Raw genomic sequence first — 62,596 nt, 5'->3', positions numbered from 1 at the left:
GATGAGAAAGAGAGAGAAGGGAGAAAAGAGAGAGAGAAAGAGAGAGAGAGAGAGAGAGAGAGAGAGAGAGAGACAGTCGAAAAGGTGAGAAGTAGAAAGCGAGAAAGAGAGAAAACGATAAAGAACGAGATAAAAAGAGAGAGAGAGGAAAAAAACATACATACGGACAGATACTGTAACCTGTTCAATAAATTTTCAAATTATTTGTCATATACATTGATATTGATCACTGTAATAAATTTGAACTATACAACCATTGTCCATTTTTAAATATAATGGGAAACCTCACAAGAATATCAGTATATACTAGGTCTAATGAGACTAGGAAAAATAGGAGTAAGATTAGGATTGGTTGCACGAAATCTTGTTGCACGAAATCTTGTTGCAAGAAAAATTGCACGAACCTATCCGGTCAAAAATAAGATAGCGTGACGAACTGACGGTGAATTTTATCCAAAATACTTCACGAGAAGGCCACCCGGATGTAAACTCATCTGGTGCGGCCACACATACTTGATACCATTTCATCCAAAACACTCTTACAAAGCTTACCTTAACCCTCACTACCGGTATATGTTTATAAGCTCTAATTAACTTATATGTTAATTTTCTTTTTTTGTGTGTCAGAAGTACTAACTTACCCAGCAATTACGATCTCGTCTGCAAAGGTTATTCTTGTGCTCCCTCAAATTTACGTTCCTTTTTGAAGTCTCCCGTCCCAATATCATCCCACGCGAATATATTCAACCTTTTGAAATCCCACTGATAGAAATCCACGGTACGAAATTTAATCACAAACTTTATAACATGTTCTATAGCCGGCCTCACCAACCGCCCTAGAAACCACGCTTACACAACCGAACTAAGAAAAAACTTCTCAAAAATAATGAATAAGATCATAACTCAAACTGAATCACTAAAAGTGCAGACATATAATGTAAAGATTTCACAGAGCCTAAGAAACGAGCAGCAAAAGGGAGATGAAAACTCGACGACATTCCGAATATGGAGTGGCAAACATATTGGCTTGCTTGCCGCGGTCACAACTCTCCTAGGATATAAAGTGTGCAGCCGACGGCGCGGTAAAGTGTCTATTGAAAGTGAACAACTTTAAACGTAGTTCAAACTTTTGAAATCTCAATTGACCGAAACCAAAGTGTTCATATGGTCGGTGTCTCGTCAGGACTATCCACGCACTGGTGAGTTCGATCACCTCTTGCTGTTGACGGTGTTGAATATTAAAAAGTCAGTTTCCTGCAACTTATCATTTGTTAGTTTTGAACCTCCAGTTCTGGAAACTCAACAAAAGAGCAGTCAATTTTTTATTAATTTTGAATGATATTGCTGAACAACACTTTTTGATTAAGCATCCTACGAGAAAATTTAATTACCCAGAAATATCCAACCAGCATTGCATCAATTTTACAATAAGTTACCTTATCACAATTAAAATCAAGTTTTCCTAATTTTTTCCAGATGAAATTAAGTTATATTAGAAGAAAAAAAAAGGACTTCAAAGTTTTTTGCGTGTGGCCTTATGCTCTTTTTCACTTTATAATGGTACAAAACAGTGATTAATTTGTTTGTGACTCTATCACAAGCGAATCGTCTCGGTGAAAAATCAATTTAACAAGTCGAATATATTATAATGATCGATTAGAAAACGTTTTTATTATTATCAGAAGAAACAGAACAAAAACACTTCAACAGTACTTAAAAGTCGAACAATGTGTACATTGTTTTGTTGCTTTTTTCAACTAATATTTTCAAGTATTATGGATGTTATATTCTTTGGATGTAACTTCAGTTTTGATTCTAAACTGATGAGAGATTACGTCAATCACACTCAGCGCACAGGTAGAGAGCTGCGAAAACTTGAGTCATTTTTAAAACAAAACATAACGTCAAATCAAGATTGCTTAATTTTGATAATGATTCTCGCCATCTATGCAGATTTACAAAGAGTTTTTTCATGATGACTTCACTTAGCTCTACTTAAGAACCGTGAAAGCTAAGTCGCTTTTGATTTTGTCATGCTAGATTTTACTTTTGTCAAATCAGCATATCTTCAATATCATAATTATGGTTCTCAACTAGCTATATACTTTAATATGCTCTGATTTTCTTTTTCTTATATATGTGAAATATAAAATTTACAATTTGATCAGTTTAATAAATTTTAACTTTCACATTTTTTATTTGAAAGTCCAGTTTTGATCTTTAATTTCATGAATCTTTTTCACCCTTTCGAGACCCTTCTGAATGGGCATTCAAGTTAACGACTTATTTGATCATAAAAAATTACAATTACTTATTTCGTAAAATTGGTTATTAAAAACAAACTGGTTAAGTTATTCAATTTATAACAATGAGTCGGTCCTTGCAAAATAGTCAGGCACACCGGCCAAATTTTTATTTGTCAAAGAACACCAAACCTCCTGAAAACAAACACCAAGTCGTATTAAAAAACAATAAAACAGAAAATTACAAATCTACCAGCGAAGAAAAAAGAGTAATATCACACATGACAGCAGATAATTTGAATGAAATTGACGAAAAATTAGCGGAAACAAAATATATTCCAGGAAAGAAAAACGTGTCAATTCCTTTGAAAAAGTTGAACACAATTAATAGCTCGCAGCCATCCAATCCGACAAAAGACGGTTTCGCAGCTTTGGGCAGAATTCGAAAAGTGCATCAGCAGAACAAGGAGAATTATCAAAGATCGAGATCATTGGAGACAATTTCAAAACAACCCAAAACTGAACCTGAAAACAAACAAGGCTTAGACGAAGAAGCAAGTACAGTCTTAGCTGAGAGCAATTTGATGACAGGTCAAAGTCAGTTGAAAAGTCACTACGTCAGAAACAGCCGAGATTCGAACCATATGTGGAGTCAGAATATGAAAAAAATGAAATCCCAGAACGAATTGTCACTAACGGCAGAAAACGTAAGTCAAACAAATTCAGTTTTTAGAAAAAACTTAGCTTTGCTAAATAATGGACAGCAGAGAAAAAAATGCTCGTATCAACTCTATTTTCAAATTCGAATCAACTCTATGTTCAACCAGAATTTCCTTAGGGAAAAATTGTCCATGAAACACAAAGCATTCATTCCATTCGTTTTATTGAATCGCAACATGTTTTTTTTAAATTTCATGAACAAAAGAGGCATTGTTTTTCATCAGTTTTTATACTCAATAACTTCGGCAAAAAATCGTTTGTTAAACTTTCCTTTCTGTACTCGTTTTCTGTTCTCTCTTGAAAATTCGAACCAAGAATTTTTTCAACTTTCAACATATAGCAATAATCTTGCCCTGCCAATAACAGTCGAAATAAGCAAATCTTTGAAATCTCCTGCGGTCCTTCACGTCACTAGTATAGTTTTTGTTTCAAAAGTTTGCGAAACTTTCAAAAAAAACATGCCTACGCGCTTTATCCATGACATATCAATTTGCGTCTAGTCGTTAGCTTGATTCCATAAGGACAAAGTACTCTCTAATAACCATCAAATCATTTTAGAGCTTTTTAAATTGCCTGTGTTTTAGTAAAAGTTCTGAAGCAAAAAGGAATAATGTGACATGTTGAAAGCCCATATAGTCAACAAGGACATCCGGTTACTGTGCAAGTAGCACAGAATGGTCCGACCATAGTCTTTAGAAAGCTACGGTTTAGATTTTTTTTGTCAAATTAGTGTAGTTTTTTCTGCTTGGTGCGATAAAAGGATCTGAAGTAACAATATAATTTAGGCATATTTGACAGTCATAGTAATCTAAGCAAAATTGACAAAAATTTTTGTAGAAAATGACCAGAAAAACTAAAAAAAAATTATTAGAAAAAAATTTTTTGTTCAAAATTTTTTGAAGAAAATTTTTATTATTTCGAAGTTTTTGGTGACCAAAATTAAGCTAAAAACTCCAAAATTTCATTTTGCTTGCCTTAAGTTAAGTTTTAAGATTTTAGTGGTTGAAGGGCTGCTTGCTTGCTTTATTCGCCCGAATTAAGACAAAAATCAAAAACTTCAAAACGGTTTTTCTCGACACTAGAATAAAACGTTGAGATTTTTTTTAATGTGGTTCAAATCACGACTGAACGAGCTTTATTATGATATATCACTCAACCCAGTCCGATGATTATTTTGCGTCGAAAACCTGATTTTGCGTCGAAAACAAAAAGAAAAAAAAACAAAAACACATCCGAATACAAAGTTCCTCCCCATTTTCGATGGTCGGAACATAAGTTGAAATCAGAAAAAGGTCACTTTTTTGACAAACATGTGAATTTGCTAAAATAAGCCTCAGGTTAACGAAAATTTGCATTCTGAGCAATGAGCAATTTCATGCCGTAAGATGTGTATTGAATTAATTTTGAACCCATTCGGCAAAGACTTTTAATGAACTCATAAAGTTTTGTTAAACATAATTCCATGATACTGTGCTGATAGTTTGTTTGTCGAAAAACTTAGAACCGAAAAATTCTAAAGTTTTCAGAGTGCTAAATTGAAAACAGGCAAATCTACGCAAAAATGAATATGTACCATCGTCAAATAAACGTTTTGAACATGATAAAATAATAACTATCATACCGAGCCTTGTTAATTGCGCTACCCCAGGATTTACAGTAGCCCAGCAAGTTTTTTCATCGTCAAACTCTACGTAATGCTTTCGATCCGACAAAGAATTTGTATCTGCACTTTTTTCCATCTGTCATTTTGTCTCTTTTTGTTGAATTGTTTGTATTTCAGTTTCTCGCGTTGTTATGTTATTTTCATTTGAATTGATTATATATTTCACTTTTTCTTTGGAAGTCAGACAACTGATAAAAAATAATTAAATTTTTAAAATCTTGTAAAGGAGAAATTGAAAAATTTCACAATAACTGAAAGATGCAGATTTGCAGATTTCAGTGGTTTAAGGCCAGTTTGCTTGCTTTATTGTGAGATTTATGAACTTTTTCAAGTTCTTTTTTACAAAATTTTAAATAATTTTAAAGTTTTGAATGCTTCCCTCAGTTTTGTCTTCTTTCACTCATTAAATAGAGTATGTTCCTTTAAATTCAGTTGCTTAATTTCTTTAGTCAACCATGATTTTGTGTTTTTCGTTGAAGCAATTTTTGTTTTGATTTTTGTGGGAGCGCCTTGATTTAAACATGATTCAACAACGTCGGCAAATATTAACCATTTTCGCATCCCAAAACTTTAGTCAGGTCGAAACGAAATATGTCCAAACAAAATATCCCATCCAAGAGCCGTTTAGTGCTTTAGTGCAACGAACGGTGGTTTTAATTAGTTTTTGATTATTGAAATCAAGATATGAATTATAAACAACAATCAAATGATATGTGCCAAAATTGTGAAAGATGTTTAACAGTGGTTAATATGGTTATCAGACATAAAACAAGGACCACTAAGGGTTACCTTAAGATGATTTAGTCGAGTAGGCATACTCCAGTTTGCTACTGACAGAGTTGAATTCGAAGAAAAGTCTTCCAAAATGAGTTAAGACCGAGTTGGTTAACTCATAGAGTAATTTCGGATAGGGTACACCGTCTGCTCGTCACGCTATCTTATTTTCGGCCGGATAGATTCGTGCAACTTCTTAGTCTAATACCGATCCTAATCTTACTCTTATACTATCTAGTCTCAGGTTGTTTAACTAGTCTCTGCTAGGCTCAATAGATCTAGGGTATACTGGTTTATTGCGGCTGCTGAAGTGCTCGGGAGAGTCCAACTAATTTCTAAGTTAAATTCAAATCTCTCTGGTGCTGAAATTAGAAGTAACTTCAGCACTTACAAATAAGTGGGTTGTTAGTTAGATGGATCATGATTGGTTAATATTAAATACTTTACATTGGTAAAATATCTAAATTATCCAATCATAAAATGTAGTTTAGATCAGGTTCCACCCATCCGGGTTTTACAGAGTTTTTTAGAATAGTTCTTCTGCAATTCGAAGGATGGATGATGGAAGTTGGTGTTTGGCGAACATCTTATTTCTTCTGTTTCATTTTTGTTAAAGAAGTTCCAGGAAGCTGGAGTTAGAGACATAAGACGTTGTGTCTTCTAGTGACAACGACTAAGTCTTTGCAACAAACTCAAATCTGATTTCAGAATGGTTTGCTATGTCAGGTTTTTCTGTTCTGCGTGGAGATTGTGCGTGGAGGGGATGCCTGGTTACTCGGATCTGTACGTATACTTGAACATCGAGGTGGTCATTGGTCTAGTTCAATGAAGTCCTTTTCTGCGAAGTCAAGTCGTACTCTAAATCCTTTGAGTTGTGATTGTGAGTGGCATATCGATTGTGGTTGGTCATTCTCTCTCGAGTGTAGTGGGATCTTTAGATGTTCGTCCTTGGTGTTGTATTCTGATCTATGTATTGCATAATGTAATTTACATTTTATAAAACATTTATTAGTTTAATATTTTTTAATTATGATTTTAGTTAGTTGTTTTCACAAAAGCTTTTTGTTTTAGTTCGGTTATTTTGAAGAGTTACTCACACTTGAGTAGCTCTTATTAAAAATAGAGGTGTGGTCACAAAGCGTGGATGTAGCGCGGTGGGTTAGGCCGGCTATAGAGCATGCTCAGGACGTCCTTCCTGGTGGGTTAGGCCAGGAATGGGAGTATGATTTCATGCGGTTTTTGTGAGGGGTCCTGTTATGTGACAACGTTTTATGTTGGGTTTGTTGTGGTTTTTCTTATGTCTTGTTGGTTATGTCCTTTTTCCAAAAAGTAAATTGTTCGTGGTATGGGTTTGTCTTTCGACTTTTTTGTGTTTTATTATTTCTTTCTTAGACTTTATAATAGTCTTCAAAAGAATAAATTATCCAGTTTTAAACTGGGTTAATCCGGTTTGGGTACCGTTGGTTTCCTTTTCTTAGTCATGCTGTTATTCTATGATTTGTGGTATTTAGTAAGCTGCGTTGGTTAGTTTTGTTTAATATATGATTCCTTTCCAACCGGGTTAAAGGAAAGTTTGAAACATGTTATTATATGTTAGAGTTGTTGAGTGTGAAAACTTGAAACTGAAATTCATTATTTTAAACAATTCTTCGTGGGCGAGCTGTGCGAGTGTGGATAGAATTTCTGTGCGAATGAATGAAAATATCAAAAGGTTAGTACTGCAATTGCATTTTATTAATTTACTGCATAGAATTTGGAAATTTACTGCTAGTTATGGGGGAATTTTAAGTTACAAATTTTCATCATAATTAGATTTACTGCTTGTGGGGAAAATTTTAGAAATGAATTTATTGCATTGGTATTAAATTTATAAATTTATAAGTGTAAGAGATTAATAGAATTTTTGAAATCTGTTTGATGAAATTTGCGATTTTTATTTGTCTTTTGTGGTCTTTGTAGGTGATTGTCGGATGAAGGCTAAAAATCTAAAGAAAACATGGATAAAGTATGGTGAGTTTTTTAATATTTTAATTAGTTAGTAATATTCATTTAATTCATACTTACCTGTTAGTCGTCGGGGAAAAAACCGTGGGGGAAGATGTCGTGAATTAGTTCTGAAGTTGTTAGTAGTTTAGCTAAGATGCGGATGATATTTTTAGTCTGAAGCAGTGGCCAAAGCAATTGAAGTGCCTTAATAGTGGTTAGTTCTTCAGTGCCAACTGCAAACTCATAAGGTGTGTTTTGGATTAGATTATATAATTTGTGATTGAATTTAGTGTTGTGGATGAATTCTAAAATTGGGATTTCTATAGGTTGTACAAACTCGTGCGGGATAAGGAAGGGTCGGGATTCTTCGGCGTTGAAGGTCTTGGTGATGGGACAGAAGATGTACATTTGGGTTATGGGGTCATAATTACGAAGAATACCATGGAGGTTAGTGTCTTTAATACAATATGTGAAATTTAGGAAAAATGGTGAAGTGTATTTGGAATTAATGAATTGAAAACGATGGTGTGGTTGTCTAGAGGGTGTGTGTAGGTCAAAGTGATTTTGGATGAAGCGATAATAACTATATGTGTGGGTTTGTTTAGTGCGCAACATAATATCGTGTGAGCAGTGTAAATCTCTTTCGTGTGGTGCAAGGAAATGAAAGGTTAGTGAAAATATTTGGAAGCGTTCTTTAAAACTTTCGTATGCTTGTGTGTCTGTTAGTGCTTCTGAAATAATGTGATCAAACTTTCGGTCGAAGATGTTTAGTGTAAATATATATGGTGTCTTGATGAAAAATTTCTCGGTAATTTGTGGATTAGCGAAGCGATCGTCGTCTAAGAATTGATCTTGGTTAGCTCTGATGATGTTGTGATCATAGTATTCGAGTGTATATTCGTTAGCTCTAGGTGCAGTGTGTGTTTTTAGTGATTTTTTATATCCAACGTAAGTAAATTGTCTAGCGGTTAGTGGTGTAGTGAGTCGATATAGCATGTCCGTATTTCGCTCTATATCGATGTGAGTGTTAGATAAAGGTAAGCAAAGAGGGTTAGTAAAATGATAATATGAGGTCCAAGAGAGAGTGGGCATTAAAACGTATTCATCTACAAAGTTGCGTGTTTCGTTAGTGTCGTGGGGGGTGTTTAAGGTGTATTGTGGGAATGAGGGTAAGGTGATGGCTAAAAATTCTTTTGTGTTAGTATGCTTGGGGTGGTTGATGTATTCACGGGCTGTTCCTGGTTTTGCTGGGAAAGGATGGTTGGGGAACTTTCTTTTAAAAGTGCGGTAAGCTCTATTAGTGTTGAGTGAAGATTCAGTTGATGTGGATGATGGTGCTAATGATTCAGTATAATTTGAAGAGGGTGTAGGGGTAGGGGGGTTGGATGAATTTATTGTGGAGGAGATTTGGTTTATGGTTGGAGTATTAAGGTGGCAGGGTTGTTGTTGAAGGGTAATAAAATTATCTAGCTCTGGGGAGATTCGGGGGGTGTCTGGAGAATGAGATGATTGGTCAGAATGGTATGAGGAGTAGGTTGGGGTAACTTGGGAAGCATAAGAGGGTGTGGGAGTGATTGGGTCAGGGTTATTGGATAATATGGGTTGAAAAGGGGGTTGAGAAAAATTAGAAGAGTTATGAAAATTATTGGATGGGGATGGTTCTGAGTCGGCAAATTCATCGGGGGTTTCAATATTCGGGTTATTGAGTTGTGAGATGGAATATAAAACTGAGATGTGTGAATTAGTGTCGGAATTCATGCCTGATGTTACATTACTAGGTGAAAAATCGGGTGGCGGAAAAGCAAAAAGTGGTATTATTGGGATTGGAGAGGTAAGATTGGTTGGGTGGGAATTTGATCGGTGTAGTGATCCAAGTTGGCGGCTCATCGTGGGCTAAAAAAATGATTATTTTGAGACTGAAAAGCGGTGGTATGGGGTTGTTCAATAATTTGTTCATAAGTATTATCATCTTGTGACTGGTGTGTCATTATATGTTGGATGGGACTTTGTGATGTGGTGAGTCGAAAATTTGGATTATGTGTGATGGCTAAATTTCGAAAATTTCGTGGGACTAGGGATAGTGGATGGTTATTTGGTAGGGGTGGTAATTGTGGTGCCGTTGGCGTTATGTCTACATTGTTATGTTCTTCGTCGTATGTATTTTGTCGTGTTGCTATTTTTGTGTTATATTCTTTTATTTGTGCGTCTAAAAGAATTTTGTTTATAGATGTAGAAAAGATTCCAAAAAATCCTGCAAAGAGTATGCGTGCTACGCTTGCTTGTCTGTTTACTTGTGTGTGTATAGCACATGTGTTGTAGATTCCTTTTAAAAGTGAGAAAAGAAATCCAATAAAGTTAAACATTGCGTATAAAATAGTCAATTTTTCTAAGATGTAGTAGGGCCATCCTAGAAAATCGAGGATCTCATTTTTGAGTGTAACAAAGCTAAAAATGTTAATTGGTGATATATCTTGGGGACGGTATTTTTCACCGTTTAGATATATATAATCTTTAATGTCTTTAAAATATCCGCTGTAGTCTTGCGTGTAGATATCGGCAAATCCTGCGGTTTCTGCAAGTTTGCGTAAATTTTGGTCTATTGATTGTCTTTGTATAGTGTCCATTTGTGTTAATAATTCTTGGAATTGTTGTGTTCTAATGTGATGTTGAATATCTGATTTTGAATAGATTCCTATTGATTGTAAGTCTATATTTGGGTTTCGAGCAATAGCGCGAATGCTTTCTGGTGAAAATTTTTTGAGTGATTGCATTAATGTGGGATATGGAGTGAGAAGATAATATTTATTTTCATCAGGGTTTAGTTGTACTACATTGTGGCTGTTTTCTGATCCACATGGGACTGCGGTATCCCAGAAATAGGTTCTTCGTGAAAGTGTATCCACGAAATGTACTTTATTCTTATAAAAGATAGGGATTCTTTTATAACATCGTTTATCTTCAAAAACGTATAGTGGTGATACTTTTTTAGTACAAGTATAAAACCATAAGATGTTTCCTTCATAGTCTAAAAAATTTGATCTATTTCCAGATAATAAGTATCCTGCATAGGGTATTTTTAATACTGCTAGTGCAAGTGATTGTAATATTTGTGTTCGTTCTAATTCGCATAGTTGGTGTAGTGTTTCTAATTCGGAGAGTGACATTTCTTGAAAAATTCGGCTAATTGTATAATCTAGTTTCATATCTAAATGAATATCATAGTGGATATTACCGAAATATGTAGTATTCATTAGTGATAATTCTTGTAAGCGTGTGCTTCTGGTGTCATGGGGTTTTAGATGTCCACCAGGTTGTCCGTTGCTTTTTTCAAAATTAACTGGTATATAGGATGTTCCTTCGTTTGGAGGATGACCTGTGGCATATGGGTCGATTTTTACTTTTCCAGTGGTCATGTCGAATCCTTTTTCGTATTCAACTAATATTTCAGAGTATTGTGTTCTGTGAAGTGGATTCCTGTATTTACATGCAAGTTCTGTTTCTTGATATATTTGAAAACGTGTCAATTTATTTTCTATATTGTCTATGTTTCTAAAATTAGAACTTAGTTTTCGTGATGGATGGACTTGTTCATATGGAATTGATTGTATAAAATATTTTTCGTGAAATTTTATCATACGAGCGTGTATTTTTGCTACTTGAAATGTTGTACATGTATCTTCGGGGAACCAAACAATTGTTGCTTGTGTTCTCGTTGTAGGGTCGCAATAACCTTGATCATTTTTACAAGGTAATCGGATTCCTTGATAGATCATTGTATTATCTGATAAATCTCGTGTTAGTTGTATTTTTTCGAGTTGTATTTTCCAATCAAAAAACATTATTTCTTGGTATCCTTTATTTTTTGTGTCTGCTTTGCAGTTTGATGGGTCATTTATACCAATGTGTGGTATCCAATGTTTATCGTGTAGGTCATAGGTTAATCGTCCGTGTGCGCCGTTATACGGGTATTTTTCGTCTAGTTTTATATGTCCTTGGTGTCTTTCAAGTTGTGATTGATGTACAGAGTCTGGAAAAACTTGAAAATTAACTAACTTTCTTTGGGAGTTTTTATTTTGTGTGATGTTTAGTCTAAGTAATTCATTTTTACAATCGTCGGGATTGAGATGGAAAAGACGTTCTATATTACTTTGATAGAATGATTCATGGTCAAGTCGGTTTTTGTTTCCGTTCGAGACTTGTGAACAATGTACTTTCTTTTCGGAAAATGTTGCTGTGAATTTATAACCTGTAACTGTTGTTGCTCGGGCTTTTGAATAGAGTGTTGCTATTACATCTGTGGTTTCTATAGCTTGTGGTTCTGTTTCACATTGTGATACTTGATTTATTGCATATTTATGTAGTGTTTTTTGTTCATTTTCTTCACAATCGTAATGTGTTACTAATAAATCTTGTGGTCCTGTACGAGGAGAAGGGTTTATGTTTTGATTTGAGATTACTAGAAAAAGGAGTTGGAGAAAAATTAATAATTTTAGAATATACATGTGTATGATAATCCTGAGTATGGATTATAAAATGTAATGTAGCCAATTGTGTTTTTGGTATATCTGTCGTATTTGTATATTACTTCAGTAGTTATAAACGGTGGTGGTAGTGATTGAGCTGTTATGTTAGGTGGATTTAATGGGTAGGGATGTTGGGTAATATTATTTAACTTAACTGTGATTTCAAACTTTAATTGTAAACTGTTTTGTTGGAGTATTTGAATATTGTGATCACGGATATCGTTGTGAATATCTTGGCGATATTGTAATCTATTAAGTGCCCAGTTATGAAGGCGGTTACTTTCTTGATGTTGTCCAAATAGTGGTGGAGGTGCTGTAAATGTATTCCAATCTAGTCTTAAAGGAATATTTATTGATGATTGTTCTCGATATCTGGCGTCGAGATTATTTGGAAAATTTAAGTTAAAAGGTGGTGGTGAAATCTTGCTTATTGATGGTGTTGATGGTAGTGATAATGTTTCTGGTAGTGATGAGGATGTTGTTGTATCCGTAGAAATATCTATGGGGTCATTGACTAAATTTGGTTCACCTTGTGTAAATGAATGTGTAGTCCAATATGGAAATCGTGATGTTTGGTTTGTAGGGTTGAAAGGATTTTCACGTATTTGCTCAGATGTTGGTGTTGAACCTAAGTAATCTGATGGTAGGCTTGAGGTGCTACGTTGTGAAAGAAGCGTAGGGGTTTCTGGTAATATACCAATGGGGTTTTCTGGAGTGTTTTGTGATGGGGATTGAGGTATATCAAAATGAACTCGGGGAGTTTGAAGATTTCTGTTTCGTCGAGGATGTATAATTTGTCTATTTATTTCGACTGTATTTTGGTTTTGACTAGAATTTCTTATTCTACTTAGTTCTTGTGGTAGTGTTGGGTATAGGTTATATGTTGGTTCGCTTAAAGGTGCTTGTCGTTGAACTGGTTCTAGTGGTTCTGATAAACGAGCATGTCGTTCTTCAAAAGTGTATGGATTGTCTTGAAAAGAAATTCGTGTAGATGTTTGAGGATTTTGAGTAGTTGAAGGTGGTGTTTGGTTATCTTGGGATGATGTCGGTGAAGACTGATTCTGTGACTGTTGGGTAGCAATTTTTGATGGATTTTTGAATTGTTACTTTAGTGGGAAGGTTTATGTTTATTATAGTATTCTTCCAAAAAAAGAATTAGAAGGATTGTTGCTAGGGCAAATGTGAAGATTGCTTTCTTTATACATTTACATATTGTCAAAATGAGGGATGATAAAAATGTTATGAAAATTACAAACAATAAAAAAATATCGGTTCTACTGAAAATTGTTCGTATCATTTAGACAAGTTATATGACTCGTACCTGTGGATGTAATCAAGGGTTTTGGAAAGTTGGAGGAATAGTTCGAGTATAGTGTAGAAAATTAAAAAAATGTTACAAAAAATGATTAGGATTATTAGAAAAGATTCAAGTATATCAAAAAGAAATATTATAAAGGTTTCAAGTATTGTAAAAAAATGTTTAAGATTTATGAGTATTTGAGTAACTGATTGAGAGAAGAGCATTTAAGAAATGATCTCTTGGTCGAATATTTTTTGCTGTTTGAGGCGATTTTCTAGTGTGGTCGGATTATTTATTAGTTTTTTGACAAGTGGGTTGAGTTCTGTAAAAAATTGTTTGGGGCAATTTTCATGGTGACTGGGAGGTCGTCTTTTTCTTTATTTTTGTTTGTCAAATGATCCGGGGTATGGTGAGATTTTTATACTTTAGGCTAATTAAAATGTTCATTTTGTTACTTTAGGCTAAATTAACAAATTTGCTTTGGGGGTATTCGTGGTCTGAGTTGGGGAAATATTGTTGATCTTTGGGTTATTAGATAAGGGAGGGGTACGGTATTATGGTGATATTTATTTTAGTTGTCAAGTTGGAGTGGTTTGCTTATTTTTGACCTGGAGGTCGTAAAGTTATAGTTATAGATGTGCCTGGGGTTCTATATGATTCGTCTAATTGGTCTTAGTTTGAGTTAGAGAAAGTGACGGATTGGATGAATCCTATTGGTCTATTTTGAACTAGAATTATTACGTACTTGTCAGCATGTTATTTTGAAAAATGTAAATGAAAAATGTTTCGAAGGTTTCAAGATAGTGAAGTATAATGTTAAAATTACTTTTGAAATTCCACTTTCTTTAAAATTTTAGATTGGGGGATGAATATTTTATAGTTTTTACGTGGTTGATTTCGGAGTCTTGTTGTTTTTCTATTTTCTGATTTGTCGATTTGTTCTTGGGGTATTATTTGTTCGGTCATTTTTCTATTTTTTCTTTGTTTTGGGGATTCTTTATGGTTTTGTGTATTGTTTTTGGTGGTGGTTGGTTTTGTGTTTTGATTTTCGGTGGGGTTATCATTTTGTTCTGTGTTTTTCAGATGTGGTTCATTTTGAATGATTTTTAATCCTGTGAAAGAATATAATTGAGTTAATTCGCGGAGTGCGTATTCTTTTGGGTAATAAGGTAATAGGTTGTTTCGATGTTGAACGATTTCTTTTTTGTTTGAGTCGGTAATTTTATATGTGACATCAGTGGGTTTTGCAATTATTTGGTATGGTCCTTTTCGAAGGGGTTGTAATTTTTTAGAAATTCCTTTTTGAGTATTAAAATTAGGTATTAAAACAAATGTTCCAATTTTTAATTCGGAGGCTGGTGTAAAACGTGAATTGATTTGTTCATTAATGTTTTGTCTTTGTAATAACTTTTTTGTTATTTTTTGATAAATTTCATTGTGTTTTTTATCTCTATTTAGAATCCATTCGGTGTGTGTACCGGAGGCTAGTTTAAGAATTTGTGGGTGATGAAAATGATCTTCATCGTGTGTATGTAAAGGTAGATTATAACAAATTGAGTCTTTATTTGGTTGACAATAACCTTGTGCGTTTTTATGAGAATTTGCTGTAAACATTATTGGTTTGCGTGGCTTTTGGTTAAAAACCATTTCGTATGGTGACATTCCTAAAGTTGTCGTAATTTGTGAATTATACGCTAAGGGAAATAATTTTACATCTGCTGACCATTCGGTATATTTTGTATCATTTCCGTTGATGATACATCTAAGATATTCTTGTAATGAACGGTTCATACCTTCGACTAAGCCGTTTGTCCAAGGTGCATGAGATGTACGTGGTTTGTGTTTAATGTTATATAAATGACATAGTGTGATAATTTCATTATTTATGAATTCTGTACCGTTGTCTGTAACTAAAATTTCTGGTAGTCCGAATTTTGCTATCCAGTGTTCATAGAGTGTTGTGTAAGCGTAATAAGCGTTACAATGTGGTACTGGGTTAAGTGCTACATAATGTGTAAATGCGTCAACAATTACCATAATGTAGGAGTTTCCTTCTGATGAGGGTGAAATTGGTCCTTTAGTATCAAATGAGATACGATGATTAAAGTACAAACTTTGTCCTTTAAAATCTTGTTTTTGTGCTATTTGTTTTTGATTTGGGTAAGGTTTATTTAGTTGACATACTATACAGTCATTGCATAGTACTTTTATCCAAATTGGTGCATTTGGGAAATAAAAGTTTTGTATAAAATTTGAATATGTTTTTTCTGATCCAGAGTGTCCTTTAATATTTTGTGTATGTGAAATATTAAAAGCTATAAGAATCATACTTAAAGGGAGACATGGAACTGTAGATTCATTCAGGTTATACTCTAAAAGGTCTGTATTTTCGTTAATGGTTGTGTTTTTAAATTTGCGAAAGTATCGGAGGAGTGTTTTGTTTCCTAGAATGGTTGAATCTGCTTTGATAGGTTTAGTTTTATATTTGTGCCATGATTTCAGTTGTCGAATTACTGGGTCAAGGTTTTGATATTGTTTCAGTGTTGAAATTGTAATTGTTTCTGTTGGGGGGAGAAAAATGTTTTCGATTTCTAATTTAGATAAAGGTATTGTATCAAGTGGGTCATGGAGGTCAAAAACTTGATTTATTGTGTATTTTGAATCATTTGTTTGTGGTCCTGATAAATTTATTTTATCAGTTAAATCTTCTTTTTCAATTAGTGGAAAATGGTCTTTTTTAGGCGGGTGTTGTTTTGTTCGTTTTTGTTGGGTGTTATTTTTTATCCATTGAGAATATGGGATTGGTTTAAAAGTTGATGTTCCAAGTAAATCAACTTCATAATGATTATTTTGACAATCTAAATAAAGTGGGAAATGTTGTAAACTATTTATTTGTGATTGTTCAATATCAGTTTTTACTGCATATTTGCATTCCAATCGGGGTGATGTTTCGTTTTCTGCAAGGTAGAATTTTATGTTTTTGGGTATTTCAACTGTTGTTTTTCGTGTAAGTAATTCAGGTGGTGTATTTCGACTTAAGGTGTCTGGTAATGCAAGATTTTTTCCTGCAGTCCAAACTATATGTAAGTTTGGAAATTTCATTAGAATTAGTTGAAATCTGTAAACTCGGTGGTTTGGGTTAGATTTTTGTGTAAAGAGAAAGATGATTGGTTTATGGTCTGTGAATAGAACTGTTGGATGTTTTGATCCAAGTATCAGAAATTCATATTCTGTCAGTGTATATATTATGGCTGTACATTCTCTCATTAGAGTTGAGAGTCGTAGCTCTGCTTGAGTGAATAATCGAGAATTTGCTGATATGAGGTTCATTTTATTTGTACCATTATGTGATTGTAATAGTGCTGCACCGATGCCAAAGTTCGAAGCATCGCACATTGCATAAAATGGTTGATTTGAATCTGGAATTGTGTTTGAAATTTGTTCAGTTAAAAGTTTCTTTACTTCTTCAAATCGTGTTTGATGTTCTGTGTTCCATTCAAAATTATTTTGTTGTCTAAGGATGTTATAAAATGGTCGTAGATATAATTGCATTTTATAAACATATTTACTTAAAAAGTTTAACATTCCAAGAAATTCTTGGATTTTCTTTTTATTTGTTGGTGGTTGAAGTTTTTGAATAGCGTCAATGCGTGATTTCAATGGAGTGATTGTTTTTCTTTCTATATTATGTCCTAAGAATTTAACTCTTGTCAAAAAGAAGTGTGATTTATCGGGGGCGGCCTTCAGATTTTCGTTCTGAAGTATTTGGTGATATTTTTCTAAAACATTGAACATTTCGTCTTTTGTTTGTGATTGCATAAAAACATCGTCTAAATAGGTGATTGCGTTTTTCTTGAGTATCAGTGGTCTAAAAATTTTGCTCATAAAAGCTGAAAATGCTGCTGGTCCTATGGATATTCCATAGAATAAGCGGTTGAATTCATATTGTTGGTTTCCGATAACAAATTGTGTTAAACGTCGTGATTGTTCATCTAGTGGCATTTGATTGTATGCACTATTCATATCGGCGGTTGTAAAGTATTTGCCGTTTATTTTTGTTAAAATAACTTGTATTGGTTCAATGGGCCAATTACATTTTGATTCATCTATGAGTGAATTGAGAACGATTTTTAATGATTCTCCTTTAGCTAGAATGATAACGGGGTTGATAAATGTGTTGCCTTTTGGTTGTTCTTCTTTATTAACTGGTGATATAATGTTGTATTGTTCTAAAATATCGAGTAATCTGTTCACTTTATCATGTAAGTGAATTGGTACTTTACTTGCTCTCTGTTTTTTGAAAACTGCGTCTGGTTTTAACGGGAGATGTAGTGATGAACTGATTTTTCCAACATCGAATTTTGATGTTGCATAGACTGATGAATATTTAATTAGCTGTTTGGCTAATTTTTCGAATTCGTCTTGTGTTATTTGTGAATGTTGGAAATTAAACATTGTTAAAAATTTCTGTTGGTCCTCTGTGTAGTTACTTATGTTGAATGTAGGTTTGAAATATGGAGTTTTTGTGAAATAATCCGTATTTCTGTTTTCGTTACTTATTATATTATTTATAGATAATTCTTCATTAAGAATTGTAGATTGGCAAATATCTAGTAATTGGAGTATATTATTTACGCGATAGGCTTTTTCGTGTATTGGTGATATTGTAGCGTTGGTTTCACAATATCCTAAAAGTCCTAAAGGTAATGTTACTTGGTAAGGTGTGTTGTTATAGACATGTAAGGAAATGATATCTGAATTCGAATTTTTCAAATATTTTATGGATGAGATTGTGATTTTGAAAAATTTGTGAATAGGTTTGAATTCAAAATCTGACATATAAAATTTTTGTTTGTTTTGTTCTTTATCATATTGGTGAACTTGTTTGATTGAAAAATTATAGATATTTCCTGATAGTGGTTTTAGGTGTTTTCTTTGTTGGTTAAATATCGGGTAGAATTTTGAAAAGAATGGTGGTTGTTTATTTAATCTTTGAAAAAATGTTAAGGATGTTTCTTTTGTTTTTGTATATTTATCTTTGATTAATATTTTACTATTTAGTATGTTAATTGTTGGTATATACTTCGAAATAAATGGTATTCCAATGATATTATATTTAATGTCAGTGATATGGAATATTTGTTTAAATGGCTTATTTAAAATTTTGCTTTGTTCCATTGTTCTGGTGGGGAGGAGAAATAATTGGATTTTTCCGTAGTTTATCAATGTTGATCCTTGTGCTGTTGCTAACTTACTGGAGGTTTCAAGAGGTGTTAGCTTTGGGTGTAAAGTTTTTATTTCATTCCATGTGGGGATGTTTATTATGTTTGATTCTGCTCCTGAATCAATTAAAAAATCTATTTCAAGGTCTGGTGGTTGAAATTCTTTGTTTCTTGGGCTTTCTAAGAGAAATGGTATTGTCCAAATTTTTTCTTTGGGTTGTTCTTTTTGTATATTTTGATAAATGTGGTTTGTATTCAAGCATTTTGTTTTGGTATTTTTATTGGTTTGATCTGTAGTGTTAATCTCGTTTGTTTCTTGCGTCGTTGGTGTGGAATTTATGGGTGTAGTGTAATAATTTTGAAGAAATTCTGATTGATTTTCATATATGTGTGATGGAAAGGGTTGTTCATATATGACAGATTCATAGTCATTTTCGACTTTTATCATATTGATAGAAAGAGTGTTTTCAGTATCACTTTCTGAATCTGATGATGTACAGTTTATTTGATTGAGTTGTAACGTATCAGTTACTGTGTCATCAATACCTGGAGGGTCTGATGTTGTTTCTGGATTTGACTGTACTTGATTGATTTGTCTTTGATGTTTAGGTGTACTACTTCTGTGGCGATTATTAGAATTATTATAGTTATTATTATTCCGGTGTGGTGATTGGGAATAATTTCTATAACGATTATTATAACTTGAGTGTCGATTTTGTGAATTATTTCGCGATCTGTTTTGGTAATTATTGTTTGGTCTGTTATAGTTCGATCTATTATATGAGTTATTCCTTGATTGATTGTTCGGGTAATTCTGGTTTCGGTTGTTTGAATAACTTCTATTTCGATTATAGGAGTAGTTTCTATTCCTATTGTATGATGAATTTCGTGATTGGTTGTTTGGATAGTAGTTATTTCTTGATTGGGAATTAGATCTAGAAACAAATCGTTGTGTATTTGAATTTGATCTGGAGTAGTTATTTCGACTATTTGGTCTATTGTAGTGATTTTGTGATGAATTATTCGTGTTTCTTCGTTCTGGTGATCTTCCTCTATAACTTGAGTTATATGGTGATTGATTTCTTGTATAATTTGTATTGTTCGGGAGTGGTTTTCCTGAACTGTTGTTGCTGTAAACTGTTTTGTTCGGTAGATTTTGATCTTTTTTCATGTATTGATAGAATGATTTATTTGGTTCCTTATATTTTTGAGGTTTATTTTGATTGTCTTGCTGTTTTTGTCTGCATTCGGAAATACTATGTCCGTATCGTCGGCAATAATTACACCATTTTTTGAAAGATGGTTTGCCTTTAAAGTTCGGGTTCTTTTCGTAAATATTGAGTATTTCAGTGATTTTTTCAACGAGGTCTGTCTCTGATTCCTGTATATTATTAATATTAGTGGGAGTCGTTTCAATTCTATTAACGTATTGTAATTTCAGATTTTCCGTTTCTTCTAGTTTCATCGTAATTTCTGCTTGTTCTAATTTGTCTACTAGTTTTCGAAAATCTAAATCGGGTTCTCGAATTGAAGAAGGATGGGATGCTCTCTTTTTTATTGCTATTTTCCTTAATTGTGGTGTTAAGGTCATCATTAAGATTTCTGTCATCTTTGTGTTTTTGTAGTCGTGTGTATTTAATGAATATGCTTTTCGAACTAGTGTTTCGATTCGTACTGCTATTTGCTTGATGGTTTCGTTTGGTAATCTGCGAATTTCATTACATAAAACTCTTTGTTGTTGTTTGTTTCTTTCGGAGTCAAACATTTTTGAAAATTCCTGTGTAAACCTTTTCCAGTTTGATTTTATTTCTAGAGGTAGTACTGAAAACCATTTTTGGGCTGCGCCATCTAAGGTTGTTTGTATTAACGCTGTGCGTCGATGTATCCAGTTTTGATGTAGTGGCGTATTAATTGGTTCAGGTCCAATATTTAAAATCAGGTTTGCTGTTACTGCATTTAAATAATCTTCTACAGAGTATTCAGGGTCTGTTCCTGTGAAAACCATTAAAGGTTTGTTTGATGTTATTGATGATCCACCCATAAGGTATGGATTCATTGTCATTTGTAATGATTCTGCTGCATTTGGCATTTGAGAAAAATTTGAAAGTTGGTTTCTGGTTATTTCATGTTGTTGGAGATAATATGGGAGTGGTATTTCATTTTGCATTTGTGATGCTTGATACGAGTGTGCAGTCATTGGATTTTGTTGTTGAATTGGTTGAAAAGATTGTGTATTAATTAGATTTTGTTGTTGAATTGGTTGTTGATGTTGTGCATCTATTGGTTGTGGAGAAAAATTTCTATGATTTGTACGTGTTCTCTGTATTCCTTGTCTACGATATTCTTGAGTATTTGGTGCAAATATATCTGGTTGTAAGAAATCATCATCTGAGGATAAATAATCCATTTGATAAGATGTCTGTTTTTTATTTTTATTTTGTTGAAAAAATGGGTAATTTTCACTGTGATCCTGTGGAGGATTTGTTTGGAAATTTATTGAATTAGGTTGGGTCATTGGGTTATCCCAATTTCGAGATCTTGTATATTGGTTAAAATTTCTTTGTGGTTGGTTATATGTTTTTGATGGATGTGTATAATTATAATTATGGTCTGCAAAGTTGTTTCTAGTGAATGTTTTGCGTGTTTTTGATGGTATTGTCATGGGTCTGTATGTTTGGTAATCCATATGTGAATATTTAGGGGCAACCGAAGGTTTAACGGTTGATTGTAAGGTTACCTGTGTTTGTGAAGGATTTGTATTTCTTGGTGTTGTTAAATTTGGGCGTATTGGTGAAATACTTTGTTGTGTAGTTGTTGTGTGTACAATTTCTTCATTTATGAAGTGTGATGGTGTCTGGATATCTTGTTGAGTAAGATTCCTAGTTCCATTGAGGTTTTCATTGTGTATAACTGTAGAGTTTAAACTATTATTTTGTGTATCGGGTAAAAATGTATTATAGTTTAATGGTGTCGCATCAATGGTTAATGGTATTACTTTTACATAATCTCTTATGTAAGATATTGTATTTATTGCTTGACTTGAGATTGTTTGTGGGAAGCTTATAAATGCGGGATGAGACCATTCGGGGTCCCAAACATAATCTGATTGTTCTGTGATAGCGGTATCATCGTTCGAGTTTTGGGGTCTAAAATTTTTTCTTGCTTGTGCAATTAAATCAATATTGTGTGTGAAATAATCTATTATGAACCATGCCAAAATTTTTTGTAGATCGTGTTTTGTATGTTGTGAAACGTCGTCTTTCGTGAAATTTTCTTTAATGATGTTTAAATAACTAGAGAGTAGTGTGATTTCATGTCGTACTCTTAAATGTTTAGATGTTTCTGTCGGTGAGACATTTGTTATTGGGATTTCGTTTTCTAATATCGAAATATAACTATATATTATTGCGAAAACTTCATTGGTGAATATGGAGTTTGCTCTTTGTGAGTTATGATATTGGATGCTTTTTATATATTCTGAAAAAACTTTTGAAAATTCTAAATCAAGATCGTCTGTTTGAATTGTATATTTTCTATTATTATGGTTTGGTGAGGTGAATTCTATGGAGTAGATTCCATACTGTTGCGTTATGTTGCATATATCTTTTAAGTAGTGGTCTATGATTTGTCTTTTGATTTTTACATCTGGGAACTCTGTTTTACATGGACTGATTCCGGGTTCAAATAAATTTAATAGTAAATTTTTGCAAAATATATGCTGTCCTCTATCAGTGGTTGCATTTACTATAAAGGGGAAAATATCATCATCATCTGGACTTTCTTCACCTGGGGTGTGCGTTGAGCTCATTTTTTTGTTCGATGACTGTTAATATGTAATTATTAATGTGTCGAATTGGTTGATTCCAATTGTATAAATGTACTGGTTTGTGTTTATACTGCTTTTTTATTCTTCTTTTTCCTCTTTTTGATGAATTTGAAGTTGTTTCTGAGTCAGAAAAATATAATTGATCGTGAATTGGGCAATTTTTATCTATTGATTCTTTTAGTTTATAAAGTTCGTCTAAACTGTTGGTTTCTGATTCTGAAAATGCGTTTCGATTTTTTGAAAATCTTTTTCGTGTTATTTGTCTTTGTTTCGTTATTATTTTTCTTTTTAGTGTTTGTCGTTTTGTTCGAATGTATCCAACTGTTTGTGTATGAGGTGTGATTACAAGGTCGTATTTTTTGTTATCTATTTCACAATTGTGTAAAACGATTGTTTGTTTATTTCCTAGGTTTTTAAATGACATAAGGTTTAGAATGACGGATGCAAAGGGTTGTTAAATGGTTTCTATTTTCTTAAACTGTTAGTTCTTACGATTTTTTGGTTAGCTTAACCTGGGTCTGTTTGTTCAGGGTTGGAGAGAAAAGTATATCGATTCCGAAGAATGATTTTTTACTTTCTCGTGGCTAGTATAAGTTAAGGTGTTAACTTACTTAATCTTACTTAGGGGTAGTGATTGTGTTCAAGGGTTGGAGAATAGTAAATCGATCCACAAGGTTCAGGTATAATTAGAACGCGAGTAGTTCGTTAGATACTATTTTAAACTTACTAAGTCTAAGATTTATCCTGGGTCTGGTAAGAGGGGGGGTCAAGTGAAGGATGAATAACCGAAGTTCTTCACTATTTATCCTAATTTGAATGATTAGTTTTGTTTAAAAATTTCTATTAGTCTTAGGTCTTTAGAAAGGGTTGGGTAGTGAATCGACGTTTGAGGTCGTTAGACACTAATTAAGTGGGTGGGGGAGAACAAAGTTGTTCTGTTTGATCCAAGGATAAGCCTTGATGATCAAATTTGAAATTTAATTAAGTAGAAAATGATTTAAGATCCAAGGATAAGCCTTGATGATCTGGTTTTAAAATTAGGTGAATTTAAGTTTTAATAAAATTTTAAATGTGTGTAAAGGAAAGATTTAGTGTTTTGATGATATTAGTGGGTTTATGATTGCTGTTATGTTTTAGGTGATGGAGCTGGAACAACAGGATGATTTATGATTACTAACCATTTATTGTCATGCTACTAATTTTTATTTTTTATTTTTCAATAAATATTTTTCAAACATATTTTGTATATTACTGCAGAGTTTTAGGAAAACGATCTTAGATCTTTTTATCAATCGTTATTGTATATTAATAATTTTGTTTAGCGCCTGAAGTGATTTTGAAGATTAACTTCAAGGTTTTATGTTTGCAAATGAAAATCTAAATTCATTGCCAGTAATATTCTAAATATAAAAGTTTGTTCTGGTTTTTGCCTAACTATCATATAGCTATATGGCAAGTTTCTACTTTGTCGTATGTCGTCTCTGGTTCGAGGTCTTCTTCCAATTCCGGGTAGTTCTGTTATGGTTCGGAATATTGGCTCTGATCTATTGAGTCGTAGAGACATTTCGATTAAATTATTGTCGTATAACATTTTGTAAATGTTTTTGTCTAATTTCTAATCTATTTTGGTTAATTCTAAGCTATTAAGGTCTTGTTCGAGACTTATGGTCGCACCAGATGAGTTAAGACCGAGTTGGTTAACTCATAGAGTAATTTCGGATAGGGTACACCGTCTGCTCGTCACGCTATCTTATTTTCGGCCGGATAGATTCGTGCAACTTCTTAGTCTAATACCGATCCTAATCTTACTCTTATACTATCTAGTCTCAGGTTGTTTAACTAGTCTCTGCTAGGCTCAATAGATCTAGGGTATACTGGTTTATTGCGGCTGCTGAAGTGCTCGGGAGAGTCCAACTAATTTCTAAGTTAAATTCAAATCTCTCTGGTGCTGAAATTACAAGTAACTTCAGCACTTACAAATAAGTGGGTTGTTAGTTAGATGGATCATGATTGGTTAATATTAAATACTTTACATTGGTAAAATATCTAAATTATCCAATCATAAAATGTAGTTTAGATCAGGTTCCAAAAAGCTAAGATCCAGTTACATACCAGGCATTAGCTTTATAGTCACCAAAAAATATAATCCATTTTGACGCATCTGATATTTTAATTGATAACTGTTTAGAAAACTTCAGAGATTTTTTTGGACTAACACAAAACATTCATAAAAACATTGTTTTCATTGGGTATTTAAAATCAACACGTAATGACTCAAAAAACACTTTCTCGCTTTTAGACAAATTACGTAAACAGAATAAGACGAGCATATTTTTTTCAGAAAATGAAATTTCAGTAACCATTACGATTTTATTATCAGGAACATTGCCTTAAAAATAACATGTTACATCTTAGATGTTTTGAAAGCTACGAAATTGTAATAATAGGAATCTAATTAATTGACAATTTTGCTCTTGTTTTGAAACAATTTAAAAAGCCAATTGTTTCGATTAATGCGGTCGGGGCTGAGTTTGTTTCGGTATCTTTCGAGAAAAAGAGTAAATGAGTTCAGTAAACAGCGCCCGCTTATTCGTCATTTGTTAAACTTTTTATCACTGGGTGACATCGTTTCACTTTCAGCAGTGTTCGATTGAAGCAGTAGGTTGAGTAGGTACAACGTTAACTGTGTAAAAAACTGTAAAACATAGAAGATTTCAGCACAGATACTCAGAGTGGTTTTTTGCAATAAATTTCCGCGCGTGATTTCATTTTGTAGCAACCCAGTAACCTCGATTTATCAGGAAGATTTGCATTCACTGAACTGTTTTTAGATCCATTATAAATGGGTGAACCTCATCATTAGATTTACCGGTGCATCCAAAAGATAGTCTAAACACGAAACTGTAGTATACCTTTTTGTTCCGACTTTCGATACGAAAGAAACGGAATATTTGTGCTCGGGGTGGGTTTTTTTTCTTCAGACAAGTTTCGACTTTTTAACTAGCCATTTTTGACGGAATTTTTATATCATTCGACAGCCATTGTTGTCCTGAGCTTAAGTTTGAAAAGATGTTCCACCTGTGATCATTTTTTGAAATGTTATAAGGGTTAAAGGAGCGAAATCTATCCTTTTGTACTTTATATGGCGTGTGGGGGGGGGGATGATTTTTATAAAAAAATTTTCATTTTGTTTTATTTCATTGAATTTTTTAATGTTATTGTTGCTCCCTACCCTTAAAAGGCAGTCGAAACATTCAGGGCTTCAACCTGATACGAGCAGTCTTGTTATGTATTTCAATTCAAATGTCATAACGTTCAAATGAGTATCGAAAACGACAATTTCAAGGTTATTTGATTCCAGTCCAAAAAGAGTTTTGTCAATCCAGGAATTGAACAGAAGGCAATTCTTCGAGGCTTAAAATTTTGAATAAGAGCCTACGCATAATCAATCAGCTATAGAGCTGCCTCAGCACCCTCTTTACCTTTATTTAAAGTATTTTGTCCAAAGTTGAGTAAAAGAGAACAAGACTGCTCGTATCAGGGCGAAGCCCCGAAAGTTCCGACTGCCTTTTAACTTTCATGGAGCAGTAATAACACCAAAAAACTAAATATTAAAATTACAAAAAAATAACATGAAAAAATTAAATACATGAAAATGTTAAAAATTAAAAAGTAAAAATGATTTTTCTTACATATGACGTTTTTTGTGAAAATATTTGCCCACACGCCATATTAAGTACAAAATAATAGATGCTGCTCATAGTAACAAACCAATTATGGCAATTAAGCTGCGTTCAAGCAATTTGGAACGGTTTCTTAGATGGTTTAAATCTCCCCTTACGCGTTGATAGCGCGAAATATATCGCGAATTAATTTTGTCCCAATATTTAAAGTATTTTGTCCTAAGTTGAGTAAAAGAGAACAAGACTGCTCGTATCAGGGCGAAGCCCCGAAAGTTCCGACTGCCTTTTAACTTTCATGGAGCAGTAATAACATAAAAAACATAAAAAAATTAAATGAAACAAAATAAAATGAAAAACATTTTTTCTAAAGTTTGAAAACTTTTCTATGAAAGTTATCCCCCCACACGCCATATAAAGTACAAAACAATAGATTTCGCTCCTTGTAACAAATCAATTATGGCAAAGAAGCTTTTTTCAACCAATTTGGGACGATTTCTTGGACGGATTAAATCTCCGCTTAGGCGTTAATTGTCCGAATTATATTGTCCCAACATGGTCAAAATGGCCAAAATGGCAATTTTTAAACCCTCATAACTTTACGAAAAATGGTCACAGGTGAAACATCTTTTCAAAGTTAAGCTCTGGACAACAATGGCTGTAGAATGATATAAAAATTCCGTCAAAAATGGCTAGTTAAAAAGTCGAAATTTGTCTGAAGAAAAAAAAACCACCCCGAGCACAAATATTCCGTTACTTTCGTATCGAAAGTCGGAACAATTAGCCCTAACATCAGGATTTTGATTTGCAACTTGTTGATATCTTCAATTTTTGTGTACAAATGGTAGTGACATCTAGAATCATATGAACCATCTGCTTCTTCATTATTTTGAAATCTGTTTTTGACGAGAAAATATGCTCCGCAAATCTGAGGATATTTTTAAATTCTAAATTTTAAAGCTTCGTGTGAGCAACTTTAACATCAAAAAAAATTTTTCAAGTATTTTCGACGCCATCTAGTGCTTAAACAGCTTCGTCAGAAAAAAGTCAATTTTGTATTTTTGAGCAATGCTGAACATATATGTTCATTATTAATTGTCAAAGGGGACATTTAGATTCATTTCAATGCTAAACTAGGCAAGCAACTGTAAAGCAACTTTGAGTCTCAATGTGGAAATTTGACTGTTTTTGAAGATTTTTATGAGCTTTGACAGTTTGGTCGTATATTATAAAAAATTTGGCTCCATTTTGAATTTGAAAATCAATAACTTGAGAAATAGATTGCACCAGCATGTTCAAGAAACAGCATGGTTTCTTGTTGTGGCGTAGGTTCAACAACAGAGTAAAAATAAATAACAACAATGTTTCGTTTTTTACCTTAAACTGTAGAAAAGACTGCTCGTCTCAAGGCGAAGCCCTGAATGTTCCGACTGCCTTTGAAGGTCTATGAAAAAGTAATACCATGACAAAATTTAATAAAAAAAAAGAAAATAAAATGACAAAAGTTTGAGATATTTAGTGAAAATCATCCTCCCACACGCCATTTAAAGTACAAAGTGATAAATTTCGCTTCTAGTAACAAACCAAATATGACAAATAAGACAAATATATTGCGCGTTAATTGTCCCAAATTGACCAAAATGGCAATATTTAAACCCCCATAACTTTACAAAAAATGGTCACAGGTGAAATATCTTTTCAAATTTAAGCTCAGGACAACAATAGCTTTTGAATGATATAAAGAAATCTCGTCAAAAATTGCTAGTTAAAAAGTCGAACTTTGTCTGAAAAAAAAACCCACCCCGAGCACAAATATTCCGTTACTTTCGAATCGAAAGTCGGAACAATAACTGAAACTGGTACTTTCAAAGTTTAGTAATCTCAACTGAGTCCGTGAAATTAATTTGTTACCTTAAAAGTAATTGAGATCCCTTTCTCTCAAGTTTTTTGTATATTCATTGTACAGCAATCAAAAAATCTTGACATAGTTTTTTGTTATTAAAAAAAATCAGCTTTTTCAAGGTCAATTCTTACTTGAACTACTAGGTAGCTATGATCACCAAAAAGGACTGAATACATTCATTTTAAGGCTGTTTTTGCTTTCAAAAAGTTCACCTGTGGTAATAAAAAATCAAGTTGAAAGTTGAGTCCTTATAGTGTTTTGAGAGAGCTCGTAAAATCCAAATCCTTCATGAAAAAACCAAGGTCTGCCACTAGTAATGTGTATATTATCATTAATGAATCTTGTAATTTCGAAAACTGTCAAACTTTTGGAAAAATGGCAGAAAAAACTTATAGGAAACAAAGTAACTGGTTTTCATGAAACTAAGCTTTGTGTGTGTGTGCCTCTGCTATTCGTTCAATTCCTTGGCTCATAATTTTTGTTCTTAATTTATGACAATCAAAAACAAAATAAAACTTGTAAGCATTATGATTTTCAAACTAAAACTTATTGCTTATTAGGTGAACAAAGATAATACTGAAATCCTTTATCTGAAAAAACTCTGGTTGTATTTTTTCTGAACTTTTTTCTGATCCAGAATTTTTGTTTCCAAGTAGAGATATGTTATATATGAGAACAAATACTGATCTTAGATATGAATACAACCCTGATTAGGTACAATGAAGCATATTGAAAACTAAGATTTATTAAATAGATTATACCAAAGACATGGCAGAGAAATGAGCAAAAACTCCTATTATTCCAAATGAATTTCAATGCAAAAAATTGAAGTTTTTTAAGATTACGAACTTTTCGATTGAAAATGTAGGTGAAATATGAATATATTTTTTTGTTATCATAAAAATATAGTTAATCAGGAGATGTTTTCTTTTTCCAACACTGAATGTTTCAAGAGGGAAAACTGCTTCTTTTTCCAACACTGACAAATTTGAGGTTAAGATTAGTTTAAATTTTTTTTACAGATAATACATTGCATATAAACTGACTTACGATAGCCCATTTAGATACGAAAATTGGTTTTAGTAAATTTTTTTGGTTGAAAAAGAATCATTTTTTCCCAAAAAAACTGAGACTCGAATTATTTTAAATGAATTTTCGTAATGAAGTGAAAACAATCAAAATCTCAACAACTTTGATTTCACTAAAGTATTCCTTTCATTTTCAAGCTTGAGCATAAAGTTGTACACAAGAAAAATATCTGCAAGCTTTTTTTAAAATGTTTATTTCACCATTAATGTTAATGGTGAAAATTTACGTTAAATTTCACTATTTTCACTTTTTTACTATTTTCAAATGTTATTTTCACTATTAAAGTGCGGGTGCAATTTTGCTTGTTAATTTGGTTCAGCCAAATAAACCAAATTCAGTTCATATTCCAAAAATTTTGGTGTGCTTTTTGTTTAGAGCGTCTTTTTTTCCTTTTATATTAGATTGTGAATAATCAGCAGCTTTTGTTCATGCATAAGCCTCTAAAACAAAAGTATTCACAAAATTTTCAGAGATCTTACAAAAAAGAAGGCGAAGGATTATTATTTTTTGACATATAAAACACAACTTATTTTTGTCTGACCATAGCGACAAAAAACGACCGCGAATCAAATAAAGCTAATACAATTCTTTCTCCTTTCACCACATACATGAATGTATTTCATAAGAACTGATTTCACTTTTTGATGATTTTTCTAAATATGTTTCCACAATAAAATGATCATTACCTGAAGTTGACCAGTTTTTCATAAAAAATTCATCACATCTATTAACAATAGAACTCACAGCTCAAAGCTCTCTATTCGTTAAATTGCAGGCTTTCATGAGTATTGCGTCTTTTATGTTTCTTGTCACAGCTGAAAAATTAAAAAAATCGAGCTTTTTCTGAATATCAAATCTCAAAACTGTCACTTTGGACAGTTTCCTGGAGTTATGACAATTGATGTTTCATTAACAATCAAAATTGTTTTCTTTCGTTTGTTTTTTCATCTTATTGTGAATGATTCATTAACTTTATTTTCGGCAATAAAAATCACTGGCGATAAAACCTCTTCTGAAAAATCCATCATCGTAAATTGGTAATGAAAACACAGTCAGACTATTTTGATCGATAACTTCAAAAGAGACTTGAGAGCCTTTTACTGATTGAACTTTAATGAATTTTCTATAAGTTTTACAGAACTGACGGTTTTGCTTCGAATAAAAAGACGGCGAACCGGCTCATCGTGAAATAAGTTTTCATTGAAACTATTCGTTTTCATTTTATTTATTCTTGCAAAAAAACCATCATTTTTAGACGTCAACGAGTTTGAGAAATGCAACGCCTGTGACAAAATCGATGGAGGATTTGATTGCTTTGCACCGACGAACTCAGAACTCGGAGGCCATACAAGAAAGAATCGCGCGGACGACGAATCTGAAGTCGAAAAGTCAGGAAAATTTGACTTCTTTTGGGAGTCATTTGCAGTTCTACCAAATCCACAACGATGACTCAAATAGTTTATCAGCACCTGAAAAAAGTTGGTTTGATAAAGGGATCCCGAATAAAGTTTCAGCGACTGATACGAAAGACACCGATAAACCGGCACGAATTTCGGAAAAACAAAACGGCCGAAGCTTAGAACCCCTCTTCTCAAAAACTGCAAAAAATGATCCGTGAGTTCTCAAAAACTACTTTTTAAAAATCTTAATCCTCTCATAGACCACTGTGGGCAAATTTTCGAGGGTTGGCTTACATAAAAGTTTTTGGTAATGTTGCCTACACTAATCAATTAATATGATACACCGTTTAATCACAAAACTCAACCAAAAGAACATCAACATTAATACTTTTCTAGTTCTTTATAGTAACACACCTTCAATAAGAAACCTTCACTAAGATCGGCATAACTTTGACTGGAAACCGAGGAAGCTTGTCGCACTACGCATCAAAAGGCAGATCATTTTAGCCTGGTGTAACTCATTATTACTACGAAATTCTGATATTCTTGTTAACCAGCTTTTTTTTTGTTTCTGGTACTGTTATGAAAATTTTTTGAAAGAAATGAAAAGAATTTTGAAAGGTCTCTTTTTCAGGGAGCCAGAATCTGATAACTTGAAATACAAAGCAGCAACTCGTCAAAATACTTCAACAACGCTACTGAGTTACAACACAGTGACATCTTCAGCACCTGCTGGCGACCAAATTTCAGCTTCAAGAAAATCCCGGATAAGTCCAGAGCAACATCCAGAGTTTCAAATGAGTTCAAAACTTTCCCTTATGGCGGAAAAACATTCAATTGGAGAATCAAAAGCAAACAGTCAACTTCCAAGTCGCGAAAATCGAGACTCAAAACAAAATCACACGGAGAAAATGTCTCTAAATCCAGTCATGAAAACTTCTCAGCCGATTCCAGAGGGTTCGAGTAATTCATCTCATAAATCACGAGAAGCTCTGAAAGAGTTATACTCGCGTTATAATTTGGCGTCCAAAGATGGTTCTTTCATCAAACCAGCTCCTCACAGCAAGGAAAAGAGAATTATTACACTGAATGCGAATCATAATCCTATTAAAGAGATTCAGAATCAAAAATTGGAAGCAAACACCGGTGGAGTACTGCAAAAGGAAATAGAAAATGGAAAAAACAAAACCTCAAACAAAATTGCTTGTAAAATTGAAGCTCCACCTCGTCAAGCTAATATCTCTACGAAAGATGATATTCAAGAGAACTTGGAAAGAAAGCAGCCAAAAAATATGAACGCAGTGGAAGAAAAACTCAAACTCGCTTCTATATCAGTTCGCAGGTCAGTTTTTTTTTTCAAAAAGATTGCCATGCTGAGCCACTAGGTTCTAGTTTAATGAATCATTTAAAGAACCTCATCATTAAAACCCTATGTTAATGTGATTCTGAAATTGAGTGGCAATTGATTTGGTACAGAAAATTTTGTTGCAACTGTTTGTTTCATTTTTGCCAAAAATTTCTTCAGAAATTTTATTGAAAAGTTAGCTCAAATGGTTCCAATTAAGTAAAACCAAAAAAGAGAACATCCAATATACTATGGCACCCAAAATTAAGGAAGCTCTAGAACAAAATGACTACAATCTTACTATTTCTAGTACTGGTGAAGATGAAAACTACGTTGGCGAAAATACGGAAGAGTTTCACCTGAATTTGGACTCATGCATGGACAAATTTGAAGAGGAGGACTACGACTTTCGAGGAGTGGTCACTCGCAGGTCTATCCAGACTCCCACAGAACACGGGGAGCAGGACAGTTCGGTGAGAGCAGCGAGGACTGCGGACTCTCAGAGGACTATTGGGACACTCACTGAGCGAGAGGGAGGGAAGTCGAAGGCGAACGAAGCAGATGAAATGTAAGAATATGAAACCATCTGTTTGGCAAACCTGGATCAAACATTTTGTCTTAAGTTTTCCATGGGAAAAGGATGAATGACCTCAATGTTTTGTGCGATCAATTGCTTTGTTGTCACAGAATTTAACATTACTTACCATAGAAGATTTTAGACAATTGGGCTCATTCATCTCACTCCGTGCCAAATGGGGTAACAAATTGGGAACTGGGGTCACTTTTCTCCTCTATTTGAAAACACAAAGAGCTCGCGAGACTCGAACCTATCACTGAGTGCTCAAATCTTCAGTGTTACTTTTGTCTATGATTCTCCGGTTCTTTTTCCCTTGTTTTACCAAGATTAAGGAGCTCGATTTTTGGAAAGGCACTAAATGAGTACATTTTTAAAAGAAAAATTGGGCACATTAAGCCTATACCATTGAAAAATATAACTTTATTGGGCTCGAGTTTCTACAAAAATGAGGACCATTTTTGAAGACCAATCTTCAAACAACTGGTCTTTTGATTCTTCTAATCCTACCATTTTTTTTTCTAATCCTGCCCATGGAAAAGAGACTTGATTGTTTATGTGACCTATTAACTTATTCCGTTAGCGGAAAAACTAGGTTTTTGCGGAACGAAATTAGCGGAACCAGGTTTTTGCGAGCTCGTTAATTTGGTACAAAGATATTTTGCTGCCCTCTGCTTAAACCCACTGAAAACTTTAACGCGCTTCTAAATGGTTAAAAAACGCAGACAATTTTTAAGGTTGAGTGACTGATTTCAGATGGGAGCTCAAACAGTGCTTTTTTATCACCACTTTCGAGGTAACAGGACAGTTTGACAAAATTTTAGCGTAGAGTGCACTTTTCAATGCAAATTTGAATGCATAAATGGTCGTGGCATCAAGTGTTTTCCATGAAATATTTTCCAATTCGTGATTTGGATTATTCCTGGAATTCAAAGTTTTTTTTCTGGTCTGAAGAAAAAAGTAAGCACTTTGTAGATAAAAGTGTCACTTATGTTCTTATTGCAAAACAGTTTGTACGTTTTTAAGACCACAAATAAATATATTTTTTCCTTTATTGGTTTGGCTTAACAACAAAACTCTAAATGAAGTTACTTCCAATGGCTATCCTTCGCCCAAAAAATGGCATCCAAAAACAATTTGATCAGAAAAAAAATGTGTTTTTTCTATAATTTATTTTCAAAAACTATAACTTTAAGTCTTGAAACAATATCTTTGACCGGTAAAATGAGGCCTCTTACAAAGCAACTGATTAATACTGCGAACTTTTCCTGGTCATCTCACTTTGTGAATAAACTCTGGCTTACTTTTTTTTCACTGACAACTTCAAAATTTTTAAATGAAAATTTGTTGGACTTCATTTGAACCATCATATTTATTGCTACAAATTTTAGAGAACATGACAATTTAATCTTGCTCGGGGAAGTTTTTTTTCTCCACACAAATGTCGAATTTTTTGCTAGCAATTTTCGACGAAGTTTTCTATATCAACTGAAATGTATTGATGTCCTGAGCTCAAATTAAAAGATATTTCACAGACAAACTTTGTCAGCTTATGGATATTGAAAGTCTGTCAACCTGGCCAAATTGGGACAATTGATTCGCGATACATTTCGGGACAATGACACATAATCTGAAAACTATTCCGGCTGAGAAATCGTTCCAAAATAAATTGAGACATGCGTTTTGGTCGTTTTGTTATTTTTTTCATGTACTTAAATTAGCGCGGTGATGGTTTTTAAAAACCTCACAGAAGTTTTTTGGTTTTAAATTTTTTTATTCCATAATGCTTCAAAAGCAGACGCAACATTCAGGGCTATCTGATACGAGCAGCCTTGTTTTCTTTAAAAAAAAACTTAACAAAACTGCTTGTAACAAGGCGAAGACCTGAAGGCTGCGCTTGTCTTTTAATCTTTATGGAGTAGTGTTTGCTTTAAAAAAAGATATTTTTTTTTTAATTTTTTGAGGTTTGTTTTTCAAAACCCATCTCCTTGCACGCTATGTAATGTGTAAAACGATATAAATCTTATATAGCAAAGTGATAAATGGACTAAATAGCTTGCCTCGAATCAATTGGGAACATATTCTGAGACGGAAATCTCCGCTGATGCGGTAAGAGCACGAAATATATTGCGCGTTAATTGTCCCAATATGCCAATTTTTGAAAGCCACAAATTCAAACAGGACTGCTCGTATCAGGGCGAAGCCCTGAATGTTCCGATTGCCTTTTAAGGTTTTATGGAGCGGTAATAACATTAAAAAATTAAATGTAAGAATTTGAAAAAATTTTCTAAAATTTGAAATTTTTTAATGAAAATCATCACCCCACACGCCATATAAAGTGCAAAAAGATAAATTTCGCTCCTTGTAACAAATCAAATATGGCAAATAAGTTTCTTTCAACCAATTTGGAATGATTTTTAAGACGGATTAACCCTCCGCTCACGCGTTAATAGCGCTAAATATATCGCGCGTTAAGTGTCCCAAATTGGCCGAAATGGCAATTTTTAAACCCGCATAACTTTACAAAAAATGATCACAGGTAAAATATCTTTTCAAGTTTAAGCTCACGACAACAATACCCTTTGAATGATATAAAAAATTCCGTCAAAAATGGCTAGTTAAAAAGTCGAAATTTGTCTAAAGAAAAAAAAAACACCACGAGCACAAATATTCGGTTACTTTCGTATCGAAAGTCGGAACAATAAAGGTAAATTATCTTTTCAAGTTTGAGCCCACGACAACGATAACATTCGGATGATACTAAATATTTCGGCAAAAATTGATAGTTAAAAAGTCGAAGAGAAGAAAAACTACCCCGAGCACAAGTTAGTCTCTCGTAAGTAAAACTCTTTTCGAAAGTCGCAACAAACAAATTTCAAAGGCTTTGGAAACATTTAAGTCTGTTGTTTCAAAGTGATTTCTATGTTTAGAAAAACTAGTTAAAAAATCTGTGTCTCATATTGATATTAAGCAGGGAATGGTTATTGTATGAAATATTGAATGACTCACTCATAGCCTGATATAGATAAATTTTCACAATAAAAAAGGCATTAGATGGGAGTTTTGGACCAATATATTCATATTAAGCCAGCAGACGGCAAAAATTTTGAAAAAAAAGAAAGCCCGCTTTTTTAAATATCTTTTTCAATTTTTTAATCTTTTATTTTTACGAAGTTTTGGCCCCTAATAACGTGGTCAAAGAAACATCCTCTAGTTACAGAGAAATTACTATCATTGATACAAAAGGATATCAATCATTGATAACAAATTAATAGCTACCATTGATAACTATCAGGGAAATTGATAACTATTAACTAATCATTGGCTGAACTTGAAAAACCCACATTGAAATATTTATATCGAAAGTTTACAAACATTGCAGCTTCTCGATTTAAAAGAGATTTAAGATGAAACAAGTCTGTTTCAGACAAGTCAAAGCCCTGAATGCTTCGACTGCGTTATCTGGTGAAAACGGTAAGTTAGATGAAAAGTAACGAATTAGGTGCCTGAAACGCTCAGACCGTATTTTCGGAAATCCAAACAATTGAAGCTCCAAAAAAGAAAAAATGTCAAACATGTAAATTGACCAAAGATTAACAATTTTGTATCCGTAATCCTAATTTGTGATGCAAGTTGGGCTATTCAGCTTTGAATGAAATAACATTCCTGTTAATAATGCCATGTTTGTCATATTTAGATTATGGGTTTCACCGGAGATTAATAACTGGCAACCACAAAATGAAGACCACCCAGGCATTGAAAAAAATTACACCCGCCGGTGAGAATTTCTCTTGGCTATATTCTTTTTTCTAAATAGAGAAGCAATCTTTTCAATATAACGTAGGCAGAATAATATCTGAATTCTTTAAGCGACCCCTACCCCCCTATAGCAAAGGGGGAATCGTTTCTTGGAACAAAATTGAAATAAGCCTAATCGTTCAATCAGTTCAATATTTGGTGGTTGTTCTTTTCTAGGTACCATAGGGTGGGGGGATCTTTATCTGCTCATTAGCTCATTCAAATTTTTATGGGTTGCTTTTGGGAAGACAACAATTCAATAACTATTCAAAAGGGAGAAAAATGTCCCCACCTCCAAACGCTTCACTGATGTTCGTTAAAAAAGATGGTTTGTGGATGACGCTTTCGTTTCATTCAACCATTTGATGGAAAACACCAAATTAAACGACCGATTACTCCTTTTTTTCTAAAAGGAACACAATTGATAGAAAAGGTGACATTGACGTTCTTTTGTTAATTTGGAATCAATTTTCCCACCCCGTTTTTCAACTATTATTGTTGTTAGAAGCTATATTTATATTGAAAACTAATATATCCTCAGCTGAGAACCAATTCAATCTGCATACCTGGCAAAATTTGCAGGTGTTTCCCTTGAAAAAAAAACAAAGACTTGGTGCAAAATTCTGAGCGCAGTTGAAACATTTTGGAGCAACCTTTCTTTAAGAAAATGACAATCATAATGGCGTTTCTAAATGGATTGTCTTCTAGATTTTAATTAATTATTAAAGCGATAATAAAAATTTAATGATGTTTTACTTTTCATCCATGAGCATTTTAAGATGCCAATCAAAAGGCATGAACGACCATCTTGAAAAAACACTCTGAATTATTAACATTTTGAATTTAAGAAGTGTAATACTTTCATATCAAGCTGCTAAACTATAAAAAAAATTTCTCTTAGCTCTAAAAAATTAATGACAATTTCACAAATTACCGCGTATATGGTCGTTTATTTTCTTTATGTTTTGGTTACGAAAATGCATCAATTTTGTTTGTCAAACTTTAAAAATTTTTCTTACACAACTTGAAAACTAAACTTATCCCTGACATGCCGATGGTGTTTATTAGCCACGACATGTTTGGAGCTGAGCTACAAGTGACAGAAAACGACGACGAAGAAGAAAACTTGGACGAGTACTTGAGTCAGTTAGATTTGAACACGTCCTTCAACGAGTACTGTCTCAATGACGTCATGACCCGAATCGAGTCCTCACACAGTTCGTCTCTGAGCAGTGCCGCATCACTATGGGAAGACGATGTGAGAAGCCCAAGATTATACAAAATAATTTTTTTTGCGGTTGTACGAGATCATTGAACAAAATCAATCTCTAATGTTTATTGTTTTTTCAAATTTCTAATAAATAGTTGGTTTTTATCAAAAAAATGATTTTCTGATTAAGATAATTTACACTACTCAAAACTTTATTGTGTTGTAGGATTTTGCGATGGAAGCTACAGATCGAGTCTGTGAGATATTCCAATCAATTGAGAAACTCCTCTACAATGGAGTTAGGGGCCGCGACATCCCGGATCGAATAGTGACTGAGTGTGGCGACTGGCGACTCCTCTTTCCCCAACTGCGACTCGAAGGCCTAGGTCGGCGGAGAAACCCTGAGTTTTCGGAAGAGCTGTCAACGTCGGCAATGCTTGCCAATGAGGGGGTGATATTCACAGAACCCATGGTGTCATCGCGGAAGAAACTGGGCCAGAAGTCATCAAAAAGGGACGCTGTGGCGTCCAAGTCATCAACCATTAAAAGGTAACTTTTTAGTATAAAAGATAATTTTTCTTGCGAAAAATTTTTGATGCGATAATTTCACGAGATCATTTCACGCCAACAATAACTCAGTTTTATGTGCCGCAAAGAAAACTTTTGTCAAGTTTGATATCATAATCAACCCTGTGTTGTTCATAATTCGGATTCCAAAGAAATCCAAAAAAATGTCTTAGTGTGGTTAAAAAGTGTCTGCATTTTCCGTTTTCAGACTTAATGACGCAAAATTACAAACACACAGTGAGAGACTGAACTCTAAATAGGAGTAATTTTTCATTTCGTACATTGTTTTAGCAATTATTACATATCTTTTTCGCAGTGATAATTGAATCGCCTTTTACTACAAAAAAATTAGATGAAAAAAAGTTAAAAAAACGTTGTTTTTTAAAATATTTTTTAGGCGTCAACGAACGATGTAAAGACACACTTCCTAGTGATAAAATAAACCTTTTGAACCAGTTTGCTCTAATTGTGTTAATCTTATGAAAAAGTGTAAATCATAAAAAAAAAAATTTCAAATTTAAAAAGCTTCGTTTTTGGATTTTTTTGAATAAGAATTTGACCAAACTCCCGCTTTCTTCCGGCTTGCACTTTTTTCTCATTGTTTTTAAATATAGTGACAAAGGCGCTAAGAAAATTCTTAGGATCGAAATAGTACTAAAGGCGAGAAGGAGCGTCCGCATCCCTGTAGGGGTAGTAAAAGGAGCGTCAGCATCCCCCGCCCCTCAAATCCGCCCGTGGCCCATTACTATCGCAATTATTGTAATACAACAACCAGCCTAATTATTATTAATAAGTAAATTATGGCTACTTTTAACACTTATATCGTCATTTTAATGATATCTTTTCAATTTCATTCCGATAAAGTTATCAGATCTAAGAATTTCGAAATTTTGATTTTCCCTTTTAAGTGACAATCACTTTTAAGTAAAATATTCGGTTCAGTGTGAATTCAACCTCTGGTTTTATAATTGAATGTCCACCTATTGGTTGATCATTCGTGACCTATTTCAACGAATGAGTGATTTTTATTTCATACCTTTGAACTTGAGCGTCAAGGCATGAAAAAAAAACCGTTTTAACTTAAAAGAGAATTTCTAATCATCTCTTCGTTTGAACTTTAACTGCATTCAAACACAATCGAATTCTTCATGAAATATTTAAACGGAGTCGCATACCAAAACGTAAGGAGACATCCGGTCATTTTCTCTGGCGCAGCTTTGAGGCGAAGGCAACCAAAAGTCAGAGGCCACACCCGAATGGACTAGAGACATTAAAATTCTTTCTAATGATAGATGATGATGCAATAAATTCACTCACCGTTTTAATCTTTTTCAACCGTCTAAAAGATTAAAGTGTTCGAAAAGCATGATTTTTCCCGCTCAAATGTGAACTAATTAATTAACTGAATATTTTTTCCAAACCGCTTATAAAAAAAATAACTGTGACGTATTAACAAATCACGTCTGCGCAGCCATATTGTTGTGAAACAGAAGAATGAACATGAGCACAAAATGTTTTCGAAAGTCACAAAAAATTTCTTATCATCTCTAACCTCTACGGCAACCGAAGAGGCGAAAAAAGGTGCCCGACAATTCAATCAAATCAGTCACGCAATGGGCCACACTAACTTGATAATATTGGGGATATGTCACCTAGCTTACCACTCGTTTACCATGCTCAAAAGTTTCATTTAAAAGTGTCGCTCAGTCTACAGTGCTGATTTAAAACAAACGGACACAACGATCACAATCGGAAATTTCAAACAACGTTGTTCCTAAGTTGGGTTGAGATAAGACGAAAAATGAAGAGAACAAAATCTGCATAAACTTTTCCAGATTTAGTATGGTTCAATTTTTTTTTTGAAATTTGCAACCATAGTTTTACCTCAAAATTGGGTCATGTCAGTTTTTGTTTCGTTAATAAAAAGCTAAGTTAAATCAAGAAATAGGTATATCAAGGAAGATTTTTACACAGCTCAAAAAAGCTCTAGAAGGATTACATTTCCAAAACAGTGTCAAAGAGAAGAGAATAATTTTTTGGTTGATAGCCAAAAAAGGTCATTATTTTATATAAAAATCAAATCTCTGCTTAAAAACAATTTTTAACGCTTTGCACCAGTTTCTGGAAACACGACTCTTCTAGAACATTGCTGAACTGTGTAAGAGACTTCTTTTGTTAAATATTTTTTTCTTGAATTAACTCGGTAGTTTCAGCGTAATTCTTGATCAATGAAAAAAGCTAAAGTTATTTTTTTTGAGTTAAAACTTTGGTTGCGAATTTCAAAAAGAAGTAAATTGCACCATATCAAATCTGGTCAAATTTTAAATGAAACTTTCGTTCTTCTGATTTTTCTCTGCCTTATCTCAACTGAGTTTGAGAAAACACGTTTGAAGTTTCAAACTGTTCGTTTTGTCCGGATTATTTAAATCAGCACTGTACTCTACAGTAATACAAAAACGTAACACTATATCACCTTTGATTTTATTTCATTTTCAAATAAGCTTTTTTTTCAAAGGATTTCAAAAGATTCAAACAAACAACTAATATCATGTTGAAAAAGTGGCTGTATAAAATAGCGTTTAGATAAAATAAAATAAATTATTGTCTGAAATGCAGATAGGATAAAATTTATGATTAATTAACATCCCAATTGCTGTTAAGAACGAGAATGCTCAGCCATTTGTATGCAAATTAAATGGCTCACTTTGTTAAGCGGGTAGCGGGCAAACTATTTTAGAAAAAGGCAAAAAAACGAACGATATGTTTGTAATTTGCTTACTCATTGGTGTGTTTGAGCGTGATGTTAAGCGACTTAGGCTTAGGTTCAGTTTAAATTTCAAAAAATGTTCACAAATTTTCTCATTTTCGATAACAAGGTCTTCATTTTTCTAATGTTTGGACCACTCTTAAATATAATTGATAAAAAATGGTAATGTTGAACACTAATTTGATCACACTCGATAACTTCTTACTGCAAATCTAAAAGTTCTTGTAAGCAATGAGTACCTCTCATTCTGAGTTTTCAGGATAATTTTTCGCTGTTTGCAAGAACAAATAGGCAACATTTTTCAAGAAATATCTTAATTTTTGTGGAAAAACTTTGACTATTTTAGAAAAAAAAATTCAAAAGTTTTCGTTCCTTATTTTTGTTTCTCCGCATTAACTACTACAGCCGCAAAGAACTATCGAAGCAAAGAAATGTAGTGCTTTTTGTCACATAGTGAACTCAAAAAAACTCTTGGGTCAAATAGTAAGTGAGCGTTCATTGAAAACTTTGTTTTCATGTAGATTGTTCGACTTTTTTAAGCAAAAGCTATCAATGTAGTTATAAAAAAATTTAAAAACAAAACGTTGCTAGCAGGCTAATTTTGCGTATGGTTTGAATGGCTTAAGTTTTAAATAGTTAAATGATTGCATTTCAACTTCAACTTAGTAACGATTCAGAGAAAAGTCAGTGATCAGTCCTTGATCAGTGGAATATTATCCATGATTAGTTCCAAAGCATCAAAAAATCGGCGCTGAAGTTCACAGTAATTAATTGGTGCTGAATCATCTCTGAATCAGTTCTCTTGTTTTGAATTCAGCGTCAATATATACTTGTTCTTGTACCATCCTACCCTACCAGATATGAGCATCAGTTTTAATGATTTGTTTTTTGTTTTGTTTTTCACCAGAGTTCATACGAAGACAAACTGCTTTTGTATTGTGTTTGCAATTTTTCAGGACAATTGGACTATGGAAACAAAAGTGAAGATATGAAAACTTTTAGCTGACAATTTTTCAGAAAAGTGCGAGAAATATAATTCCGTTAACTCTCCGTCATACTCTGTGACTACGCTCCAAAAAACCAATAACACACTGTGAAAATCCACCATTGTAGGGAATAACTGTGCATATGATATCTTGAGACACAGAATAAAAACTGACAAAATTTTCAATCAAAAATCGCTATCAAAAATGATTCAGTTTGAAAATTTCAAAAAACTAAACTACGCTTGAACTCCACTTAGGGGGAGTGGCCGGACCTCCTCTCTCAGTGGTTCTACTCAACTCCCACTACCCATAGGGTCCCCTTTGGGGGTTAAATTCATTATTTTTGATTGAAAAATAAGGCTTTGTCCAGGTACAGGCGCATTCGAAAAACCTCACTTAAACTAAATTTCTTACAGTTGTCTCCATTTCAGTCCATTTCAGTATCTTCAGTAACTTCGGTTTTCCTAAATTTAAAATCTGATACTTAAGGTTAGCCCTCCATTGATAATAGATTGCAAAGCAGGTGCAGAAGTCAACTCTGGATTTTAAAAGAATCCATTTTTTCAACTATGAGAAGTTGTATTCTTTGAACGTTTGTAGCGAGTAGGCATCACTTGTCTAGGCCTGTCTGCCATTTTGATGTCCTTATTCTTACATATCAGAATTATGTAAATTGACAACTGTCTGTTGAATAATTTCTGAATATTGAATAGTTTCTGTCTGTTGAATAAAAAATTTATAATCATTATGTATCACATGGTAGCTTGCCAGAACTGTTTCAGTTGATTTGGTTCAACTGTTAAAAATAAAAATTCCAAAACATGCCAAGTTTTGATTTCAGCCTGAGCATCGACGGCAGCAGCAGTACCCTGCACCCCTTTCCCCGTCTGGTGCGCTCCTTCGACGACTTCTCCCCCTCCACCATCCCCCTCACCCACGAACAGATGGTCGAACAGGTGTTCGTACAGGAGGGGGAGATGGAGGAACTCATTGCATTCGACCAGCAGGAACCCCCTCATTCAACGTCAGTATTATCCAGATCATTTTTTCTAAAATATCTTTATAGCTGCAGTTACGAAAATGTTTAAAGCTAAATTACGAAATTGCTTAAAGCATAATTACCCTAAATTTACGCATCTAGGTTTTTCTCAACGGAGGGGAATTTTCAATAAATTTTGTCGGCGTTTTCTGTAGATCGAACCAACCAGCACTTTTGGGGGGTACCTTTTCCCCTTCAAGGATTCGAGCCATTGCCTACCCAAAGGGTCCCCGTACTAATTTCTTCGGTAATATTCCAAAAAAAGCCTAAAAGCCTTTTTTGGCCTGTTTTTTTTAAAAGTTTGCCTGCGGCGCAGAAAATTTGGCCGAAACAGAGTCTTCGGGAGTGCTTTGGGAGAGCCTGGAAAATCAATTTAGTCAACCTAAAAAAGGTCGACAAAAAGTTTTTCAAAAATTTTTTGAAAATCCGCCCCCTTGAGAAAATCCTAGACTCGCCCCTGGTCAAAACAAATTGATTTTCCGAACACTCATAGAACACTAAATAGGCCCCACTTTGACAAAATTTTTTGTACCACAGGCATTTTTCTGTAAAAAAAACCTCAAAATTGCCGGTTTTGGTAAATATTTGGAAGTTTTCGATCAAAAATTTGCGTTTTTCGGGGAGCGCTTGGCTTTAAAATTAGTATATGTGGCGTCTTTAGACAAATTTTAGGGCTAGTCGCCGAAAATGAATGTAATAAAACAGTATCCAAAAGGGGGAACTTTTGGTTGGTTAGAGGGTCCAATCTCTGAAGGAAGTTAAAACGACGCCCACCGACCCCCCCCCCCCCCTAAATCCACCCCTGCCTAAATTTTATGGGTAACTTGCGCAACATTTTGGTTGAAACATTCTAATGAGTGCCCAAAAACGTCATTTTAAGCCTTTTTTTTATGAAGTTTTGATGAGCTCTAAAGGTCGACAAAATTTAAAGTTTTCGAAGTTTCACCCGCTCTAAAAAACCATAGATACAAGCCTCGTCAGTATAATAATAACAAGACTGCTCGTATCAGGGCACAGTGCTGAATGTTTCAACTGCCTTTTGAGGTCTATGGAGCAGGAATAACATGAAAAAATTGCACGTAAAAAAATAAACTCAAACTTTTTTTAACTTCAGGTTTTTGTGAAAATCATCCTCCCACATGCCATATAAAGTACAAAGGATAAAATTTGCTCCTAGTAACACACCAATTATGACAAATAAGCTTTCTTCAACCAATTTGGAACAAGCTCTAAGACGGATTAAATCTCCGCTTACGCGTTAACAGCGCGAAAAATATCGCGCGTTAATTGTCCCAAATTGCAACCTTTAAACCTTCATAACTTACAAAAAAAGATCACAGGTGAAATACTTTTTCCAGTTTAAGCTCAGGACAATAATACCTTTTGAATGATAAAAAAATTTGTTGAACACTGAACAAAGTGGAAATTTGTTTGACTAAAAAAAATCCACCTCGAGCACAAGTGTTCCGTTACTTTCGTAATGAAAGTCGGAGCAATTATAGCAAAGAGTTTGCAAAATGGGTCAATAAGTTTTTTGTCTATCGAAAAGTTTTTTTGCAAAATATTTAGAAACACACGTTTGCATGTATATTATTGAGTTTTTACACGTTTGCTTGTTCGTGTTTAAGGTGGTCTGAGCAGCAAGAGAAGTTCCATGTGCCTCGAAAGAAATCAGGCATTCCTCCAGTGACTCCTTTTCCCTTCAGAAGTGACGAAATTCACAGGGAATTATTCCACGCCACTTGGAAAGAGGTTGGAATTTTTAGCCATCAAAAAAGTCACTGGCCAAATTTTCAGCATTGTAATTGTTCCGGCAACTGGGGAGGAACTTTCTTTTCGGATTTTTTTGAGCTTTTTAAATTTTTCTTTCAAGGCAAAAAAGGTATCACAGATAAACGTCAGATGGGGTGGAGTATATAATATTGACCCAATCGATTTTCAAAAAACTTAAAACATTTTTCTCTGCTTGAAGAAAAACCGGTTCAAAAATTTAGGCTTATGGTCAAATTTACAGCAAGTAAGCAAGCGAGTAGAGAAAAAAAAGCATTTATTTAAGCTATGAAAAATGCTTTGTGCTCTAAAAAAGTTAGCCAGAAAAAATGAAGAAAAAAATAGTTTTGAATTGTTTCAATGATGTACTCTATCTAAATTATTGTCCTTATTCTCACACGAACAAAAAAATGAAAAAAAACCTTGAAATATTTACATACTTTAAAAAATTACTGGCGTCAGAACCTTCTGACTTAATTACACATGAACCAAATACTCTTACGTTTTTCAGCTTTTGATAGGATTTTGTCACAAACATTTCATAAAAGGGGTTGCCGAAACCTTAAAAGCTTAAACATAAGCTCACTCGTAAAGCATACCAAAAGATCATACCCGAACTAAACAAAAAAACGTATCTTGTTTTTTTTTCAAAACTATGTTTTATCCAATAGGTGACATCGTCACTTCAAAAGTATATGCAGCAGAGAATAGCCGGATTGACCTCTGCCGCTCTTCGCGACCTAATGGTGAGTCCGGACTCTAACCCCCTGATGAACAAGTTCCTCGACAGTCAGCCAGACATTATGGCCTATCAAGACCAGACGAGCAAAAAGGCCACAGAGAGGCTGAAGAGAATGAATGTTAATGTGCCAAGTGGGACTGAAGGCGAAAACAAAGAAGAGGAGATACATGAATATGATGATTTAGTTGGAGTTGAGTCAAGACCCGTGAGTGCCTTATTGTTCCTCAAGCTAGAATATGAAAAATTCGTATCAAAAACGCCAAAATAATCTGTTTCTATAAAAAAAAACTATATGGTATCTAGTTAATATTTACCCATATCGCCCCCCCCCCCTCAAAGAAAAGCGGGGGTGGGGGGGGGGGTATTGTTAAGTAGATTAAGTTAGTCAAGTTTTCGACTAATCAGAATGAGGTAAAGTTGAGTCGCACTTTTTAGTCATATTTTAAGTCGTTTATCGTAAAACCTCTTTTCTTTATCATCGCTACTTAAAGAATAAATAGTTCCTGAATTATTTTTGGTCTTCAATTTCAGTCGACTGTGCAGAATGATTACATTCTACCTAGAGACACGGGAACGGCAGATACAGAAGATCCGCGGAGATCATATGCAGATACATATGAACGAACACATGCTGACAAACCAGGAGACATTAGCGTAAAACAAAACTCATCATCGGCAGAACCTCTATAGTGAGTTTTGAACAAGTTTTGGGTTAAAATTGGGTTAAAAGGAGTTAGAAAAAAGCCAACAAGACAATAAATCAAGAGTAGAAATCGAAAACGACTTTTTACAGAAAGGGAGCTCCATGCTCATGACATAAATAATGATCATATCGATTATGCTGAAATTACTAAGATCTAGACACGGAGACTGAAGACTCAAAAACAAGTCATTGATTCCAATAAGTACTCGCAATTTTCTCTCTCCAATAAGCACTCTTTCCAATAAGCACTCGCATAATTATAATCGGTTTTAATTGATTATTATTGATTTAAAAGTTTTTTGTAAACACTATAATCAATAATAATCGATTATAAGAGATAGTTACCTCTTGGAGCTTATCATGATCAAAATCGAATAAAAGTTCTTCGAACACCTAACTCTGGTAAGTATAATTTTTTATTGTTGTCAAAAAATCAACATAATAATCATTTTTAATCGATTACCTACGGCTAATTTAGATGCGGACTGTTTTGGCCTAGTTTTTTGCAATGCAGGCGAAAAAAAAACAGACCATAAAAGCGTCTGTAGGCCCTTCTTGGACAATTTTGTCCAAAGAACCGTGTTTTTTTTCGGCGTGCTCTTCCCCATTCATATTAGTGTATAACGGCGCTGAAGGCACTTTAGAAAAATTTTGGGGTCTCAATAAAATAAATGGATATCTCAAAATATCTCAAAGGGAAGACCTTTTGGGTCGGCAGGGGGGAGGGACGAATGGCTTCTTGAAGAAGGCGCGTCTGCCACCCCCCCCCCCCCCAATTCTGTCAACTCAATTTTGAATCAATTTTTTTTGTCAGGGTGAACTTTAAATTTTGGCATCCAATTTTGAGGGACCGATTGTGTTCCTATAAGAATACTTGGTTCCTGCGAGTTATTACAAGGATTCCTATTTGGAAACAAAGCTGGGAAAACCCATTTTTTGTCCTAATTTAATCCAGCTCCACTTTTCAGCGCAAGAAAAGTCATAGGTCCAGTACTAGCATAGGGCCATCCATAAATGCATAGAGATTTAGGACTGGAGTTAACAATTTTTTTAAATATATTTTCAGCAAACTTGATCCGACAAGAAACGCAAACTCGTCCAGTTTCCAACGCAGGGACATCGTCATCAACAAAACCAGGAAAGAATCCACGTCAATCAATAAAACTTTCAGCAAACTGTCTCCCCCCAGAACACAACCTACAACCTCATCAACTAAACGAAAATCCCGCATTTTCTCAGGCATTATCGGTGGCCAAACCCAAACCCAAACCACGAACAAACAACAAAACACATCTCTATCAAATAAAAATAAACAGTCTCTCAGTAGTACCATCAAAGAAACAAACAACTCAAAGTCGACAAGTTTGACTCGAAAAAGCGCAATAAAACATGTAAGCCAAACGGACCAGGGACCTGTAGACGTAAAAGGAAAAAATAACAACATAACACCCCCATCAACGTCAAATTCCCAAAATAGCTCTAACTCTACAGTCGTCGAGGGGGGAAGGATTTCCCAGTTGGTGGGGAAAGTCGACAAGGAAAGAAAGCCGATGGTTCGGTACTCGGATACGGCGCCAGCCGAAGCAGTACGGCCGACACATAAGTTTGGGCTGAGTTCTTTGAACAAGGGTGGACTACCGAGCAAATTCGAGGTGAGTTGTTTTAAATTCAATTAAATTCAATTTAAATTCAATTCAAATTGCTGTTTTCATCGGTTTTCATTGCTTGTTGGTAGCTAGCGAATTTAAAAAATGGCAAAAAAAACTCAGAATAGAATTAGTATGGCTTGTGTTAAACTCCCCCTGCTTAATATTAGTTCACAAATCATTTTGTTCATACCAAGAATGGGTATACTAAAATACCCAATAAATCGAAGGCCTGCAAATTGCCGATCCAACCTATTGCAGACAGCATATTAAAACGAATATGACCTAAAACTGTGGTTTTTACCATTCCTACGTGTTGCTTTATTTCACAAGTTTGAACAACTTTTCTCTCTCTCTCTTTTTAGAACATTCAAAGTTCGCCCCTCCAAGGACCTCTGGTTGGAAAGGCGACTAGAATTTACTCAAAGCAGAAGGCAGGAGTCTTCAAAAGTAAGCTCATTTTTTGTAGTTTCAGACACATAATTAGACAGTTTAATTAATAAAATAACTAAAAGGGTCGAGGGCGTTGGATATTCCTATAAAGTTATTGGAGCGCCCTTATCTTTATTGTCTGTATAAAGATGAGGCGAAAAAATGTATTTATCTTTTCTTTTCGTAAAATTTTCAAAGGTCTAATTTGTTGGTTCAATTTAAGCTCCAACATCCAAGACGGCCGACGAAACTCAAACGAAACTGAACAAATCGAACTCAAGCAGAAGAAAGAACGCACTTTATTATGTATGATGATTGAATGAACATATTGAAACTCAAATTCCCTAATTTATGGTGCTATGTTCCCGTTCACCTTTATCGTAAAAATTGAGTTCTGAGATAAATATAGTTATGAAAAAAAAGAGTTTTAAGGACCTAATTGGTTAAAATTGTTTCACCTTTGATATTAAGCTTCCTGCAGAAATTAAAGCAGTAAGATAAAAAAGGGGAATGTGTAACTTGGGCGAAGGCAAAATAAGACGAAAATTAAAAATGAAAAAAATTAGAAAACGAAAAAAAATTCGACAAAACTTTTTTTACTGATCGAAAAATATGAGGCAGACAAAGAAAACTGTAAATCAGTATGTTGATCAAATTTTGAAAAATGATCGAATATTTTTGCCAAAAATTTTCAAGCAGAGTTTGCAAAATCAGGGTCGAGGTAAGAAAAGTATAAAAACGGACGAAAGCTTCGTTGTTTTAGAAATACTGGGGCAGTAATTGAAAAGTTGAATCTTGTTACTAAATAATTTTTTTCCTGAAAGATCGACCTTCTGTTAAAGGTCGACCAACTTCCTTTTTGACCTCATAATTTGTGCAAAACCATGCGAAAACTGGGATTCCATAAACAGGGTCATATACTTAACCAGGCGCGGATCCAGGATTTTTTCTAGAGCAATTTTGTCGACCATTTAGAAATCGACCATTTAGAAGTCGACTATTTTTCAGAGCTGTCATAAAAAAAGTATAAAGACGCTATTTCACGCAAATTTTCTAAAACGCATGTGACATTTTGAAAAAAAAACCAGTCCACAAACGATTATGGTTGTAGGAAGTTTTTTAAAATAATAATAAAAAAATTGCATTCTGTTGAGTGGCACTACTCATCCCCTCAAAAATCAACTAGACCTAAACTGTTGGCATATAAAAGTTTACTAAAATTGCTGGGGAACTTTTTGCTTAGATTTCAAAACAAGTAGTTTTTGTTAATTGGTAACACCACCCTCTCCCCACCCGCCCCGAGCTCCTTGATCGGCAAATTAATGAAACTGCAAAAACGGCTCTTTTCCCTCCCCCTGCAATTTTTAACTTTTATTCACGCAGTCATAGCTATGCTGATTAAATAGGTCATTCCATATAGATATGTTCCTCATATAAGCTCGCAGAACCGCCCATTACTCCGAAAAAAGTAAAACTTACTTGTGAGGCGGTTGTAGGACAAAAGAGTCCAAAAACTGATTAATATGAAGCATTTTCTCATCGTATGAAAACCATCTATTTGTACAAATGAAGCTATAGGCTTTTGCTAGATACAAGTAATGCAGCGTTCCCTATTTTATTTAAGCAGATTTCGAAAAAATCAATTGGGTCAACCTAAGAAAAGTTTCGTTGTTGTTTCTCTGTTGTTATGCTTTTTATGTTACTAAAGAAAGTATTCCCAAATGTTGGTACATCTGTTTAAAAGTGACTAATTTCCTTTTTTTGACCGCATTGTTTTTACAAAACTCTCCCAAAACGGGGGTCCCATAAACGCTCATATATGTTTGGTCGAGGATCTGGGATTTTTTCTTGCGAGCTTTTGTCGACCATTTATAAACTAGACCAAAATTTTTTTACTAAGCTCTCACAATACACTATAAAGACGCAATTTAACAAATATTTTCTGAAACGCTTGTGACAATTTGAAAAAAAAACAAGCCACGAACGAGAAGTTTTTAATCAGCTTCAAAAGAAAATTTCTACGAAACAATGTTTTTTGTTGGAGCGCGCTCCCAATCCCCTCAAAAAAAACAACCACCCCAAAAAAAATAAGATTTAACTTAAAGGCAGTTAGATCAGATTTCAAAAAAGGATTTTAACTGGCAGCCTCACCCTCCCACAACCTCCGCAAGCACCTTGATCGTCAAACTAACAAAGTTTAAAAATGGCTCTTTTTCCTTCCCCCTGCAAAACGAACTCTTATAACTTTTCATCACGCATCCATTTGCTATGCTGATTGAAAAGGACATTCCAAATGGTTTTGGTCATCAAAAACCTCTTAGACCCGCCCATTGCTTCAAAAAAGTAGAACTTACATGAGGCGGCAGCGAGACTTAAGAGCCCAAAACTGATTGATATGAAGCATTTATCGTATCGCAACTATCCTTTTGTACGAAGTAAGCTAAAGGTTTTTGCAATATACAAACTTTGCAGCGTTCTTGTTTTTGAGAACATTTTTAAGAAAACGAAGATTTTAGCCCCTAATTTTTTAAAAAAAAAATCAACAAGGTGGCTCAGTAAAAGAATTGCACATGTATCAGGCATATAAATTTTAAGTTACACCTATACTTGAATATCTAAAACACCAACTTCTAAAAAATTCTTTTTGGAATCAGAGAATGATAGAATGCAACAAAAAAGTTGATCAAAAATTAATCGAAATTTTGACCTTTTATCGAAATATCTTCAAACTGTTTCTGAAAAAAAATTCTCAAGTAGAATTCGCAAAACGTAATTGGGTGATTGAAGAAAAGTTTCGTTGTTTTTGTAGAAAAACTGAAGCACTAAATAAAAAATTACGCTTTTCTTGCTAGTGAAAAATATTCTCGAAAAGTCGACCATCTGTTTAAAATCGCCTAACTTCCTTAATTGACCTAATTGTTTGTACAAAACCCTCCGAATTGGGGGTTCCATAAACACTCACATATGTTTCACCAGGCGTGGATCTCAGATTTTTTCTAGAGGAGCTTTGTCGACAGTTTAGAAGTTTGACCTAAAATTTTTTTCAGAGCACTAACAAAACGACAAAGACTCTTCTTTATGAAAATTTTTACACCGCAGGTGATACGTTTTTTAAAAAAGAGGCAACAACCGAAAATGTTTTTAATTATTCTTAAAAAATTTTTATTTACAAAAAAACTTTGGTAGGGGGTTGAGTCCCTGAGAGAAAACGTCCGCCCCATGCCCCCCTAATTTCGACCCTGCTTTCAAGTATTTGTGTTCGATGTGGTTTTTCCTTCAGACCAAAATCGTCGAACTTCAACTAGCCGTTTATAACCAATTGAATTTTTTGGAGCATCTGAAAGGTATCCATATTGTGAGCTGGATTTGAAGAATTTTTTTACCATTTGATCATTTTTTGTGAAAATTGGTATTTTGAATTCAGGTTTTTGGCATATTACGTTTAAAAGAATAACGTTTGAAATTGGATTTAAAATTACGATTAAAAGAAGCTAAGGAGCGGTTAGATCCTCTAATTTATTACCGAATTGAGACAAAAACTAGTCATAAAATTTATCTCGAAACTAGTTTATATTGATACCTGAGTCGAGGTTTAAAGTCCAATTTCAAGCAATATTTGAGCAGTTTGAACGGTTTTTTTATAGACCACTACGCTCAAAATCTTCCTTTAGTATGAGCAGTTTGAGAGGTTTTTGATCGTTTATTTTTGGAAAAAGATGAGCTGTTTTTTTTTGATTTTGTAAGAGACACTGTCATCCTTGACAATTTATTTGAACCCTAAAATTTTTAGAGCAGTTTTGCATTCCATAATTTTATCTGCTTTATGATAGGTATGGTATGACTTCAGATTTTTATGGAGCTGGTTGTAACAGATGAGCCCTGGTAGTACGTGCCCTGTATGTGCTAATGGCAGTTTCTGAGCAGGATCTCGACTAGGATGTCAAACAAATAGTTTCTTTCAACAAGAAACAACAAATATGCACCTATGTCCTTATTTGTTGAGTAGTTGATTTACAATTTAAAAGATTTTTTTTTAGAAAAAACGAGAGCTTAAAGCTAAAAAAACGTTTTGAATTATACCTGATTTAGACTTTTTCCTCTCTATAACAACGGAAAATTTCCTTCTTTTCGCCCACGGGACTTCAAGACAAAAAATTTCTAAAGACTTCACAAAATTTTATTTATTGTTTCGAAGCAAACTTCCAGTTCATGATCTTTTTAACTACCAGTTATATGCTTTACTGATTGATTCTCTACTTAATGGTTTGAATGTTTAAAATTTCAAAACTGTTAAAGTGATTTTCCAGGTGTACAATTGAGGTGTTTCAAAATCCGGTTGATGTAGCTAAAGGATGCCCTTCGTAATTGGCGCCTCGTCAGGAATAACGCCTTTTATGGACATAAGCAAAATTGACTTTGATCTTAGATACAAACAAAACAGTTCACTAAACGGTTAGCAAAGTCCAACTACTTATCTCAAAACGAAGGCATTGAGCAAATGTCCGTTTTTATTATTTTGTGTTTGTATCTCGATAAAAAACTGGAATTCAAAGATAACATTTATTTTGTTAAAAAGAAGCAAATTGATTTCTGTGAAATCGACTGCGCAAGACTTTAAGCAAACAGCAACTGAACCTGTTTTACGAAACATGCGCTAATTTTGTTATTTATTATGGCGTATCAAAAGACGGATTGCTTTCCAAATCAAACTATGACGAAATTGATCTCACCATCAACACATAAACTAAAGTCTTAATCCAAACTTGATTCTGTAGGTTTATAAAAGGAAAAATATAGTATTTCAAAAGTTTCATTTATACGAACTCTTAAACTTCAAAAACTTCTTGTCGCAAAAAAATCCCAATTGATTAGCTCTTCAAATTACAGTCTAAAAAGAGTGAAAAAATGTGCTACCAACTGCACAGAACATGAGTAACAGCACCATAAGTTTTCAATGTTTACTTTTAGAAATTACCAAAATAGGAAATGATGAGTTAATTAAAGCTTTGTTTTTTCTCACAGTATCGGTTTTCTCCAGCATTTGCATTCTCATCATATTTTCTCAAACTTTTAACAGAACATTTTTAAATTTTTTTTTTTGCTGATGAGTACAGTGCTGATTTAAATTAACCGGACAAAACGAGATAAACTTGAATTTTAATACACGTTTTTCTCAAATTGGGTTGAGTTTAGATGAAAACTTATAAAGACAAAACTTGCTTAAATTTTTAGCAGAATTAATATGGTGTAATGTATTTTGCAAATTTCGGGCCCAAAATTTTACCCCAAAAATGGCCATTTTGGCTTTTCTTAGTTATTCACAAATTAAGCCAAAAATACCCAGTCAATCACTGAAATAATTGTATCAAAGTGAGCCCCTTATGTAGCCCAATAAATTTTAACGCTGGTATATCCTCCAAAAAAAATTTGGAATTCGTTTAAAGTTTGTTTTTAAGTAAAAAAGTTGGTATTTTATAAAGTAAAAACGACCTTTTTTAATGATATTTTTGTTTTTTATACAATGTTTTGGAGAATATACCCTTGTTAAGGTTTGTTGGGCTATATAAGGGGCGCACTTTGATATAACTATGTCAGTGATCGACAGGGTATTTTTGGCGTAATTTATGATTAATTAAGAAAAGCCAAAATGACCCATTATTGGGGTAATATTTTGGGCCCGAACTTTGCAAAATAAATTACATCATATTATTTCTGCTAAAATTTTAGGCAAGTTTTGTCTTGATAAGTTTTCACCTAAACTCACCCAATTTGAGAAAAACTCGTTTTAACTTTTAAGCTTAACGCTTTTGTACGATTAATTTAAATGAGCACTGTATCATAACAAAAAATAATTATTCCACCAACCAAAATAAGACCTCATTTTTTTGAGCTCAGAGACGGCTAAAAACAGGCATAGTTCTTCTAATGACGATCTCTCAGACTGGGTTCTTTTAGGTGATTTTTTATTTAATTTATATCGATCATTGTGAACCTAAACTGGAAACAGTTTATTATGATTATTATAAAATGCTGAGAGGCTGTAATGTGAAATACTTCCTGCATTAAGCTCACAACTTCTATAAACATTAACTGACTAATAATTTTCAATTTGCATAAAAGGGCGTGAAAAAATCCACTGTAAGAAAATTGCATGACTAGCATTTTGTCAACCGAGTAATTGCCCCAGTTGCCTTGCTGCGTTGACTGAGTCCCTGATTTCTAAAAATTGGAAGAAGTCTGAGAGTTATTTTATTTTCTTAGACTAATAAAAAAGAGTTAGATCAGTTCTGTTAAGAACCAAAACGAGGTTTTGAGTAAATTAGAGGCAAAACGTGGGCTAATGTTTGCGTTAAAATTGTAAGAACATTCCCGGAAAAATTTGTATTAAAATGAAAAAAAGTTTCCTTGGAGAATTGATTTATTTCCTCGATTGTTGTATCATTTCAAAACTGAAACAGTTTTTCTTGGCTGTCTTCTTTTTGGGAGCCATTGATGCAAATTTTATTAAAATCGGCGGTCAATTAGAAACTTTCGAAGAAAGGGCCGTTTACAACGGTTATGATGCAACTAAAGATTATGTCGAAAGATTCTGAAAGCGGAGATCATATTTGCGGCGGAACTGTAATTTCTGGGATTGGGTTCTGACGGCAGCTCATTGTCTCAAAGGTAGAGGTTCGCTTATATATCCGTTCAATGACCGCATCTTTTGGTTCAAAGCTCTCTTCATTTTATATTAAAGTGCTTAAGACAGACATATTATCTGGTAACCAATAACAAATTGATTAAGCATCAATCTGCTGTTTTCTACTCATTGCCTCAAATTCACTGATTCAGTGAATCATGACAGAACATTAGTTCACCTGAATCGGACGGATTAAAGGTCGTTTAGCGTGTGAAGTCATACGGTCATATGCCAATATAACCCCAAAAACATTGCCATATACCCCCAAAAACAAAACTTACGGATTGGAGAGGGCAATATGTATAAAACGTTTTGACTAATTATGTAGAAACAGCATTTTTTTTTGTTTTGGACTAAGAACTGCTTTCGGAATCAAATCTGGATACAAAACCACCTTTTGGATTTTCAGTTGACGACTTTCCAGGCAGTCTCGATTGGAGTCGGTGAGTTCAGGGATACGCAACGCAAAATTCTTGCAGTAGACGGTGAACCAGCTCCTCATCTTGGGTGAGTTTTAAAGTTGTCATATCAGACGTCACTAGTGATCGCATTCCGTCTCATAAAAATTTCAAAAATCAGGATCAAAAAATCTCAAAGTTGCTGATCAGTTTCTTAAATAGTCACAAAGTCATCCAAAGACTAAGAGTCAACCTATTAGTACATCAAATAACAAAATGTAAATAAAATGTGCCTTTCTTATAATTTTAAAATACGGAAAATGTACATAACCATTTTTCCATCTGAACAATAAAATTGTAAACTACAACTTCACGGCGGTCAAATAAACAATACTTTTGCTTGACAGTCCTAAATTTTTTTTAAAATTTCTATGAACATTTTATTTTTCTTTAGCACTGTTCTTCAGACTCAATTTATGGAATCTCGGGGAAGTTTTCTTGCCAATGGATCCAATGGATCTCGGGGAAGTTTTCTTGCCAATGGATCCAATGGATCTCGGGGAAGTTTTCTTGCCAATGGATCCAATGGATCTCGGGAAAGTTTTCTTGCCAATGGATCCAATGGATCTCGGGGAAGTTTTATTTTCATATGTTCACTCTAGTTTTCTTATTTACAGGTTTTATTTTGAGAAGAACAAGCAAAACTTCTTAGTGAACTACGCAAACGACATAGCATACGACTAAAAAGTTATCTTCCTAAGTTTGTTGAGCCTCTGCAGTTATCCAAGAAAACTACGACATCGAAGACAAACAGAAACTGAAGTTGATTGGAATGGGCGAGACCAACTTTGCTCAATGGGGAAATGTTTTTGCTTGACATTCCTAAATTTTTGCGTGGATCAGAAATTTGCGTGAATCAGAAATATGAAGATTCCAGTGTCTTGTGAGACAGCACAGGTCCTCTTCTCAGTTGATGTTGAAGGCGATTCAATCTGTCTCTTTGGCGTGTCATCTTTTCGCATTCCTCTTCAGACCAATGAATCATCTTAGAACAATGTCAAGTGCATATTTGGAAATCTTTGCTTTTTTAGTCCCTCCTTTGATTAATATGTGATCATTATTTAAACCTAGGCTCATTATTTCAGTAGAATCTTATCGCACTTTTGCATTCTATCAGGTAAAAGTTGATAGCTGCTCCAAGTACCCTTCAAAGCCAAAAACATTCGACTTGATGTGGATTATTTGATCCGATCCATTCTTTAGTGGTCAAAAGGATAGTTTGTCACAAAAAAAATCTATCGCAATAAAAACAAGACTGCTCGTATCAGGGCAAAGCCCTGAATGTTTCGACTGTCTTTGAAGGTTTGTGAAGCAGTAGTAACATTAAAAAAAATTAAATGTAATAAAATGTAATGAAAAGTTTTTTCTAAAATTTGAAATTTTATTATAAAATCATCCCCACACACGCCATTTAAACTACAAAACAAATAGATTTTGCTCTATGGAACAAATCAATTATGGCAAATAGGCTTCTTTAAACCAATTTGGAACAATTTTTCAGACGGATTAGATCTCCGCTTACGCGTTAATAGCGCGAAATATATCACGCGTAAATTGTCCCGAATTGGCCAAAATGGCAATTTTAAACCCCCTTAACTTTGCGAAAAAAGATCACAGGTGGAATATCTTTTCAAATTTAAGCTCAAGACAACAATACTTTTTGAATGATATAAAAAAATTCCGCCAAAAATGGCTAGTTAAAAAGTCGAAATTTGTCTCAAGAAAAAAAAACCCACCCCGAGCACAAATATTCCGTTACTTTCGTATCGAAAGTCGGAAGAATAACGACTTTCTGATTTCAAATCAAAAACGAAAATTTTCACATGAAAGCTTTCGTAACAAAATTGAGATTTTTCTTTTTTCCATTGCGTGTGTTTTGTAGACATTTAAAGTGCGCTTGAAAATGCAATGCTGAAAACGTAGGAAAGATATTTTTGCGTAGCGATTATCCCGAACTCAAAACTGTTTTCAAAATAAACAAGACTGCTCGTATCAGGGCCAAGCCCTGAATGTTCCGACTGCCTTTTAAAGTTTATGGAGCAGCAGTCATAGCATAAAAAAATTAAATGAAATAAAATAGAATGAAAACTTTTTTTTCTAAAATTTGAATTTTTTTATGAAAATCATCCCCCCACACGCCATATAAAGGACAAAAAGAGAGATTTCGTTCCTTGTAACCAACCAATTATGGCAAATAAGCTTCGTTCAACCAATTTGGAACGATTTATAAGACGGATTAAATCTCCGCTTACGCGTTAATAGCGCGAAATATATCACGCGTTAATTGTCCCGAATTGGCCAAAATGGCAATCTTTAAACCCCCTTAACTCTGCGAAAAAAGATCACAGGTGGAATATCTTTTCAAATTTAAGCTCAAGACAACAATAACTGTTTGATTGATATAAAAAAAATCCGCCAAAAACGGCTAGTTAAAAAGTCGAAATTTGTCTCAAGAAAAAAAAACCCACCCCGAGCACAAATATTCCGTTACTTTCGTATCGAAAGTCGGAACAATAACGACTTTCTGATTTCAAATCAAAAACGGAAATTTTCACATGAAATCTTTCGTAACAAAATTGAGAATTTTCTTTTTTCCATTGCGTGTGTTTTGTAGACATTTAAAGTGCGCTTGAAAATGCAATGCTGAAAACGTAGGAAAGATATTTTTGCGTAGCGATTATCCCGAACTCAAAACTGTTTTCAAAATAAACAAGACTGCTCGTATCAGGGCCAAGCCCTGAATGTTCCGACTGCCTTTTAAGGTTTATGGAGCAGCAGTAATAGCATAAAAAAATTAAATGAAATAAAATAAAATGAAAATTTTTTTTTCTAAAATTTGAAATTTTTTATGAAAATCATCCCCCCACACGCCATATAAAGAACAAAAAGAGAGATTTAGTTCCTTGTAACCAACCAATTATGGCAAATACGCTTCGTTCAACCAATTTGGAACGATTTATAAGACGGATTCAATCTCCGCTTACGCGTTAATAGCGCGAATTATATCGCGCGTTAATTGTCCCAAATTGCTCAAAACGACCAAAATGGCAGTCTTTAAACCCTCATAACTCTACAAAAAATGATCACAGGTGAAATATCTTTTCAAATTTAAGCTCAGGACATCAATACCTTTCGAATGATATAAAAATATATTCCGTCAGAAATGGCTAGTTAAAAAGTCGAAATTTGTCTGAAAAAAAAAACCCACCCCGAGCACAAATATTCCGTTACTTTCGTACCGAAAGTCGGAACAACAAGACTGCTCGTATCAGGGCAAAGCCCTGAATGTTCCGACTGCCTTTTAGGGTTTATGGAGCAGCAGTAATAGCATAAAAAAATTAAATGAAATAAAATAAAATGAAAATTTTTTTTCTAAAATTTGAAATTTTTTATGAAAATCATCCCCCCACACGCCATATAAAGTACAAAAAGAGAGATTTCGTTCCTTGTAACCAACCAATTATGGCAAATAAGCTTCGTTCAACCAATTTGGAACGATTTATAAGACGGATTCAATCTCCGCTTACGCGTTAATAGCGCGAATTATATCGCGCGTTAATTGACCCAAATTGCTCAAAACGACCAAAATGGCAGTCTTTAAACCCTCATAACTCTACGAAAAATGATCACAAGTGAAATATCTTTTCAAATTTAAGCTCAGGACATCAATACCTTTCGAATGATAAAAAAATATATTCCGTCAGAAATGGCTAGTTAAAAAGTCGAAATTTGTCTGAAAAAAAAAACCCACCCCGAGCACAAATATTCCGTTACTTTCGTACCGAAAGTCGGAACAACAAGACTGCTCGTATTAGGGCGAAGCCCTGAATGTTCCGACTGCCTTTTAAGGTTTTATGGAGCAGTAATAGCATTAAAAAATAAGAAAAAACAAATTGAATTTTTTTTCTAAAATTTGAAATTTTTTTTTGAAAATCAGCCCCCCACACGCCATATAAATACAAAAAGATAGATTTCGCTCCTTGTAACAAATCAATTATGGCAAATAAGCTTCTTTTAACCAATTTGGAACGATTTCTAAGACGGATTAACTCTCCGCTTACGCGTTAAAATCGCGAATTATATCGCGCGATAATTGTCCCGAATTGGTCAAAATGGCAATCTTAAAACCCCCATAACTTAACGAAAAAAGATCACAGGTAAAATATTTTTTCCAGTTTGAGCTCAAGACAACATTGCCTTTTGAATGATATAAAAAAATTCCGTCAAAAATGGCTAGTTAAAAAGTCGAAACTTGTCTGAAGAAAAAAAAACCCACCCCGAGCACAAATATTCCGTTACTTTCCTATCGAAAGTCGGAACAATGAGACAAGCTAATTGATGATAAGATTTCATTGAATTAAAACAACCTCAATTTGATATTTCATAATTGTTCCGACTTTCGATACGAAAGTAATGGAATATTTGTGCTCGGGGTGGGTTTTTTTTTCTTGAGACAAATTTCGACTTTTTAACTAGCCATTTTTGGCGGATTTTTTTTATATCATTCAAAAAGTTATTGTTGTCTTGAGCTTAAATTTGAAAAGATATTCCACCTGTGATCATTTTTTGTAAAGTTATGGGGGTTTAAAGATTGCCATTTTGGCCAATTTGCGACAATTAACGCGCGATAAATTTTGCTCTATTAACTCGTAAGCGAGATTTAAATCGTCTTAGAAATCGTTCCAAATTGGTTCAAGGAAGCTTACATGCCATAGTTGATGTGTTAATAGGTGCAAAATCTATCACTTTTACTTAATGTGACGTGTGGGGGGATGTTTTTACATAAAACCTCAAATTTTTTCAAAAAAAAATTTTTTTTTTTTTTTTACATTGAAACTTTCCATCTTATTAATGCTCCATAGTCCTTAAAAGGCTGTCGAAATTTTCAGGGTTTAGCCCTGATACGAGAAGTCCTGTTCATATTGGTCGCCGTTAAGAAGGCAATATGTAAACAGTTCAAGTTTTATATTTCAACAAAAATCTTACTGGAGAACCAATTTGAAGCAGAACAATCAGAACATTCAGGATATTCAGCCTTGTTTATTGTCAATGGCCTATTCTCAGGTTCAATTGCACCAAAAACAATGATGAAAAGGAAGCGATTGATCTGTAAACGAATGAGGTGACAAAATTGAGCTACAATTTTTTTTGAGTTTTTAAATCCTCTCAGCCATTCGGTATCAACACCACAAGGAGAAGAAATTCGGCTGTCAGCCAAACTGAAGGTTTTGTCTCCAACTCAGATGCAAAATGCGATGAAAATCTGAAAATTTTGAATTACCTTAGCAAGCCATGATAGGAAAAAAGTCGAAAAGTAAAGATAAGAAGTGTCGGTTGAGAAATTGATTTCCTCTATGCGTCTGATTTGAACAAAAATATTTATAAATTGCGCATTTTTGTGCAAAAAAAAACAAATGGGCTGCTTCTCCTGTTCAGATCCATTATGGCGGTTCTAAATTTTAAAAGAAAAAAAATTTTTAGGTCCAACCTTGTACATTATTGTTTTTGGTTTTGAAAGTAACCAATTTCCACTGTTGCGAAAATGCAGAGCGCGCTCCAAATTATTAAAAATTGTTGTTGGAACTGAACGTCAAATTTTTCATGCCTCGAGTTTTCTCGAGCTTAAAACTGTTCCACATTGAATTGAGACAAGCATCGAGATTGAGAGAAATACTGAATTTTATGCATCACGATTGCTCGAGCTCAAAATTTTTCCACATTCAATTGACATTGAATTGGTGTTTATATTTCTCTCAATTATTACGCTCTAGTTTAAATACTTAATAAAATTTCTTCGGCCGTTAAGGAAGGCAGTATAAACACATTTCAAAATTTATTAGTTATCAAAATTTTTAATTGCAAAACTGTTAGACAGAAGATATAGAACACTCAGGGTTTTGCTCTGATACACAAGCAGTCTTGTTTGTTGTCATTTCGGTTCTCGGCTTTTTCTTGCGTGTAAACAGTCTATTCACAAGTTCAACTGATTCAAAAAGAATGATGTAAAAGCAGGCACTCTGTCTGTAAACGAATGAGGTAACAAAATTAAGCTCCATGTTTTGCGGTTTGAAATTTTCTCGGTCATTAATCATAAAAAATCGCAAAGACGAGAAACTTGGTTGTCAGTCAAACTAATTTTTCTGTTTCTGACTTAGAGGTATCCAAACCTTAATGCTCTATAATCGGCTGGTTTTTTATTCAGTCTACTAGCATTCGATTTTTCAGCTAACGTTTTTGACGGACATTTTTATATCGTTTGAAAAATTTTGTTGACAGGAGTTCAATTGTATAAAAATTTTCTTTTAAGATCATCTTTTGATAAACAAGGGTTTGAAAGTTGCTATTTTGGCCAATTTGGGATAGTTAACGCGCGACATGTTGCGTTCCTATTACTAGCGTAGGCGACAGGTCAATAGTTCCAAATTGAACAGAGGTAAAACATTTGTTCTTTTTTTTATTAAACTAAACGACGCAAAATACATCTTTTTGTTCTTTGCAGAGCGTTTGGGTGGATAAAATGACAAAAAAAAGAAAAAATCTTTTTATTATTATTTCTTTCAATTGGCCTTATAATGAGGGTAGATATTTCAGTATTTTGCCCTGATAAACATGCAGTCTTCTTTCTTTTTTTTATCTCAAACACTCACTTCGTATCTGCTCTTGATTGACAATAATTTTGACCTTGTTTGGCAATCATTTTTGGTTGACAAACTAAAAATCCAATAATCGTGAAATTTTTTCGAAATCAAATGTAGAACCTGGTTAGATGTGGTAATAAATTTTTTATATTGTAACATTTGCCCGATTTCAGTCTTTATGTCAACTATCGTCAAATTTTATTGAAAAATGGGGTCGTATTGTAAAAATTTGATAAGAAATAACTCTATTAAACTTTTGTACCTGGATTTTATGCAATTTCCGTCTACCACTCTGTCTTTTTGGTACCTGACACAGAAAATTGTCTGATCCTTTTCATGAGTCCTACACTTTACGAGCCTTTTCTGTGTTGACTCAATTGTGTTGACTTCACTCATTTGCGTTGACTTCACGAGCCTTTTTCGATTTTACCTGCCACCCTATTAAATTACACAGAAAAATCAGTAGTGATAAGAAAGTTCATTAAAATAAATGTTTTATTCTACGGTAAGCGATCTGAGTTTTTGATAAAATGCTGAATCATTTTTCAAGTTTTATGATTTTTTCTTGTGTAAAGTTTGTTCACTTTAGTCACATTTGAGGTAAAAAAAAGCCGTAGTCTCAAGCACGAGAAAAAATGTCTCTGGCTTTTGAGACAACCTTAGCCGTTGTCTCAAAAGCCAGAGACACTTTTTTTTTCTTGTGTACCTCAATCAATTGCAGCCAATACGCGGTTTGCTTAGAAAGAGACCTTAAGAATCTTTACAGTTTACAGTTGTAAAATAAGTATAACCGAAACAATCTTGAGGCATCACAAGGGTCAGGTATCAAAGTACTTTTTTACGCCTTATAAGTAAACGCCATTAAAAGCAGCATTGAGAACCTATCGTTCTTAGTTTTTTGATATAGTGT

The 62,596-nt window shown here is 33.9% G+C and overlaps 1 protein-coding gene across 2 annotated transcripts; it reads left to right on the top strand.

Moving 5' to 3' along the window:
- Positions 1-2,075: 2,075 nt before the first annotated feature.
- Positions 2,076-48,301, top strand: LOC134844327 (uncharacterized). 2 transcript variants are annotated; one of them, XM_063860960.1, is made up of 14 exons: positions 2,076-2,950; positions 30,185-30,543; positions 30,964-31,671; positions 31,985-32,242; positions 35,946-36,026; positions 37,115-37,304; positions 37,483-37,805; positions 42,418-42,600; positions 44,244-44,367; positions 45,057-45,332; positions 45,659-45,816; positions 46,897-47,482; positions 47,842-47,926; positions 48,132-48,301. In XM_063860960.1, the coding sequence occupies exons 1-14, from the start codon at positions 2,369-2,371 to the stop codon at positions 48,218-48,220; spliced, it is 4,002 nt and encodes a 1,333-aa protein (XP_063717030.1). In that variant the 5' UTR covers positions 2,076-2,368; the 3' UTR covers positions 48,221-48,301. The 2 variants fall into 2 exon arrangements, with proteins under 2 accessions (XP_063717030.1, XP_063717031.1); XM_063860961.1 differs by lacking the exon at positions 2,076-2,950 and adding an exon at positions 29,856-29,966.
- Positions 48,302-62,596: the final 14,295 nt, after the last annotated feature.

This window comes from Symsagittifera roscoffensis, chromosome 4, assembly GCF_963678635.1.
Source record: "Symsagittifera roscoffensis chromosome 4, txSymRosc1.1, whole genome shotgun sequence".
Lineage (NCBI taxonomy): Eukaryota > Metazoa > Xenacoelomorpha > Acoela > Convolutidae > Symsagittifera > Symsagittifera roscoffensis.
This window is presented reverse-complemented; position numbering and strand designations above follow the sequence as displayed.

Bases quoted from the DNA above. Each gene is read 5' to 3' on its own strand.
- LOC134844327 (XM_063860960.1), top strand. From the start codon at position 2,369: ATGAGTCGGTCCTTGCAAAATAGTCAGGCACACCGGCCAAATTTTTAT. The intron at 44,368-45,056 runs GTTGGAATTTTT...TTTATCCAATAG, and splicing joins TCCACGCCACTTGGAAAGAG to GTGACATCGTCACTTCAAAA. The intron at 45,817-46,896 runs GTGAGTTTTGAA...ATATATTTTCAG, and splicing joins TCATCGGCAGAACCTCTATA to CAAACTTGATCCGACAAGAA.